This window comes from Vipera ursinii (assembly GCF_947247035.1).
Source record: "Vipera ursinii genome assembly, chromosome: Z".
NCBI classification, from domain to species: Eukaryota; Metazoa; Chordata; class Lepidosauria; order Squamata; family Viperidae; genus Vipera; species Vipera ursinii.
This window is the reverse complement of record NC_139517.1, coordinates 17626714-17698410: the sequence shown is the minus strand read 5'-3', so window position 1 is coordinate 17698410 and position 71697 is coordinate 17626714. Positions and strand designations below refer to the sequence as shown.

The window sequence follows — 71697 nt, the reverse complement described above, 5'->3', positions numbered from 1 at the left end:
GAAGTTGAGTCTAAGTAAGCTGGAGTTTCTGATGCATTGCAGATCTCCCTTGTTTTTTGCTTGTTGGGCAGGCATTGGCGGTAAAGAAGCATCTTTGCAAACTAACTGTTCTGTTCCAGCCTACGACCCGCCCTGTTTGAATGTCAGGGACAACCCTTTTTTATAATCAACAGGCTGGAAAAAACCCAACCAAATTTATTTCCAAAGAGTTCAAACAAAAGTGAAACGAAAAGTTCAAACAAGACTTAAACCAAAAGGTTAAACAAGAGTTAAACAAGAATAACAGACCAGGACTCTAGCAGAAGATCTTCAAACGGTTGCCTTCTGCAACCAGCACCTCCCACACCTTCCCCTTTTATCAGCAGTCCCAAGGCGTGGCTTCTCATTGCCTTCTCCCAAGTTGCCTCATTGCCTTCCTTTGTTCTGCTCTGCTAGATTGCCTCCTGCTCCTAGCGTCCCTGAACAGAGTCAGCTGTGGATTGTCTTCTTCCAATCCCTCCTGCTCACACGGTTGAGTCTGAACAAGATGGGAGGGGCCAGGCTGAGAGTCCTGCAGTGCATCAGAACCTCCCTCTGACACCAAAGGCTCTCCAAACCCCTCCTCCTCTTCCTCTTCAGAATCATCCGACCCAGCTGCCGGAACCACAGGCTGACGCTGAATCACAACACTAACGGTCCTTCTTGGGCTCACGTCTCCTGTTTGAAAAAGAGGTGATGGAGGAGTCTCTGATCAGTTTCAGCTGGTGGGCTTACCTGGGCAGGAAGAATGGACTACAAAAACTCAGGTCCTTTAATACAGTCCAGTTAGACTACTGCAATGCTCTTTACTTGGACCTGCCATTAAAGGCTAGCTGAAAACTGCAGCCAGTCCAGAATGCAGTCGCTTATTTACATATTTTGAGGCCTACAACCTTGATTTTTCAGAGCCTGGTTGCCAGTTGCTTTCTGGGTGCAGTTTAAGGTGCTGGCTTCAACCTACAAAGCCCTTTATGACTTGGTACCCAGGTAACTACAGGGCTGTCCATCTCCAACCATCATCAGTATCACTTATTAGAACATCCATGGAGAAGCTACTTACAGTACCACATATCTGCTTTCCTGGGGCAGTGCTGATGTTTGGAAACTGCCTTCCAAAGGAGAATAATCATTAGGCTAACCTTCTTCCTTTGCTGATTTTTTAAGGAGAAATGATCAACTATTTTGTAGAGTATTCTCTTCAATTTATCTATGACACTGCTTTCTATTTTTTTTCTTTCCCTACTTTCTATCACTCAATAATATTTACTTGGTCAATGACCAGCAAAAATTTCAAAAACCAATACCAGAGTAAAACAAATAAATACAATAATATACTAACAATAAATCGTAGAATAGAACATTCACTTCTCTATTACAGTGTTAATACGGCTTTTACATGGGTGATAAATTTAAAACATACTGTAAGTAAGGATAAAATAAAAATAAAATAAAATAAACCATACTTTTTAATTTGTTACCCTTGATGTTGTTTTTGATGATCTAGGTTTAGGGTTCATGCTGTGGTTCCAACCGTGATTATGATGGGCTTTAATCAGATTGTGGATGTTTTCATTTGTCTTATATTCTATGTATGCTGGTAAGGTTTATTTGATGATGGTGGGGCAGAAGCTTGATGTATGAATAAATGAATCAATCAGTCAATGAATGAATCAATGTCTGGAAACAGTGATCAGGCCTACCATATAAAGATAAAAATAAAGGTTTCCACTGTCCAGTTGTGTCTGATTCAACCGGGCGATGCTCATCTCCAGCATTGTCCAAAGACATTTTCCATGGTCATTTGGCCAGCATGACTATACACCAAGGCACAGAGAGCCTGTTATCTTGTCACCAAAGGGATACCTATTTACCTACTCATGCTTGCATGCCTGCAAACTGCTAAGTGGGCAGGAACTGGAGCAAGTAATGGGAGCTCACCCCATCATGTGGCACTTGGTCCTTGAACCTGGGCTGTCAGCTTTCCAGCTGACAAGCTCAGAGGCTTTAAACACTGAGCCACCGTTATTGTGTAGTGGGTTCTGGAACGCAGGAAAGACGCCAGGCAGAGGAGTACAGCATGCAGTACCCTTATATACCTGGCCAGGTACGCATTCAACCAATCATTTCAAACCTCAGATTTCCCGCCGAAAGCTGATCCCTGTCACAGCAGTTTCGGTACAGCGCCACCTGGTGGTATCGGCTGTGCAGCTGTTGCACTGTTCTCATTTAACGCAATACATAACAACTGTTAACTCCTGCCTGCCATATCTGAGCTGCAAAAATGTATAGCAATTGGATGGCAGCAGAGAGATACAGAACATTCTACCTTTCGTTGCCAATCTAATCATCTCTATCTTTGCAGCCCAAATGTTGTAGCTCAAGTCATTTGGAAAACAAAGCACTGTGGCTAAGTTTGGATCAAGGACTGGATGACAGCTCACATCCTTACCCACAATTTACTCTCTTAATTTTATCTTTCCCTTGGCCTGGGAACCAGATGCCACCTTTCCTGGATTAGCGATAGCACTTCCCAGAAAGGAAACAGTTTCCATCTCATGATGTCCTCGCAATTCATACATTTCCAAGCATGTTTAGACCACAGGCATTTCCTAGAGGTAACTAGTTGCACATTTCACTTTCTCTAAACTCATCTGACAGAAGCTGCAATCGTTCCTGGCCTGGCCCGTAAAATTATTACTGGCATAGCCCATTAATATGAAGTGCGTTGTTTGGGTACAAATATAACACAATTCTTAACGTGACGTGCTTGGCACTCTGCTGAAGTCACTTGGGATGCCATGAGGTTGAGATCAGCTTCTTCCTTAAGAGTCACATCCGTTCATTTTGAAATAAAGCAGCCCTCTGGGCTGAAGGAAGCACGGTCTATTGGTTAAGGAGAACATAAGATAAACAGGAGAAAACTCACAGCGATTTCCCAATTTTGTCCAAAGGAGTAAGCAGGATTAAATTAGAAGCGGGTCAGGTGTTTCTCTGTTGTCTCTCTAAACTTAGAACTTAGATGTTCAGTTGATGGAGGGTCAAGAGCCACTTCAAGGAGCCTGCAATTGTTTAAAATCTTATCAGACTCATGTTGACCAGGTGCAAGAACTCTCAATGGGTGTTCTGGGGTTCGCTCTTTGATTTGACTGTGCAAGTTCGGTGGGCAAAAGGGGTTTTGGGGAGGGTATTCCTTCAAGTCAGTGTCAACTCCTGGCAACTATTTGGATTAACTATTAACTCCTGGCAACTATTTGGATTAACTATTAACTCCTGGCAACTATTTGGATTAACTACTGTATTACGTTGGTATGGTAGCCAGCCGTACCAACAGGCTGAAGAACAGCTTTTATCCATGGGCTGTCAGGCTCTTGAACGGGAAATAATTTTATAATTTTATGTGTGACTGACTTGCAAGGCTGGTGTGTTGTGCAATTAGCTCACAGAGTGTAACAAGATGGAGGGTTTGTTGTCACTGTGAGTTGGGGGGCACGAAGGGAGGCTCAGCCAATCTCAATGTATACACGGTTGTGCTTTAACAATAAAGGTTCATTCATTCATTAATCCTTGCAGTTTTCTTGCCAAGGTTTCTCAAGAAGTGCTTTTGCCATTGTCTTTTTCCTAGAGATGACAGGGAATGAGTGGTCCTATGCCACACAGCTGGCTTTGTGCCCAAAGCAGGACTAGGACTCACAGTTTCCTAGCGTAGAGCTTTCCTTAACCTCTACACCACACTGGCTCTTAAAGAAGCAGTAGAACCACGTACAATTATTTAACTTATATGAACTAAGATAATCTTTTGGATTTGGACAGAGTCTTTCCTGTGAGGGCACCAGATTTTTGCAATTTGGTCCAGGAGGAAATCAGGCCTAATTTCCAACGCTATTTTCCGCCCTTCTCAAATCTCAGCTTGGTGATAAGACTCCAGGAGAAGGGAAAGAATGATCTCTTTCAGGGCTAGGTAAATAAACAAGGGAAATTGCCAAAATAAATCAATACTGTACAAATCGTCTATTGGTAAGAGAAGAGAAATGCATACGTCGGTGTCACTTTCAAACCGCTGCCTGCCAGCCAGGAGAATGAATGGCTGCTCCTTTCCCGCAGTGCTTTTTGACCCTGGAAAGACAGTAAATAGAGCATCCATGTTATCGCCCCACAAATAGACGGGGGAAGAAGTGGCAACGCTGGCTTTGGCATCAAAGCAGAGCGTCACGGATTCTTAGCTTCTCCGTGGATGCCTAACCACAATGCCAGATTAGCTCTCTGGGTTAAACTCTTTTGTGCAAAGATTTGACTTTTTTGTTCCTTTAAGTCCATTTTTGCTTTTTCTGGCAATCTCCTGGACACGTCTCTGCAGTTTTCTTGGCAAGGTTTTCCAGAGGCAGTTTGCCATTGCCTCCTTCCTAGGGATGAGAGAGACAGACTGGCTCAAAGTTGCCCACATCGGGCTTTGTGCCAAACTGCCTCTTGGTGGGCAGTTGCATTAGAATACTGCAAGGTTTGAGAATCACCGTGATATATGGAGATTAAAGTCTAACGTTTCAAAGTGAGGGTGATCACCTGACTAGAGACCTAACCCCAATGAATGAATGGTTTTTATTCGTGGCAGGAAGTCAAGAAATAGTCCAGCTGCTGGCCCATTTGCAGGTGAAGATAGGGAAAAATCTGAGAGGGGTAAGGACAAAGTCTCAGGGATGACTCACACCCTGGACGGGATCTCTTTACTTTCCTACCATCGGGTAGGAGATATAGGAGTATAGCCAGCCGCACCAACAGGCTGAAAAGCAGCTTTTATCCGTGGGCTGTTAGGCTTTTGAATGAGAAATAACTTTTGTGAATTTTATGCAGAACTGACTTGGGAGGCCGGTGTGTGGTGTAGTTGGTTCACATGGTGTAGTAAGATGGAGGGTTTGTTGTCACTGTGCATTGGGGGGTGGGAGCACAAAGGGAGGCTCAGCTAATCTCAATGTACACATAGTTGTACTTTGACAATGAAGGTTCATTTCATTTCATTTCATTCCATTCCATTTCATTGCAAAGGACAAGATTTCGTTCTTCTCTGCCCAGCATGGAAGGCAATTTCCCCCCTCTTTTGCCAGCCTGATCTCTCTGGCTTGTATGGAGTTGCATGCATTCACCTGCACAAACCCTTGATAACCCCGGAGTACCAAGAGACATGTTAAATACAAGTCTGCTTTAAATAGTCCCTATACAGGTAGCCCTTGACTTGTGACCACAGTTGAGCCCCAAATTTCTGCTGTTAAGTGAGACATTTATTAAGTGAGTTTTGCCTCACTTTATGACTGTTCTTGACACTGTTGTTAAGTGAATCACTGCAATTGTTAAGTTTGTAACAAAGTTGTTAAGTGAATCTGGCTTCCCCACTGACTTTGCTTGTCAAAAGGATCACAAAAGGGGATCATGTAACCCTGGGACACTGCAACTCTCATCAATATGAGCCAGCTGACAAGCATCTGAATGGGGATGCTGCAATGGTCTTAAGTGTGAAAAATGGCCATAAGTTCTTTTTTTGTAATTCTGAACGGTCATTAAATGAACTGTTGTAAGTCGAGTACTGTTTACTGCAGCACTATATTACTATATTACTACACTACTTCTTCATACAGTGAGCATTTTTGGTCACCGCAGTGTAAAAAAGAGGCTGAGACTCTAGATAGAGTGCAGAGAAGAGCAACAAAGATGATCAGGGGACTGAAGGCTAAAACGTATGAGGAACGGTTGCTGGAATTGGGTATGTCTAGTGAAAGTTGGACCATAAAAAAGGCTGAGCACCAAAGAATTGAGGCCTTTGAACTGTGGTGCTGGAGAAGACTCCGGCGAGTCCCTTGGACTGCAAGGCGATCAAACCGGTCAGTCCTAGAGGAGATCAACCCTGACTGCTCTTTAGAAGGCCAGATTCTGAAGCTAAAACTCAAATACTTTGGCCACCTAATGAGAAGGAAGGACTCACTGGAGAAGAGCCTAATGCTGGGAAAGGTGGAGGGCAAGAGAAGAAGGGGACGACAGAGAATGAGGTGGCTGGATGGAGTCACTGAAGCAGTAGGCGTGAGCTTAAATAGACTCCAGAAGATGGTAGAGGACAAGAAGGCCTGAAGGAACGTTGTCCATAGGGTCGCGATGGGTCGGACATGACTTCGCAACTAACAACAACAATAACAACAAGTTTAATGAAGAGAAAGACGAAGGGGGACATGATAGCAGTGTTCCAATATCTCAGGGGCTACCACAAAGAAGAGGGAGTCAAGCTCTTCTCCAAAGCACCTGAAGGCAGGACAAGAAGCAACGGATGGAAACTAACCAAGGAGAGAAGCAACCTGGAACTAAGGAGAAATTTCCTGACAGTGAGAACAATTAATCAGTGGAACAACTTGCCTCCAGAAGCGGTGAATGCTCCAACGCTCAAAGTTTTAAAGAAGAGATTGGACAAATATTGTCTGAAATGGTATAAGGTTTCCTGCCCGAGCAGGGGGTGGGACTAGAAGACCTCCAAGGTCCCTTCCAACTCTGTTATTCTATTCTATTCTATTCTATTCTATTCTATTCTATTCTATTCTATTCTATTCTATTCTATTCTATTCTATTCTATTCTATTCTATTCCTACTCTGAAACTGTCATCCTTCATTCCTTCTTCTTTTCAACCAAGTGATCCATTTAGAAGACTGCTTGCAAAAGGGATTACCGTAGGTAGCTCATCTTCTCTCACTCTCTCTGCCCCCCTCAGCTGCTGAACAAATTATCTTTGGAAAAGGAAACAATGGAAGACATTGTCAGAAGACAAGGGAGAATTACAGATGGGAGACAGTGAACGACGGAAGACACAGAATCATTGGGCAATTACTTCGTCATCTGTAAGTAACACAAAATTCTTGTACCTCCTTGTCAGCTCCGGTTTTTTGGTTTTTTTTTATACTGTCCTCTTACTCATTTCCTCTTTTTTTTGCTTCTTCTGAATGACAATACCGTACAGCAGAATTTCACAAGAGAGAGAGAAAAGAAACAGAAAGAAATCAGACCTCAATCCACCTCCAAACTGGGAAACAGAAACTGGCTAACCATTAAGCAATGTGAGTGTGTTTCCTGTAAAGACTCAAGGACTGGGAGAAAGTGAAGGAAGAAGCTTATCATTAACTTTTTAATAGCAGGCCATCCTTTGCATGTTTGCTTAGAACAGGGGTCTTCAAACTTGGCCCTTTTGTGACTTGTGGACTTCAACTCCCAGAATTCCTCAGCCACTGTGCCTGGCTGAGGAATTCTGGGAATTGAAGTCCACAAGTCACAAAAGGGCCAAGTTTGAAGACCCCTGGCTTAAAAGCACGTCCTATTGTGGTCAGTAACGCCCTTTGATAAGTACATCACAGGCTTGCAAATTCTGCCCTCTGCGAAATATATCATTGCTATTGTTATGTATGCAGGAATCTGCATAGCAACAGCCATCAGGGGGCGTTGGCCTGGACAGTTTTGGCGGGAAACCTAGGGCCAACCCCATTGGCTGTTAGCTTACCTGGCCAGGTATATAAGGAGGCCAGGTAGCCCTCATTCCTCAGTTCACTTCCCCTTCCAATAAAGAGCTGAACTCACACACCGGCTGGCGTCTCTCTTGCGTCGGACCCACTACACAATAGCTATGCCATAAGGAAGCTCAGAATTGCTTTTCCAAATACAGGTAGTAGTCCTCAAACCACCAGTGAGCCCAAAATTTCCATGGCTCAGCGAGACAGTTGTGAAGTGAGCTTTGCCCCATTGGATGACCTTTCTCGCCACAGTTGTTAAGCCGGTCGTTGCGGTTGTTAAGTTAGTAACACGCTTGTTAAGCAAATCTGGCTTCTCCACTGACTTTGCTCGTCAGAAGGTCACAAAAGGGGATCACATGGCCCCGGGACACTGCAACAGTTATAAGTATGAACTGGTTTCCAAGGATCCCAATTTTTGATCACGTGACCCCGGGGATTTTGCAACGATCGTAAGTAGGAAAACACTTTTTTCAGTGTTGTAACTTGGAACGGTGACTAAATGAATGGTGATAAGTTGAGGACTACTGTATATATTGTTCAGGGGAACAAATTTAGGTAGAAGAGAAGGGCGAGGGGGGACATGATAGCAGTGTTCCAGTATCTCAGGGGCTGCCCCAAAGAAGAGGGAGTCAAGCTCTTCTCCAAAGCGCCTGAAGGCAGGGCAAGAAGCAACGGATGGAAACTAATCAAGGAGAGAAGCAACCTAGACCTAAGGAGAAACTTCCTGACAGTTAGAACAATTAACCAGTGGAACAACCTGCCTCCAGAAGCAGTGAATGCTCCAACACTGGAAGTTTTTATGAAGAGACTGGACCAAGCCATTTATCCGAAATGGTATAGGGTTTCCTGCCTGAGCAGGGAGTTGGACTAGATGATCTCCAAGGTACCTTCCAACTTTATTATTATTATAAAACTTTTATTTTATTTAAATGAGCCTTGGTGGAGCAGTGGGCTAATGCCTCCTTAAGTAACACCAGCTGCCTGCAATTAGTGCAGGTTCGCATCCCACCAGGCTCAAGGTTGACTCAGCCTTCCATCCTTCCGAGGTAGGTAAAATGAGGACCCAGATTGTTGGGGGCAATTAAGCTGACTTTGTAATAATGCCGCTTGGGGGTGTGTGTGAAAGCCCTAATAAGCAGGCATATACATAGAATGAAGGCTACTGCTAAGCTTGTAAGCCGCCCTAAGTCTTCGGAGAAGGGCGGGATATAAATGGAATTAAAATAAATATAATAAATAAATAAATAATTCATAAAACATGAAACTCAGCCAACTGAACACTCAAATTGACTGGCACTGATGGTTGACACGGGTTGCTGTCAGCATCCTAGATATCAACCCGGTATCTCCTTAAAATGTAAGATGTTCCGAGTAGCGCAGTTTTTTGTAGCTTTGCTGGAGTTATTGCAGGAAGCTGCAATTTTTTGATGTATTTTGCAAAGTTTTTGGACATAGTTCCCAGTGCCCCGATGACAATGGGTATCACTGTTACACGTTTTATCCATAATCCCGCAGTTTTGATGGCCAGGTCGAGGTATTTCGTAATTTTTTCCAGTTCTTTTTCTTCGACTCCAGCATCTCCTGGTACAGCAATATCAATCAATCAATCATCATCATCATCATCATCATCATCATCATCATCATCATTATTATTATTATTATTATTATCAACAACAACAACAACAACAAAGGCGGCACGGCTCTCAGAACAGTTAAGAAATCAGCAACTTTCCGTTGCTTAATGTGGGTCTTAAAAATTTGGCACAGTTTTCAAACAGAGATGAGGTACCTGGAGCTCTTCACAAATTGGAGAACTAAAACGATCTTCATCATTCCCTCTTGGTCTGGCTGGCTGGAGCAGTTGGGCTTTGCAGTTCAGCTTTATGTAGAAGAGAGTTTCTCAAATTTGCTGGCTGGGAAATTCTGGGACTTAAAATCCACACATCTTAAAGTTGGCCAAGTTTAACACTGATAGAGGGGACAAGCAAAGGTAGCAAAAGTTCTTGCAAATGGGAGTTGCCCTTTCAGGTGGTTTTTTTGGGTGGTATTTCCCTGAAGTTATAGTTGATATCATTGCAATATCACCCTAACAGCCTGGATTTTGGGGGGGGGGTGGTTTCTGTGGCACCAAATAGGTACTTCTGGAAGAGTTCACAGTAAAAGGAAACCAGGCCATCAAAGAACACGGTGGCTGGACAACATCAAAGTTGACCGCAGCCAGAGCATAAAAAAGTGCAAGATCGGAAGAAGTGGAGAGACCTGGCACATAAGTCGGACACAATTGAATGAAGAACATCATCACCATTGCAGGTGCTTCTGTAAAAGCCTTAGCCACCTTCCTTAGTCTCCAAAATGGGGAGAAAAAAAATGAGAAGATCAATGGATAAAAAGAGTCAGAAGAAAACCTTTGGGTCAGTCCACTCCAAAGGATTGGAGGGGCGGGTGTATGTGGCTCACGGCCCACAGGTTGTCCACATATTTTAGGTATTTCCCTATGCGAAGTGTTCTCCACCCATGCACGGATGGGAGTGGTAGGGTCAATGAAGATCTAATGCAGGGGAGGCAAAAAGGACGATGCTGACATTAGTTGTCTTTAGGGGGAAAATCTAAGCAACCCGTTGCCAGCAGATTTTTGTACCAACATCTAATGATTGGCTTCCTTTCATTATTATATTTTTTCTCAAGGAAAGAAAACCCCAAAGGAAATCTCTATCTGTCCACCCCCCACACCTCCCAAAATATAATTATTTCCCAACTTCCCCATCATTCTTGTAGAAAGATTAATTAAAGGCCGGCAGAACTTATGCTAAATGAGAATTATTTCTTGGAAATAATCTCTGCTGCTGGGAATAGCATTCCTGGATAATACTGTAACCAATGCCAATCTTGTATAATTCCAACTTTCTGAGCATTGGGGGAAAGAAATGCTTCAGTATGGAAGCAACCACTCGCATCGGCCTCTTACTTACAGTGACTTAATAGTGGGAATATAACAATCCAAATGCACCATCCCAAATGGTGGCAATGGCCCTCCGATAGCCCAGAAACAGCCCTATGTTCAGCTCTGGTTTGACTCAAGTGGTTTGAAGTGGGTCTATTTAAAAGGGAGAGTTTTGGGGCACTAGTTTAGAAGCAGAGGCATTCCTCATCTTAAAACCATTTGTTTAGTGATCGTTTGAAGTTACAACGACATTAAAAAAAAAAGTGATGTTGAAGGAAAGGTTTTCATCATGGTTCAGTCCAAGCCGGGAATAAACAACATGGCGACTGCTTTAGAAAGAAGATTGCAGTTTATTGAAGAGGAGAGCCAGACAGGAAGATGGCTCTGGAAGAAAAGAGAGAGACCACATGTAGGGAGTGGGTTTTTATACCCTCTGGGGCTCTTGAGGTTGTTTCCTGTTCCTGTTTGTGGCTTTGTATTTCCTGTGTTGTGTGTTTTGACCTGAGTCTGAGTGTGCCCCTTTGGCATCTGTGGGTTAATCCTATTATGTCCTGTCTTAGAGTTTGGGTGGGGTATGTAGATTTTAGGTGTCTTTGTCTTCTTAATCTTCTAGCTTCAACCTTCCTGAATGGTTTACATCTGCATTTCTACAGAGCTGGTTTCTGCTTGGGGGGAGGGAGACTTGGGGATATTAAGAAAAAACTGGGCATGCTTTTCTGCCTCTTTAAGATCCTTTGAGGAAATATAATATTCTGCCTTTTTAATATTTCCTTTTCTGGGTGTGTGTGTGTGTGACCTGACTTCCCACAGTGACTTATCACTGTTTTTCATACTTACAACCGTTGCAGCCTGCCTATGGTCATGTGATCAAAATTCAGATGTTTGGCAACTGGCTTGTATTTATGACGGTTTCAGTGTCCTGTGTGTGTGTGTGTGTGTGTGTGTGAGGTGATCACCTCTTGCGAACCCTTTGACAAGCGAAGTCAAAAGGGAAGCCAGATTCATTTCATTTTCATTTTCATTTTATTAAATTTATATGCTGCCCTTCTCCCTGAGGACTCAGGGCAGCTCACAACAATAAAAATGAAAAAACATAGAGTAAAAAATTTAAAAGAGAATTAAACAATAAATACAAAATTACAAGACAATTTAACCCAGTAAAAAGCCTAATTAAAAATCGTAGTCAGTCCAGGCCCGCTTGTTGAAACAACCACATCTTCAGGTCACGGCGGAAGGACCAAAGGTCAGGGGCCATCCGCAGCTCCGGAGGCAACTCATTCCAGAGGGTCGGCGCACCCACAGAGAAGGCTCTGCTCCTGGGGGTCTCCAGCCAGCATTGCCTGGCTGACAGAACCCTGAGGAGGCCAACTCTGTGGGAGCGAACTGGGCGATGGGAGGTTGACAATGGCAGCAGGTGGTTCACTTCACCAATGTGTTATTAACTTAACCGTTGTGGTGATTTGCTTAACAAGTGTGACAAGAAAGCTCGCAAAATGAGGCAACACTCACTTAGCAACAGAGATTTGGGGTTCAGTTCTGGAATAGTTGGGGATCTCTTTGAAATAGCCATGCTAGTGTGTGTGTGTGTGTGTGTGTGTGTGTGGTGTGCGAGCGCACGCACATGGGTGCACCTTCACATCCACGTTGACTTCTGGTGGCTCTCTGAATAAGTTTCTCTGGTTTTCTTGGCAAGATTTTGGACATGGTTTGCCCATGCCTACTTCCTAGGGTTGAGGGAGAATAACTGGCTTAGGGTCCCCCAGCTGATTACCCAACTCACATTCTCCTGGTTTCTAGCCTGCTGCCCTTAACCACTATTCCAAGCTAGGTAGAGCAAGTTTCAATAGGTGGCTAAGCCTACTCCTCTAGCCATTTGTAAAAACCTGCTTCTTTCTCAGGCTCCACCTCTCATCAGTGATTGGTTGATGTTTCCCCACTGGCTGCCAATAGGAGGGGAGAAAATAGAACTGGCGGGGGGGGGGAACTCATCAATCTCAGTCCTTAATATTATACTGTAAATAAGGACAGCACCATTTGCTGGGATCAAGCCAGTAGCAGAACAGTGGCTAATCCTGATTAATTTCCTTGATCTTTCCCCCCCTTTTTTATTATGCATGTACAACTGAGAATTATAAATAAACTTTAGGAAGAACCGCATTTTCTCTTTTCTCCTTTCTATTTTGTGCATCACACGCGCACACACATACACACTTTTCCTTTTACAGATTTAGTAACACTCATTGTACACAGGACTAACCCTTTGATAATTTCTAGGAAATATCAATCACAGATTCCACTCCCTTGTTATTCTGTTTCCATTACATTGACAGCTTGCGTATGCTCATTGGCATAGCTATACAGTATTTCTTAAGAAAACATTAGCTGTTTTTTAATCTGAAGAAAATGCAAAGCGTAAGTAGGCCATGTGTTCCGCATATAAACATAAACATTCTTTGTCTGACAGAGACATAGGATTATTCTGCCAGTTATGAGGCAAATAACTAATTTTCCAGTATTGGTTCTGAGGACCCTGCCATTTTGAGGATTGTTGCCTTCATCTCCTCCTTAAGCCGGGCCTAAAAGCTAAAAGATTGGGAGCCTGCAAAATCACCAGGCAGAGGGTGATCCATAAGGAAAAAGGCCCACTTCTGTGGCCCACCAGATTGCAGAATTTCAGGGAAGGGACGAGAGCATGGCTACTTGTGGGAATACATGTTAGAATATATTTTGTATTGCAACAATTACAAAATTATTCAGCTGATAAGATTTCGCTGAAAGGGATAAACTGACTTCTTTGAACAGAGAAAAAACATGATCTACATTTATTGGTGACTGGAAGTCTGTTATGGACTTTTTCCGTAAAAATGAAACAACAACAACAACAACAACGTTATTTATGGTTTGGATTAGATAGGATATATTATAGAAAGACGAGTAAGATGATGCAATTTTAGAGCGAGAGGTTAAATTATATTTGTACTTATAATTGCTGGGATAAATATCCGAAGCCACTTCATTATTTTTTTCTTTCTTTCATTTCTCAGGAACTCTTTATAGCAAGCTTAGCTTCAAGTGGGGACACAATCTAAGGATCAGAGCCCCTAAACGATCAACAACTTGAGATGCACCAGTAGATTCTGATCTACCTACAACTGTCTACAATAATTGATAATGGCTAGAATGTCATATTGCAGGCTGACTGATTCTGCCCACTGCCACGAGTTCAATCCTGATCAGCTCAAGGTTGACTCATCCTTTCGAGGTCAGTAAAATGAGGACCCAGATTGTTGGGGGGGCAATATGCTGACTCTGTAAACTGCTTAGAAAGCGCTGTAAAGCACCATGAAGTGGTATATAAGTGCTAAGTGCTATTGTATCCCAGAGTTTGCAGCAGGATTTGTGCTCTGCTCAATCTCTGGATGTTTAGGAACTGAACCAGGGGTCTTTGGCATCTGAAGCACATGATCTCTCTCTTTACAGGATAAGGGCTGTGAGAGTTACACAGAGAAAGAGTGTGACTGTTTCCCTGTGCCTACAGTGGGCAATTGCTCGAGTCCAGCGCACAAATGGTCAAGAGAGTCACATATTTAGGGAGATTAATAGATACACAGGACAGGTTGGATAAGTCAGAGAGCGGTTCCAGGATGCTGAGGCAATCCTAGCCTTTCCATCATCCCCCTCCCCTTTCTTTTCTCCCCCTCCTTCTGGCCATCAATTTCTCAGTCTTGTATTCCCTATGTTACATCATCCTTTCCTGTCGGTAGCTTGAAAGCAGCTGCAGAATGATAATATTTAGACTTTGGCATCCTCGTGACCCCATGTTAGGAGCAGTAGGAGCAAGAGGCACCCCTGTGACTCACCCTTGGGGGACCTGGTGAGAGTGTGGGGAAATGGAAGTGGGCGGAGAGTTGTAGGCAAGGCAAAAGTCAAGGGGACGGTCATTTACCTCCGTTGTAGAGAGCGCAGGCGTGTGTGTGTGTATATATATTGGTGAGTTTGCTGATTTGGAGCAAACTTGGCATAAGATAGAACAAGAAGGAAGACACTCTCCTTATTCTGACTATTCCCATTGATTAGGTGACTGGCAGTTTACTAGATTCCCCAGATCCCATCCACAGAATAACAACCTTCAGAAGTCCTGGACTGTATTTCTTTGTGAATTCTGGACATAATTCCTGGGTGAGACCAACAAGTTCAAGTTAGAAGGACAGGAACGCAGAATTTTCTATAGTCTCCCCACCCCACCCCAAAACAGTAGAATCCAGTGACTGTCAAAACTAGGCTAAGACTCAAACTTTGAGTTGCTCCTTGAATTTCTTCTGACGGCAAGACTATCTTTGCCATCCCAGAACTACGTCTTGCCTGGATCGGCCACCCTTGAGCCATGCTGTCCATTTCAGTTTTTCTCCAATGCAACCGTTATTTCCTGCTTCCCCTTAAACTGCTTTTCTGCGCTGCGTTGGTCCCCAGGATTGTGGCCTCTCCAGTGCCAAATTCCAATCCTCTGTACCAGTTTGATGGGCAAGTCCGGCTTTGCCATCTCTATACGGGCAATGATCAGACCGAGCTCTACCTGGAGATCTTCTCAGATGGCACAGTGCGTGGCTCCAAATACAAGAACCTCTTCAGTGAGTATTTGGGAAACAAATTACTTGGGATTCATCCAAATGAGTTATATGTGGAATTTGGGCACAGTCACCTGGGTTCCTTGGGGAAGGATCAAGTACTAGATCGTAAAATATGGTTTTTCAGAAGAGGGTATTTCAGAAGACGTAGCTTCTTAACACATGTGTTCTCTGGAAAACAAGTCTAACTTGGTCCTCTGTTGCAGATGGTCATATTAAACTTTCAGAGTAAATCAAGTAGGAGAAATGGGAACCGTAGAAGGTGCTGTGGTGGCCTCCCACAGATTATGTTCCTTCTTACAGATGTTACAAATCAAGACTACTAAAAGATCTGAAGAGGTTGAAGGCTATTTGAGTTTAAATCTAAAGAGTTCTCCTTTTTCATGAGCTATTTTCTATTCCCCCCCAGGCTTGATGGAAATCAAAGCAGTGAAAGTGGGAATTATTAGTATCATGGCCAAGAAAACCTCTAGATTTCTTTGCATGGATTCTGAAGGACATCTATATAGCTCAGTAAGTATAATTATACAAGTTATGTCTCTGTGTTTAGAGCAGTGCTTCTCAATCTCAGCAGCTTTCAGATGTGTGGACTTCAACGCCCAGAATTCTCCAAGCAGCACACTGGCTGGAGAATTCTGGGAGTTGAAGTCCACATATCTGGAAGTGGCTAAAGAAGAAACAGTGGTTAAAAGCAAAGGATCAACGGGGAAAGATAAAGCTATAAATTGAAAGATCTACCTGTCTGATCACCCATTTCCAAAATAAGCATTCTGGGGGATCATCTCACACATTATTTGGCAACAATTTTGAGTCTGCCATTGAGAACACTCAAGTACCGGTTATGTCTTCTCGGATACAGGTAAGTGTTTTTCCAGAGATAGCTGAGTTGTTTTCATTCATGAGTTAAATCTGCACCCCAAAAATCATACATAACCAAAAATAATATGTGATAGTACTTTATTAAAATCAGAAGCGAGCTGTTCTTGCAGACTGGACCATTTTAATCTTCTTGATGCTGAGGGGGCTTAATAGATTGGTAGATATATTCTGAAATGATAATAAAACGCCTAAATTTTTAGGAACAAACTAAAGTGTGGTGACATCCCTTAAGAAGCCCTCTATCTTCTTTTTAAAGTCATAGCGGCATTTATTTTTTCCGCAGCTCCCTATATTTATTTATTCGTTCAGTTTGTATAGCTGCCTATCTGAAACCATTGACTCTGAATGGTAATTCATAAAAGCAATTAAAACAGTTGAAACACAATAGAAAAAAGAAATTAAATAGAAATAAAAACCGAGGCATATACTCTGCCTTACATAATAACCAGGAAAAGAGTGTATATTACCGGTTGTCTCTCGAATTACAACCACAACAGAGACCAGCATTTCAGTTGCTAAGCAAGATGATTGTTAAGTGAGCCACACTGAATTTCATTACCTTTTTTTCCATGGTTGTTAAGCGAATCACTGTGTTTAAGTGAACCCATGTAGTTGTTAAGCAAATATGGCTTCCCCCACTGATTTTGCTTGTCAGAAGCCAGCTGGGAAGGTCACAAATGGTGATCCCATGAGTCCAGGATGCTGTAACCATTATAAATGTATGTTTGCTGTCAAGCCCCCAAATTTACATCTCATGATCATGGGAATGCGGTGATGGTCATAAGTGCGAGGAATAGTTGACACTTGTTTGAGTGTTGTTGTAGTTTTGAATGGTCACTAAATGAATGGTTGTATGTCAAGGACTATCTGCGTCTATATACCATAAAACTCTTCTTTTGTAACCTTTAAGTGGGTGAAATATACATCATACAGTAAAACCTTTTCAACTGAGGTATCTCAAATGGGCTAACTTCTAGAATGTGTCCAAAATCTGGGACTGGTGACTCTTGTGAAACTGAAATTTGGAAATTAAAAAACCCCAAACATTTTAAGACATAAAAATGATCATAAAGCATTTTATGATGTAATGCAAAATGTCATAAAAATCTTTCTTCTTGTTGATGTTTGACTGGGCTACTTTCAAGGCAGATGCAGGTCTGAATATTCCCCCTGGATTTTAAAGAACTTTTCAAAAATATTAGTTCTGTCAATGCTGAAGATATTCAGGCATCTCCCAAGGATATATCTCTGAAACAATAACCCAACATGTCATGGGCTGTTTAGGATGCTAATAGAGCAAGGTAAAAGCACTCATTACAAGAGGAGTGTGTTTTTGAGTTTTTGAGTGTGTTTTACTGGGCCAGTGAAACAGAAATACTTTGTGAAAGGAGAAAAATAATTTGAGTAAATATTTCTTGTTTTGAATCATTGTGTCTGTGAAAATGAAGGGGATTGCAAATTGCAATGTGACTTTTTTGACTTCTGAAATTTGAACATGTATGCTGCAACAAGTTGACCACAGTGTATAAAAATAGAAACTTTTGGTAGATGCTCATGATTTAAAGGATGCAAATAAACAAATGGTAAAGATGTTAACATGGCAGATTTCATGCTGAATTCCGAGCCTGAGTAGAGAAACTGCAGATTTGTTGACCATATGACACTAAATTCACATATTAACTCCTCGGCAGTGAAAATTTCTTTAGCTGGAATCATTTTCTATTTTGATGTAGCTTGAGTGCCTAGATTAGGTCCGGCAATGTATGCAGGGCTGAATTATCTATGGATTATATGATCTTGAGTTAATTCCATAGGTGCCCAGCCAGGTTTGACTACTAGATGCTAAGAGAAAGTTATTGGTGATAAGAACTGTCTGACAGTGGAACAGATTACCTAAGGAGATTGTTGTCTTTCTTAGCTTGAAATGCAACAGTAGGAAGTAACTGCTAACTGGGTAACTGAAGCCACAGGACATAATATATCGAAGGGGATGGCAGAACACTGAATAATTTTTTTCCATCAAGCTTACCAACTTGGTATGATTCTACACCAAGTTAATTCTATGCTCAATTTGCACAGATAATTGTTGTACAATCTCCTAGCCATAGGTAGTCCTAGAATTATAACCGTAATAGAGCCTGCAATTACCATTGTATGTAATGACAGTCATAAAGCAATATTGCCATGTGACTGGACCTGATCTGATGTCCTTTTTTGTTTTTTGCAGCAGTCACTAAGCAAACCCGGTTTGCTGTGGGCCAGTTTTTCCCAAACACCACAACTAAATGCAGGCTAGTTGCCGAGTGTCCAAAATGCAATTATGTGACTGTGGGAGAGGTAGAATTTGAACATTAAAACAGTGTCTTAAGTCCCCTTTTCAGCATCCACTGTAATGTCAAATGGTTGCTGAGCTAACCTGTAGATATGGCCCAACCGAAATCTCGATGTGGTCTTCAATGGGCCCCTAACAATTGCTACTTGATTGTATTTTTTTAATGTGACCCAAGAGAATGTAATACACAGGGAGCAATGGTAGGAGCAAGATTACAATAAGCTAAATTTAAGGAGAGGCCCCTCGACGGTAAATGAAATCAAATTCAGTTGTTGTCTTTGCTTCTTTATTCTGGACTATCTGTAAAGCCCAATAGGGGTTCTGCATTCTTGAAGGCTTAATCCAAGCAATCTCGTCTCTTTGCAGCTGTCGTACTCGGAAGAGTTCTGTAACTTCCAAGAGAAGCTTCGTCATGGTTATAACGTGTACTATTCAGAGGCCTACAGTCTTCCCCTCAGCCTCAATGTGATGGAGAATTTGGCCCACAGCCATCAGCTGCCCCCTTTCTCCCAGTTTTTACCTTTACGTAAAAAGGCTCACGTTGAACCAACGCATATCAACTACGAATACGTTCAACCGAGGGATAACACTGACTCGTCTGATCCCTTCAACATATTCGGTCAAAATCAGGACGTGAGAAGCCTAAGTTTTGGCTTCAGATAGAGCAAGACAATGGCTGGGCTGGGCTACAAAATCAGATGTTCAGCAGGATCCTTCGTAAGCTGGGCCATCTGTGATTTACTGCATTAATACGAAGAGTAAATATAAGGAAGATAGATCGGGGCAAAGGAGCAAGAACAGTGAAAGGTGTAATTGACTGAAGCCTTTTGGGACTCCCAAATCCCAAAACAGGGACAGAATTTCTGTTCTGTCTGAATCACTTCAACTTTTCAGTTTCCCATTGTTAAACTTGCTGGCTTATTTTTTTTTTTAAAAAAACCAAAAACCCAAGGCTTTATTTCTATTTATCCAACTATTTAAGTAACTTATTTATTCTATGAGATTTATTTATTGAAGAAAGTTAGATTTGATAAGGAAGCAGGAAGAGCAGGCATAACGTGAAAAACTTTTCTGCGCAAATGTTTATATATCGTTATTTATGTGCAACCTTTTATGTATGTATATTTTTCTGCCTGCATATTTATTTCCCTTTCTGGTGAGGACCAACCAACCGAATTTTAAATCTGAATTGCAGATATGATCATGATTTTATGCCTGATATCTATTTACCTTCCTCTTCTGTGTTTTCCTTTTTGAGTAATGTTTCTGCAAAAATTAATTCATGAGCCGTAACCATGGAGGCAAAGAGGTTGGGGGCGGCACGTAAAAACGAGGCAGGCCTTCCATCGCACCCGCCATCTTGACTTTTTTGACCCCCACAGATATTCTCACAATGAAGATTTTGAATCAGAAAAGGCCAGGAGGTTGCCTCAAATGTCCCTTTGAACGGGACCCCATTTTTAATTGCCTTCTGTTTTGTTTTTTTTTTAAAAAAACTTGTATTGTGTCTGTAAGCCATCAGAAAAGTTAAAAGAGAACTCTAATAAGGAAATGCAAAGTAAAAGGCTCCTATATTGATTATGAATGTTTATTTATTTATAAGTTATACTACATTGTCATTGAAAGGATGTGCCTCTGTTGTGTTTCAGCAGCAGCTGTTTCTAGTTAAACATGTTGCCATTTTGACAATTCACTGACTTGACACAAATCTGCAAATTGTTGCATTCTCTTTCTGTTTCTTCATTTTTTTTAAAAAAAATTACCTGTTTCTTTGTGCTTTAATTGTGACCAGTGTTAACCATCAGTGGACTGAAGTGTGAATGGTGTATTTTTAATGTGAACAGAAATAAAAGATTTTTTTTTAAAAAAAGAAGCAATTAATTGAAGGCAAATAAACTAGTTGCTAGAAATATTTTCATCGGGCAACAGTAATTCATTAGAAAAACAAACAAACAAATGAGGGCTTAGGCAGGGAGGGCAAAAAAAGGTCAAACTACCCCAATGGTACAAGAGAATCCTCAACTCAGTTTGAGCCTCAGATGTGTTCAAAAGGGGTGGGGCTTCCATCATATCCACCATTTTGACACCCACCCACCCCCCTCCATTCCAGTGGATACCCCTCGCAGGCAGGACTCCTATTACTTTGGGGTTACCCAGAAGTAATTAATCAGAATTCAATTCCAGCAATTCAATACCGCTTTCAATGACTTTTATAGAACATATAACTGTCTAATGATAAAAGACCATCATTTCGTCACACAGTTTGATCCTCCTTCAACGTGTCGTAGTCTCGCAATTTGTATGTCTGGGTGCTTTCACAAAATGGCTTCCTACCAGCCTTTCCGAAAGCCTCCCCTTATTCCCAGTTCACGTTTGTCTTTTATTCATCTATCTGGATTTCCATCCCTTCAGAAGTTCAAGATGACATATATAGTGCTCCCTCTTCTCCTTTCCTCTCGTGACAACAACCTTGGGAGGTAGGCTGAAAGAGAATGAGAGGCTCAAAGCCACCCATTGAAGGGCTGAGAATGAACCTGGCTCTTCCTGCTACTAATCCAGTCTCTGAGCCTGCTTCTTTCTGTGGGGGGGGGGCATCTTTCCAAACCAAGATTGAGCTTAGACCAAGCACCATTTGTGTTGTCTGTATGGGAAATATTTTTGCAGATTGCCAGCATTTAGCAAAGCTTAAGCCCCAAACCTGTGTGGTACAAAAAGCTGGCATGTGCCAAGAGAGATGTCCTGGAACCATGTTAGACAAAGAGCCAATTGCTGTTGCCAAGGGATCAAAGGTTGGTTGGTTGGTTTCCCCAAAATGAACTGACTGGAATTCCCAAGAAAGTGAATGTGTTCAGAATCGGGAAGCAAAAACCAGGATCCAACTGCCCTCCCCTTGACACGGGGGGGGGGGGAGGGAAAAGGGCTCTCGAGAAGAACGGCAGCAGTGTTTGCCAGTAAAATGGGCAACGTCTTGATCGTCAGGGATTGGACAACATCCTGACTGGAACACCATGCAAAAAAAAAAAAAAGCATTGCTGTCTTTTCCAAAACACCCCTTAGTGCGGGGGGGGGGTGTCTTCAAACTCGGCAACTTGAAGACTTGTGGACTTCAACTCCCAGAAGGGCTGGCTGAGGAATTCTGGGAGTTGAAGTCCACAGGAGTCTTCAGTTGCCAAGTTTGAAGACCCCTGCCTTAGTGTAACCACTGTTAGCTACAAAAGTGCTGATTGAACGGCACAGCTTCCCCCCCCCCCCCTTTCCTTTCTTCTTTGGCATCACTTCCTTCTTTGGCCTCAAGAACCTCAGGGCTTCCAAGTCAGGGTGAAGCATGCATCATCCAGAGAGGGGCATCTATAGGGGGTGGTAAAAAAAAATAAAAAAAATCAAGATGGCCGCTGTGATGGTGCATTAAGAAGAAGCGGGCTTCAAAGGCAGAGTTGCGTCCCCCAAGGTGGTCTTTTTGACCCCCTCCTTTGGATGCCTGCCTGCTGAGGCGGATCTGACGGAGCTTCAGCCATCTGCTGGATCATGAAAAAGCTCTACTGTCCCCAGGCTTTGCTGGAATTGCAAAGAAGAGAGCTCTTTTTGACAGCCATTTCTCTTTGTGCATATGCCAGCCTTAAAAGGCACCCTTAAAAAAAAGGGCAAGAGTGCACACAGGCAGGTGCAGATAGTCCTCAACTTACGACAGTTCACTTAGCAACCGTTCGAAGCGACTGGAAAAAAATGCCTTGTGGCTGTTTTTCCCACTTACGACCATTGCAGCATCCCAACGGTCAAGTGATCAAAATGGCTGGACAGCCATTTGTTTGAAATGGTACAGAGTTTCCTGCCTGAGTAGGGGGCTGGGCTAGATGACCTCCAAGGTCCCTTCCAACTTTATTATTATTTTTATTATTAAAATTCGGACACTTGGCAGCTGACTCATATCTATGATGGTCGTAGTGTTCCAGGATCATGGGTTCACCTTTTGGGACCTTCTGACCAGCAAAGTCAATGGGGAAGCCAGATTCACTTAACAGCTTTTATTACTAACTTAACAGTTACAGTGATTCAGTTAACAACAGTGGCAAGAGAGGTCATAAAATGAGGCAAAGCTAATTTAACAAATGTCTTGCTTAGCAAGAGAAATTTGGGGCTCAGCTGTGGTCGTAACCCGAGGACCACCTGTATTAGACCAATTGCTTATATCAAGAGGCTTACGGGTGATCCTCAACTTGCGTCCACACGTGGGACTGGAGCTTCTAATGCTAAATGAGGCCGTTGTTCAGTGAGCCGCACCCAATTTTACAACCCTTTTTGCCACGGTTGTTAAGCGAATGACTGCAATTGTCGAGTGAATCATGCGGTCGTTAAGTGAATCCAGCTTCCTCCATTGTCTTTGCTTGTCGAAAGCCACCTGGGAAGGTCACCCCAGGATGCTGCAAATGTCATAAATACATGTCCATTGTTAAGTGCCTGAATTTTGATCGTGTGACCATGGGGAAGCTGCAACAGTTGTAAGTCAGTTTTTTCAGTGCCGTTGTAACTTAGAATGGTCACTAAATGAATGGTCATAAGTCAAGGACTACCTGTACTGTATCTGAGCTGTAAAAAAACCCTTGACCATTAGGTTGTAGCAAAGAGATGCTCAAAACCTTAACTCTTGACAGCCATCTACTGGCCACAATTGTTATATATGGGATCATCCTACTATTAGAGGTGTGCAGGCCTCAAAAATGTTTTGGAATTGTTTTTGCCTGTTTTGGAATTACAGTTATTTTTGCCACATGAGCACAGCATCTCTCTACTCTTGATTAAAGTAGCCCAGCTGTGTGTGCCCCAACTCTTTTAAGATTTCAGCAGGAACTTAAGAAAAAGAGAGACCCTCCTACTTGAAGGGATTTATACTTTGTGCCACCTTTAAAGCAGCAACTCCTTTATTTTTCCTGTTGGTGTGAAATCCTGAAAAATAAAATTGAGCTGCTTTAATGAGAACAGAGAGGCACTGGGCAAATTCGAGATCTAAACCAGGGGTGTCCAACTTTGGCAACTTTAAGAAAGGGTACAGAGAAGAGCAACAAAGATGATTAGAGGACTGGAGGCTAAAACGGTTGCTGGAATGGTTGCTGGAATTGGGTATGTCGGTTTTAATGAAGAGAAGGACGAGGGGGGACATGATAGCAGTGTTCCAAAATCTCAGGGGCTGCCCCAAAGAAGAGGGAGTCAAGCTATTCTCCAAAGCGCCTGAAGGCAGGACAAGAAGCAACGGATGGAAACTAATCAAGGAGAGAAGCAACCTAGAACTAAGGAGAAACCTCCTGACAGTTAGAACAATTAACCAGTGGAACAACCTGCCTCCAGAAGAGGTGAATGCTCCAACACTGGAAGTTTTTAAGAAGAGACTGGACAGCCATTTGTTTGAAATGGTATAGGGTTTCCTGCCTGAGCAGGGTGTTGGACTAGATGACCTTCAGGGTCCCTTCCAACTTTATTATTATTATTAAGACTTGTGGACTTCAACTCCCAGAATTCCCAGCCAGCATGGCCAGCTGGAGAATTCTGGGAGTTATAATAATAATAATAAAGTTGGAAGGGACCTTGGAGGTCATCTTGTCCAACCCCCTGCTCAGGGAGGAAACCCTATACCATTTCAAACAAATGGCTGTCCAGTCTCTTCTTAAAACTTCCAGTGTTGGAGCATTCACCGCTTCTGGAGGCAGGTTGTTCCATTGGTTAATTGTTCTAACTGTCAGGCGGTTTCTCCTTAGTTCTAGGTTGCTTCTCTCCTTGATTAGTTTCCATCCGTTGCTTCTTGTCCTGCCTTCGGGCGCTTTGGAGAATAGCTTGACTGCCTCTTCTTTGTGGCAGCCCCTGAGATATTGGAACACTGCTATCGTGTCCCCCCTTGTCCTTCTCTTCATTAAACCAGTCTACAGGTTTAAAGTTCCCAAGGTTGGACTGTTCCTGGTCTCTACAGCATAACTTCCGCAGCATTTCTGAAGCTCACACAGACTTGGTGGCACCCAACCTGCTCCTTGCACTATCCATACAAACATGCATACTTCAAGTTTTAAATGCATCGTTCTTATGGTGGGCTCAGAGCTAAGATGCTCCCCCAAAGCAACAGAAGAGGAAATAATCGTTTGCAGAACAAAACTCCCAAGGCGTGGTTTTTGCCCCAGTAATGAATGCGGTGAAAGGATGAGGATTCACGAGGGATCTATAACATCTACAGATCAGAGATCACCGCAGAAAGCCCCATCTGAAAAAAAGGAAAAGGGGGAGGGGGAGGGAAAGAGAGGAGAAAGTTTAGGAAACCATTCTGAACACCCATGCTATAGTTTGCAAATGTCTGCAACCTCTCGTCACCCAGAAGAAAAGCACTTTGCTAAAGTTCTCCAGATTTGGGATTATTAGGCAAAACCGGACGAATGTAGCAAAAGTTGGGAATTACTGTGGAAGCACTGTTAGAATATAGGTAATACGTATTCAGCTTATGACCAGAATTGAGCCCAACATTTCCGTGGGTAAAGGAGACAGTGGTTAGGTGAATTTTGCCCCGTTTTACCACCTTTCTTGCTAGAGTTGTTAAATGAATCTCGGCAGTTGTGAAGTAAGTTTAGTAACAGGGTTGTTAAGTGAATGTGGATTCCCCAGTGACCTAGCTGGTCACAAAAAGTGATCACGTGACCCCGGGACGCTGCAACCGTCATAAATACGAGTCAGCTGCTAAGCACCCAAATTTTGATCATGTGATCGTGGGGATGCTGCAATGGTCCTGAGTGCAAAAAATGGTCATAAATCTTTTTTTTCAGGGCCGTTGTAACTTTGAATGGTCAGTAAATGAAGTGTTGTAAGTCAAGGACTACCTGTGGAATGGAAAAATTGGATGGGGATTTTAAGCCTCATGGCCCACTTATTTGGAGGATTCTGGATTTTGGAAGGCTAGTGTAGAACCACCAAAAACATGGTTCCTCATGACTTTCTGACAGGACTACTGCAATACTCTTTACATGGGTGTGCTGCCACCATGTGGTTGTTTGGGAAAATTATAATATGTTATCTATCTGGGTCAGCTAACCCCTCCTTCCCTATGACATATTTCCTCCTTCTCCTGACCATGTGTTCTACACCCCTCCCCTTTCTGGGATGGACTTCCTCCTTCTTTCTCCCTGGGGACTCTCCTCCTCCATAGCCGGAGACACACGCGCTCCTCCATAACCGGCAGATACGCCTGCAGACACTGGGAGTCATAATTGTCTTTTGACCTTGAATTACCGTCTATAAATTATCTGACTACACCTCGTCTGCTGTAATCTCATCTGCATGCAAATAAAGGTATTTCTAGATGATCAAGGTATTTCATAAGTTCTGCTATCGGGAAGAGAGCTGTTAACAGTGATAACATCTGCTTATATAGACCAGCACAGGGGTCTTAACAAAGGGATCAATCATAATACAGCAGCTTGATCCAGAATAGTCAAAAGACATTTAAATTCCTTCTGTCTGCAATCCATATATGTGCATGTTATCTGCAAGCAAGCTTAGTTAAAAGGCAGTCCATATATGTGTATGTTATCTGCAAGCAAGCTTAGTGAAAGACAGTTTGAACTCCTTGCCTGCCTGCAATAAATAAGGAGATGACTTAATTCGCCATTCTCCAGCTGATTCTGCAAGAGACAGAGTCATGCTTCTAGGATTTCTGCTTCTGTGAACTGTTGTCTTTCTGGCTTCCTGAGGAGACCAGCCAAAAGACCTGTTAAAATCTTACTGCCTTTTCTGCCATTGAATTTCTAGCCAGCGTCTTAAAAGTAATTTGGAGAGACTTTGAAATGCAAATGAATTTCTGCTCAGATCTACTCTGAATGTTTACAAATGTTCCTAATTGCAAAGAGAGACTGTTTGTTTGTAATCTTCGAGTCTTTGTGAAATCAAATGCAGGATCAAAATTTCCCTGTCTGTCTTCTCCAAACTGCCTTTCACTCAAATTGACTGAGAAGATCAGAGATATCCTGTGTTGCAAACACAATTTGTGCTCAGAGCTGAATTTTACTAAAAAGGAGAGAAAAAGTTTGTCAGTTTGCTAAACTCCCTTTGTTTAACAGACCTTTGAGAGCAGGAATAAAAGGGCCATAAAACAATTAGTTGCCTTGGTAAGCAAGACCCTAGTTTACTGCTGAGTGAAAGAGGCTCCTACCCTTGGAATGCAAAGGTAAACAGCAAGCTTGGATTTATGTCAAGCAGGCAGCGACCTCTGGTGGCCAAACTGAAATGTTTATACTGTCTGCAAATTTAAACTGCATGTAGAGCTGTGTAGACAGAGAAAGGTGTTGATTCACACTTATGACAAGCCATGAAAGCATCTTTATATGTAAAAAAACCCCACAAGTGATTTAGCTAACAATCCTAAAATATATGTTTTCAATCTCCAGAGGGGAGATTATTCAGCAAGCCTACAGTTAAGTTACCCGCAACTGAACGCCTAAAGCAAAGCAATCCTACCCAGTCCCACTAGCTCTAAAAAAAGGAACAAGGAGCAAATTAACCTTCATTAATGGCACAGTTTACAGCCTACGGTTGACACGCTTAACATGGACAGGCAGTTCCCTAAGAGTTCCAGACCGGCTTACGACTTGTGGTCCTAAGAAGAAACAACTTGGATGACCTTGTGTCCAAGTGAAGGCTAGGGGCAATAACAGGCAAATAATAGGCTTGCTTCCAAACAGCGACCTCTAGTGGTCAAAGGGTGAACTTCGTTGAAGTACCCACCTGCTGCCGGCGTCAACTTCCCTCCGCCCTGTGCGTTCCCACAGAGAGGGCCTCCTCAGGGTGCCACCGGTCAGAGAATGTAGATTGGTGGCCCCCAGGGGGAGGTCTTTCTCTGTGGGCGCCCCGGAGCTATGGAACCAGTTACCGGTTGAGCTCCGGACGGCGCCCGATCTTCGCTCCTTTCGCCGCGATCTGAAAACTTACCTGTTCGAACAAGCCGGCCTGGCCTGAGGGGGGATTGGTGGGGTTTTACTATCATTTTATTGGGGTTTTATTAATGTATTTATTGTTGGGCATGTATTTAATTACTTTTTAATTTTTGTAGCTTTGTGTTTTATTCTTGCCCTGTACACCGCCCTGAGTCCTTCGGGAGAAAGGCGGTATAGAAATATTAATAAATTAAATATATTAATTAATAAATTATGCAAGCAGCACCCTGGTGGCTGCTCAGCAAATATAAGGCTTGTCCCCAGGCACGTGTAGAGTTCCCCCTAGTGGCTAAAGGGTGAACTTCCCTGAAGTCTCTAACAAACGCAGAAGGCATCCCCTGGTGGTCAAAGAGCGAAGTTCACCGAATTAGTTAAAATACCTAAAATAACTAAAAATACAGAAGTTTTCTGTATCTATCCTAGCCATGGCGGAATGTCCCATTGATTCAGAAGAGCTGGTTTGACCAGACTACCCTGATTTGTGCAAAGATCCTGCTGTAAAACCCAAGCGTACAATAAAACCAACCCAGAAACTCAGAGAAAATTACGAGGCAACTAGAGATGAATTTTCCAGTAATCTGTCAGAACTATGGAACAGAACTGCATACAGCATGTCAGTTTTGCTGAGCCTTAAGGATAATCCTGTTGAATTAAGAGGCTCTATAGGTCGTCTATCTGCAGCATATGAAAGTTACCAGCAGCTGTCTGCAAAATACACAGGTTTTTTGAATGACTCTAATGTACATGATTCCTCAGCAGAACTAAGCAATATTGATGAACTAAACCAGCAAAGAGATCTCCTAGTGCAAGATGCAAAGAATAAGGTGGAAATCCGTATTGCTGACCTGCAGGAGACCAGATCTCATAGATCTACATCAACTAAAGTCACAGTATGCTCTGCTAGATCCTCTCGCTCCAGGGCTTCAAGGATACATGACAAGTTGGTAGAGGCCTGTGCACAGCTAGAAGCAAAAAAAGTGCTTGTTTCCTTTGCCAGAAAGGAAGCTGAAATAGAAGCTCAGAGCAAAGCCCGCCAAGCAGAGGAGGAAGCTCAGAGCAAAGCCCTCCAAGCAGAGGAGGAAGCTCAGAGCAAAGCCCTCCAAGCAGAGGAGGAAGCTCAGAGCAAAGCCCGCAAAGCAGAGGAGGAATACAGATCTATCTGGGTCAGCTAACCCCTCCTTCCCTATGACATATTTCCTCCTTCTCCTGACCATGTGTCCTACACCCCTCCCCTTTCTGGGATGGACTTCCTCCTTCTTTCTCCCTGGGGACTCTCCTCCTCCATAGCCGGAGACACACGTGCTCCTCCATAACCGGCAGATACGCGTGCAGACACTGGGAGTCGTAACTGTCTTTTGACTATTCTGGATCAAGCTGCTGTATTGTGATTGATCCCTTTGTTAAGACCCCTGTGCTGGTCTATATAAGCAGATGTTATCACTGTTAACAGCTCTCTTCCAGATAGCAGAACTCATGAAATACCTTTATTTGCATGCAGAAGAGATTACAGCAGATGAGGTGTAGTCAGATAATTTATAGACGGTAATTCAAGGTCAAAAGACAGTTATGACTCCCAGTGTCTGCAGGCGTATCTGCCGGTTATGGAGGAGCACGTGTGTCTCCGGCTATGGAGGAGGAGAGTCCCCAGGGGGAAAGAAGGAGGAAGTCCATCCCAGAAAGGGGAGGGGTGTAGGACACATGGTCAGGAGAAGGAGGAAATATGTCATAGGGAAGGAGGGGTTAGCTGACCCTGATAGATAGCATATTATAATTTTCCCAAACAACCACGTGGTGGCAGCACAATGGGGCTCCCCTTGGAGACCACTCAGAAGTTATAACTGATCCAGAATGGAATGAGACAACTCACCATGGTCAAATTGCCATGGTCAAATTGCTATGGCCAACTTGCTATGGGACAACTCACTGCAGGAGAATTCAACAATTCAGTAATTATTTAAAATAGTTAAAATTAATTTAATTTTTGTCATACACATTAATTTTGTCCCTCCTTTGGCATCCTTCCTTTAATGATTCTATTGTTCTATTTCTTGGATATTAGTGTAACTCTTGTCCCATGGCAAGTTGTCCTGTGGTGAATTGGCCGCAACAGGTTGGCCATGGCAAGTTGGCTGCAGCAAGTTGGCCGTGGCGAGTTGTCCACAGTAGTTGACTACAACAAGTTGGCCATGGCGAGTTGACCATAGCAAGTTGGCCATGGCGAGTTGGCCATAGTAGTTGGCTACAACAAGTTGGCCATGGCGAGTTGGCCTTGGTGAGTTGGCTGTGGTGAGTTGGCTGCAGCAAATTGGCCATGGCGAGTTGGCCACAGTAGTTGGCTGCAACACGTTGGCCATGGTGAGTTGGCCATGGCGAGTTGGCTGTGGCGAGTTGTCTTAGACCTGTGCAGAATGTGGCAGCTCACACCGTATTGGCCATCCTTTATAGTTTACCCATGTTACACCACTGTTGAAGAGTTGCATGTGCTCCCATCTCCCAGATGCCAAAATAGTACGGTTGGAACCCAAATATTGTAGAAATGAATGGGAGTGGTTGATGGGTTGGGCAGCTGATTTTTCTTGGTTCGTGGTTGTATTATTTTTATTGCTTGTGAATTACGTACCACAAGATGGGTGCCCATATAACTCTTTTAAAACCTACAGACAAGCATCTGGGAAGAAAGAGGCCTTTTTCCAGATGCAATCTCTGAACGGCAATGCTGCTCTTGGATTCGACCAGCCACCGCTTAAATATGCAAGGAATCCATCAACTTATAACCACAATTCTGACCAAAATTTCCACTGCTAAGCAAGGCAGCTGTTAAGTGAGTGACACCTGATTTTACAACCTTTTTCTGCCATGGTTATTAAGGGAAACATATGGTCGCTAACTGAATCTGGCCTCTCCCATTGACTTTGCTTGTCGGGAGTTGGCTAGGAAGGTCACGAATGGCAGTCAGGATGCTTCAACTATCAGAAAAACCTGCCAGTTGCAAAGCGCTCAAGTTTTGATCACGCAACCACTATTGATGCTGCCACCATCGTAAGTGTGAGGACTGGTTGTCAATGACCTTGCTCAGTGCTGTTATAATGTCGAACGATCGCTAAGCAAATGGCGGTAAGTTGAAGACTATTTGTATTTCAGTGTACACATCCCCAAAGGAATTTCCCTCACCTGGTGTGCCTCAGGCTTGTCCTGCAACCGAGGTCTCAAATATCTTCTTGCGTCCTTCCATGCCACTCAGAGCATCGATATTCTTCCTCCAGTCACCTACTTCCCGATTCTCCTGGGGTGGGGAAGAGACCAAGGGTCGGGAAATCAGTGGAGTCCCAGGCTTTGTGGGAGAAGTAACTTGGGTCCTGTTAGCTCATTTATGTTTTTATTGATCTGAACTCAGAGCAACTTACTCAGAGCTTTCCTTCCTCACATTCTTCCCCACGCCAACCCCGTGTGATTGGTTGGGAGACAGTGGCTGGTCCCCAGGTTCCCAAAGGAGCTTCTAAAGCTGAGAATGGACTACAATCTGGGTTTTGATGTTCTTAAACAGCCCATCACCATGACTGCTGTGCCCATAGAGGGCCTGGTTTCCCATTGCTTCGTGGACTCATCAAAGTAAGCCACAGGAAACTTTCACGAATGGAATTCCTTTCATAGCTAAGAGAGATTCTTATTGTTGACAATGTTCTCCTTCCCCCATTCTACACCCCAACCAAATTTGGAAAGATCACTTGTGCCCAGTGATGTAGTCGGATGGTTCCTGAATTTTGCACCGGTCACTTCCCTGGATGAGACCAGAGGGATCTCTGTGATTATGAGATATCTTTCCACATTTTCTAAGCTGCGGTCTTGGTTGGATAAGTACTCAGACCGAGGAAAGGAGAGGTGCTACTACTACATGCATTCTTGAAATGCAAAGGTTTTTCAAAACTCAAAATCAGCCCAGCTAATTTCCCTTTCCCCAGGTAGACTTTACACATGTTCCTGTATAACCAGGGTTTCCCAACCTTGACAACTTTTAAGATGCATGGACTTCAACTCCCAGAATTCTCCAGCCAGCATGAGAATGAAGTCCACACGTCTTTAAATTACTATGGCTGAGAAACCCTGCTTTATACCCTTGCCAAGTAATGTACTGGGGGAAAAAAAGTTTTGCAAGGGTATCCTCCAAGGAAGGATTTTTTTAATTTTTTTTAAAGAAAAATCAAGATCGCGGTCATAATACACAGGAAAAGGGTTTTTTTTGGCAATGTGGTGGCTGCCATCTTGACTTTTGTGACCCTTTACCTGTGAACTTTCCTGCAGTTTTGGAAGGAGCATTGAACTTTTTATGAAAACCAGGAATTGGACAAAGGGCTCATTGCCCATCTAAATCGATTTTCCCAAGTGAACTTTAAGGTTGCTATTTATGGGTAACAAAAACAAACAGGGTGCTGCCCTGCTGGTAAAATGTAGCCCAAGGTGCCAAGAACTAAATTTAAGACTTTGACATACAACGTCACTGATGGGAAATTTGTGCCTGGAAATTATTCACCACCAATGAATGATCAGTCAGGCTGTAAGTAAATAAGCAGGCAAGTATGCAAAGCTTGGGCAGTTCAGTCACCTCAGAACGCCTCACAATGAACTTAGACCAGGAATGGGGAATTTCTGGAGGTCACAAGGGGCTGCAACACCCCATTCACGGTCTGCAGGGCCTCCAGAGAAGAGGGTCGAGGGACAAAATATATTCAAACTATCCAAAAAGACTTAATTGTGCTCTTTTGGGTGGTGGGTCAGGGTTTAAATGACTCTTTAGTCACTAAAATCTCCAAACCATGCAAATCCACCCCCTCAAAGGCTAAGCAGAGTCTCTAGCTAACAAGGATTGCTCACTCTTTTCCTAAATCAAGGTGCTAAATGACTCTGCAGCTACCAACCATCCACTTCCTCTTCCCTCCCCCTCACTCTTGCTTGATGATCCATCCAGGCTCACCTTCTCTGTGTCATCTTTCTTGACCTGTTTGAGGTTGGCCCGCAGATCCATGGAGACCTTGTGCTTGGAGCCAAGCAAGGCCTGCATCATGGCATCGGCTGAGAGACGCACCCGGCGAAGAGCAGGGCGCTTAAATTTGCCTCGCAGGTCAAAAATCTTCTGGTTCAAATCTTGGATCTGGAGCCAGAACGGACAGTCTGTTAACACATTGGAAATATTCACAGTTCTCCCCAGCTGGATGCTTTCCAGATGGGTAGACGACAATACCCTGAGTCATGGTGATTGGGAATTCTGGTCTCAACACGTCTGAAAGAGGTGGGGAGAGCCCAGTTATATGAAGAACCCTTCAGTTAGGAGTGAGATGTTGCACTGTCCTTCCAGATCTCCTCACACTTTCCCATAAGCTGTCTTAAATAAAGAACATTCTGAAACTGTAAATCAGCATTTCTCGACCTCAGCAATCCAGCTCCCAGAATCCTCCAGCCAGCCTGCTAGAGAAAGTTAAAGTCCACACATTTTAAAGTCCACGCATTTTAAAGTGGCCAAGTTTGTACAACACTGCCCTAGCAAGATCTTTGGTCTGCTGGGGTCCTCCTGACATCAAACACTCCACTCATTAGCACTGACGGTCTTATCTAATAGGGTAATGAAATGTTTTCAAGCGAACAACCGAGTTCTGAGAGCACCAAGAACTCTGAAGGTGTAGGTTTAATGATGTGTGAAAGAGTTAAAGCTTTTGTAGGTGCATTTGAAAATAGAATCCTATAGGTTGGCAATAACTGCATGCAGGGTAAAGGTAAAGGTGGGTGCAAATGCAGTAACGGAATTACAGAATTACAGAAAAAGCGATTGGGGTAATCCAGTCCCCAAGAACGAATGAAAATGGTGACTGCATAGATCTTCTTCTCAGATCTTCTTAGAAGGCTCGTAGTAATATCAAGCACGGAGCCTGGAAAAAAAAATGGATGTGACAGGAGGGGAAAAAAAGGAAAGAAATGAAACTAGAAATAGAAGGGATGGCTCTGAAGAAATGTGGACTGAATGAAAAAAAAAATGAATAGTCAGTATGAAAAAGTACACTGAGATGATTTGGTCACATACGGGAAATGAACGAGTATTAAACTGCAAAACAAAAGGCGAGTAACTAAGCGAGGAGAAAGAGAAGATGGAGACACCCATGACTGAATCCAGGATGCAGCTGAGGAGATCCTCAAAAATGGAGAGGTGAAAATTCTGAGAAGTCAAAATGGAAAGCAACAGGTGGACACGGCTGAAGAAACTAGGATGCTTTTCAAGGATAGAATGATATGGAGAGGTAGAGTGAATGTTACTGATGCAAAGTAGGTTTATCTGAGCTCCCTTTTATTCTCATCTCATGCCATTTGTTCCCACCCCCACCCCCACCCCCGGCTTATTATTTCTTACACCTTTTCTGCACTTTGCAAACCTAGAGCCATGGGTATATTGTGGTTGTTCTTAAAATTCCCCCTTCTTCCCAAGAACATTAAAGTGGCATATATTCCAGCTTTTCCTGATTCAGATTTACTCAAATCAGTGGCCCTAAGTGATTATTTTTAAGCTTGGCGAAAAAAGACTAGGCTGTGTTTTGCATTTCCCCATTACTGTCGTTAAAATGCCAAATTCCATTGGCCCAATCCTTCATCTGAAATACACTTAGCTCTCTCTTTCTATCTTATATGAACGAGATCCGCAAGTGAGGCCCTGTAAAGACAATTGTGGCCCCCACCCCCCCAAGGGCCATGTTCAGAAACTCACCTCGTTGATGCTCTTATTGACCCGGGCCTCCATGTCATAACGCTCCTCATCAACTTTGTCGATTTGTGCATGCAGCTGCTGACATAACTCCTGTAGCAAACAAGGTAGTATAATTTGAAAGCCAAATCAAAGATCAGATTCAAAACTAACGAAGAACAAGGTGTTCCTGAACGAGCGCAAAGTGCATTTGCAAGGCTACTGAGTGATGAGCCATACAACTATATTTTTTTAAGACATCAACCACTTACAGTAAATCAGAATGGTCTAACTGGAGAAAAAAAGAAGACAATAATTTCAAAACACTTTTGGAGAAATCCTGGTGATTTAGCAGTACCAATAGCACTTAGACTTATATACCGCTTCTACAGCCCTCTCTAAGTGGTTTACAGGATCAGCCTATTGCTCCCAACAAGCTGGATCCTCATTTCACCGACCTTGGAAGGATGGAAGGTTGAGTCAACCTTGAGTCTGTGAGAATCAAACTGCCAAATTGCTGGCAGCTGGCAGTCAGCAGAAATAGCCTGCAGTACTGCATTCTAACCACTGCGCCACCAGGGCTCTTTAATTTAGATTCCATTAATACCCACAATTATATATATTTTTTCTCCAAGCTAAGAATCTCTTAGAGTAGTCCGAATCGAACAGAAGAATCAGCTGCCCTTCCAGTTGTGTTTTCCTACAAATCCCACCTCCGGTTCATATACCTGGAGTGCAACAGATTGAAGAAAGCTAATCTTGTAAGCATAGGCTTACAAGAGAGTTTTAACTGGGTGGATTCTTCTAAAGCTATGTCATCTTTCTATGGAGTGTGGATCGTGCTGCCAATGATGGGCTGCCCAAGTCTTGCTTGAGAGCTGCTGGTGCAAAGCAAGTTGAGTAGCAAATGCATAGTGTGTTCCTCAAGGAGCGTATCACCTTCCCTAACATTAAGCCGATGTCTAAGATAGTTTACCTTGAGAATCAAAGATACACTTTAGAGTTTTCCTTTCACCTGGCATCTGTCTTTATCTCTCTTCCAACTAGAGACTTTCCATGGGAAGCCCAACACATCTGGAGAGCAACAGTTCAGAGAAGGCTGACTTCACTAGACCCAAGAAGCAGATCTTCTCCAATTTGGCCTGCTTTCTCCCTCCTTCATTGTCCCCACTTCTGTCCTGACCTGCAGTTCTGTGAAGCCGAATTGTGCCAGTTCTAATGGGATGCAGTGGTCGGAGAGAAATCGTTCTTTATCCTGGCAGCGTTCTTCTTCTTCCTTTTCCATTTCCTTCTTGGCCACTTGGAGCATCAGTGACTGGGTGAAAAGACAATAGTTTGGATCAATGAGCTGGGCTTATTATCTTGCTTGCAGATATAACTTCAACTTTCAACCTGATGAATATACCGGGCTTAAGCTAGCTTTTCCTTTCCGAGGGACTCTGCAGAAGTATGGATGGCCCCCGAGGATGGTGAAGGTTGCTCATACTAAGCCAAGAATGCTGGGTGTTGAATCACAGATCTGGAGGGTGTTCAGGTTGGGCAAGTCCATTTTGTCAAGAGTTCCTCCCTACCAACTATTTGCGTCAAGTATGTGTGTGGGTAGGTGTGGTTGTATGGGTATTCTATTCTCTTGGAATCTGATCTACCGTACCTCTTTTCTACCAGGGTCTATACCAGTGATGGCAAACCTTTTAGAGACCGAGTGCCCAAGCTGCAACCCAAAACCCACTTATGTATCGTTGGGTGCCGGGCGTGCGTGGCCCATCGGGTGGGCGTGGCCCATCGAGTGGGCGTGGCTGTGGTGGTAACAGCAGACTGGGTGGGACTAAAAAGTTCAATCAATCAATTCCAACTTTGCGAGATCTTTTTTCCCCCCGAGTTGAAACTGATTGATTGAACCTTTTTTTCTTTTGCACACAGCGGTGGAGGCCTAAAGCGAAAAGATTTTATAAAACCCAGCTGAAGACCTAGGACTAGGGCGATGGTGCGCGTGCCCACAGAGAGGGCTCTGTGTGCCACCTGTGGCATGCATGCCATAGGTTCGCCACCACGGGTCTATACACTACACGTAGTCCTCGACTTACAACCACAATTGATTCTTTTTTAGTGCCTTTGTAACTTCAAATGATCATTAAATGAATGGTTGTAAATTGAGGACTACATGTACTATGTTTTGCCTTCCTATCTCCTAGAAACTTGCCAGATGTGCTCCCAGAGGTGTGTAGCTCCTTGTGTACTTTTCTAACTGTTCTAATACCCAGGAAATTATTTTTTCCACATCACCTTGAGTTGCAATTTCCGAGAAGCCGATATCTTGCATTTTATCTGTGGTAGAACAACAACAACAAAAAAAGAGAGAGAGAGATTTGAGAGGGATATTTCACACATGGGAAAGATGGTGCTCAGTTGGAATTCCTAAAGTTACAGTGATAATTGCTTATCCTGGACATAACATGGGGAGCATTTTAATAGGAAAGGAGAGAAACAGAATCAGCTGATTTGGTTTAGGCCTGTTTAACGCTCAAGTGACAAAGATCACTTGATCTTAACATCAAGTGACAAATTTTCATTTAGAGCAGAGTTCCGTGGAGAAAGGTTTTTCCATGAACCGGAGAGTGTGTGATTTTGTGTGCTGCCTGCATCCCACGGATGGGGCTTTGCTTGTTTGTGTGGACCAGTTGGTGGCACGCTGTGGCCTAGTACCGGTCCATGGACCGGGGGTTGGGGACCCCTAACTTAGAGGAAAGGAGAGAAAATAAAATACAATCTGCTTTGTCCAGTGGGTTTAATTTCTTTCTAAATAAAATAATAGATGGGATTAGTCTAAATCCGAGGTAGGCAACCTTGGCTCTTTTATGACCCATGGACTTCAACTCCCAGAATTCCTGAGCCAGCACAGCTGGCTCAGGAATTCTGGGAGCTGAAGTCCACGAGTCATAAAAAAGCCAAGGTTGCCTACCCCTGGTCTAAATCATGTGTGTCCAACTCTGGCAACCTTAAGGCCTGTGGACTTCAACTCCCACAATTCCCCAGCCATCCATGCTGGCTGGAGAATTCTGGGAGTTAGAATACAATAGAATAACAGAGTTGGAAGGGAGTTGGAACATTCACCTCTTCAGGAGGCAAGTTGTTCCACTGGTTAATTGTTCTAACTGTCAGGAGGTTTCTCCTTAGTTCAAGGTTGCTTCTCTCCTTGGTTAGTTTCCATCCGTTGCTTCTTGTCCTGCCTTCAGGTGCTTTGGAGAATAGCTTGACTCCCTCTTCTTTGTGGCAACCCCTGAGATATTGGAACACTGCTATCATGTCACCCCTCACCCTTCTCTTCATTAAACTAAACTACACATACCCAATTTCAGCAACTGTTCCTTATATGTTTTAGCCTCCAGTCCCCTAATCATCTTTGTTGCTCTTCTCTGTACCCTTTCTAGAGTCTCAACTTCTTTTTTACATCGTGGTAAACCTGGATGCAGTATTCCAAGTGTGGCCTTACCAAGGCATTGTAAAGTGTTATTAACACTTCACGTGATCTTGATTCTATCCCTCTGTTAATGCAGCCTAGCACTGTGTTGGCTTTTTTGGCAGCTGCAGCACACTGCTGGCTCATATTGAAGTGATTGTCCACTAGGACTCCGAGATCCCTCTCACAGTTGCTACTATTGAGAAAGGTACTACTTATACTATACCTGTACATTTGGTTTTTCTTGCCTAAATGTAGAACCTTACTTTTTTCACAGTTGAATTTCATTTTGTTAGATAGTGCCCAGTGTTCGAGTCTCTCCAGATCCTCCTGTATCTTAAGCCTATCTTCTGGAGTGTTGGCTATTCCTACCAGCTTGGTGTCATCTGCAAATCTGATGAGTTCCCCATCTATCCCCTCATCCAGATGATTGATGAAGAAGACTAATGTTGCCAAGGGTGGACCCCTTCTGGTCTAAATTAAATGATGCCTAGAGACCATTTGGGAAAGGTCACTTCTCCTCTATGTTTTTGAAAGGTTTGAATAGGTTTTAAGGAGTAGAAGCATCTTGAAACAAGAAGGAAATTTGAGAGGCTAAGCATGAGGACAAATGCCCAATTTTCTGACTCTTGCAGCAGAACTGCAATTTGAGCTTACATTGGGAGAGAGAGGTGCCAATTAATCCTGACTTCACCTTGGTGTATTGTTTTCATGTATGATGATAAAATTTGCATTTCTCTCCAAAAACACAGAGACACACCCATACAGAGACCCAAACATGAGGGGCTGTATTGTTTCCATTTCTGCATTTCTTCCCCCCTCTCCCTTCAAACGATGGGTTTCCCCTTTGATCTCCTGAGGCAACCAATCCTTAATCTTGCCCTGGGTATTTCTGCATTTCTCTTAAAGAGACTGGCACTTACCTTGTCGTGCGGCTCAATGGCGTAGGCCCGGTAATTGGCAGATGACTTTCGGCGTAGGGGGGGCACTGTGGCATGGGGAGGAGGGGGTGCATGTTTGGGAGCCACTGGCACCTTTTTTGTTTCCACAATGGTCTCCTGTTCTTCCTCCTCTATGTATTCCTCCTCTTCCTCCTCCTCATACTGCAGATTTAAATAATGTATTATTTCCAAAATGCTCCCTGCAACCACATTTTAGGACATATAAAGGCCAGCTGCACTTGCTGCTCTTAGACACACACACACACACACACACACACACACACACCTCCCAAATTTCAGTTTTTGAGAGAGGATATTTATGGAAGTGGGGGAAATGGCACAAACCTGCTCCTGTTCCTTTAACTACTCTGTATCTTAATTGCTGACTTTCACTGGCCTACAGCTGGCCCTCAACTTACGACCACAATTGGGAACAGCTTGCTAAACAAGGTGGTTGTTAAATGACTCACGCCTGATTTTTTAATAGCCTTTTTTTGAGGGAACTACTGCAGTTGTTAAATGAATTATGCAGTCGTTAAGCAAATCCAGCATGACTTTGCTTGTTGGAAGCCAGCTGGGAAGGTTGCAAACGGCCATCACATGACCCCTGGGACATTGAAACTGTCATAAATACATGCCATGTACTTTAATTTTGATCAGGTGACCATGGGGATGCCGCAACTGTTGCAAGTGTGAGGTGCAAGTTGTACCTCACTTTTTTCAGTGCCGTTGTAACTTTGAATGAACCAAACAAATGGTGTGAACTAAACAAATGGTTGCAGGTGGAGGACTGCCAATATTTTCCTGACAAATCCATTTACTTAGAAATACCAAAAGAATGAAAATTAAAAATTGGAAAGACAGAATGCTACGGTAATAACAAGAATTGCACTAACTTTTATTTTCTCAACCTCAGTACGGACTGTGCTTTTTGCCACTAGATGGCGCATGAGTGAGCCGAGTTTGAGTTTTGGATTCTTTATGGAAGATGACAATAGTAGAATATTTTTCTTGGGTTTTTCCAGATTCCTGATTCCTCAGAATGGCTTGCTGTGATCTCATCAGGATGGGCATATCGATGGGCAAAAGAGCGCTTTTGGATGCAGTGTGAATTTCTCTTGGTGTCATGTCTCCATAGGCCTACAATCAGGGCTTTTTTTCTCATAGAATGCCCAGAATGGAGTTCCGGCACCTTTTTTGGATGGAACCTTGTAGGGTAGGCAAGGCAGGTTGTATGACCTGTGTGAGTTCTGGCACCTTTTTCTTTTACAAAAAAAGCACTGCCTACAATGATGCATATTAGAACTACCTTGCCCCATCAATGCTTTCTGTATCACTTGCTCTAGAGCAGTGTTTCTAAAGCTAGGCCATTTTAAGCTATGTGGACTTCAACTCCCAGAATTCCCCAGCCAGGAAGAAAAAAGGCTGAGTGGGAAATTCTGGGAGCTGAAGGCCGCGCAGCCTAAAGTGGTCAAGGTTGAGAAACATTGCTCTTCAGCAGTGCTTCTCAATCTCACCAATCTTTAGACCTGTGGACTTCAACACCCAGAATTCCCAGCCTGCATGGTCTCTTGCTACCGCTGATAGCAGCTATGCCAGCTAGGAGAGATGGTAATTGACGATCAACATATCTGGCGTCGTCCATGGACAAGCCAAAAAATCCAGATGGTGTCCCTTTTTACATATGTTGTCAGTAAAGAGTGGGGACTAGATTGGACGGACTCAACCGCCATTATAACTTTTTAAAGCTGTCTGTGGACATCCCTGACTAGATATCCAATAGGAAAGGCAGGAAAAAATAAAATAAAATCAAAAGTACTTAAACAGAGATAACGTCTTTTAAGAAATGAAATGATTAAATATGCTAACAGCAAAGACTGTAGAGATTGCCACGTACGAGGATGGCTTATTTAATTTATTTTTTTCCATAAAGGAACTATTTATAGATTTTAATCTGAAGGGATGCTGGTGACATTTTGTAAAGCTTATCTTAAACTATTTTCTAAGGAGCTGATATCTGGCAAGACCTGGCAAAGCAGCTTTTGCCAAGTTTATCCTAAGTGATAAGTACTTTGTGGCAAGATTCAAAACCCTGATGTAGGGCACATTTATTTATATATTTATTATTACTTTTTTACCCTTTATTACTTTATGGGTAATACAACAGAAATAACCCTTCCTCCTCCTCCTTTTCACCACAAGAACAGTCCTACGAGGTGAGTTGGGCTGAGAGAAAGTGACTGGCCCAAAGTCGTCTCAGGACTAGAACTCACAGACTCCTGGTGATTGGCCCAAAGTCACCGAGCTGGCTGTCATGCTTAAGGTGGGACTAGAATCCACAGTCTCCTGGTGATTGGCCCAAAGACACCCAACCGTCTTTCTCTTCTTAAAAACCTCCAGTATTGCACCCACCGCTTCTGGAGGCAAGCCACTTCACTGATTAATTGTTCTAAACGTCAGGACATTTCTCCTTACTTCTAGGTTGCTTCTCTCCTTGATTAATTTCCACCCATTCCTTCTTAACCACTAGACCAGGGGTAGGCAACCTTGGCTCTTTTACCACTCGTGGACTTCAACTCCCAGAATTCCTGAGCCAGCATGGCTCAGTATGGAAACCTCTCCATTTCTCCTCAGCATAGCTGGCTCAGGAATTCTGGGAATTGAAGTCCACGAGTCATAAAAGAGCCGAGGTTGCCCACCCCTGCACTAGACCAAACTGGCTTCCCGCAGTTACTTTTCAGAAAGCAGACTGTATAATTGTGAAGCTGTAGGTATTTACTTGCCTGCAATGACACAACAACCCCAGTACTAGAGTAACATTTCCCTGGATAATTTACTTTCTGTTCAACTCATGTGAAGCGAACATCTTGACAATCTCTCCCAATTTATTAAAGCTCTTTGAAAGAAGAGAGAAAGATGCCTGTATAAAATAAAGGACAGTGTTTCTTTCCCATCAGTTCTGGCGAAGTTGCTTCATTTGTACTTACGGCCATCTCTTCCCTGCGGGAAAAAAACAGGAAGATACAAATCAGGCTGAATAATTCCTTGTTTTGCCCGGGTGCTCCCCCATCCCCCAAGACCCAAAGCTGCTTCCTAGCTTTTCCCTCCTGCTGTTGGCATTTTAGTAGGATTATTTTTTTAATCTAAGGAGTCTTGTCTGCCAGCTCAAAGGACAGGAGTCCCATCCTGGAGATCCTGAACCCCCCTGTCTTGCTCAGTGAACTCTGCCAGGATGCACCCCGTACCCCTTCCCTCTGGTACGAAATGTGCAGTAACTCCCACTAACGTGCCTTTTAAAAGACAAAACTACTCACTCTTCTGCCATCTTGAGAAAGCAACCTTCAGGTCCGCTAGAATGAGAAGAGAACAAGAGAACAAGAGAAATACATCATTCATAACCTTTTCTCTATTTATAACCATCCCTAGCTCTCTATCATTTCTATCATCTTGAATATATAAGCATACATGTCTACACTGTAATATATAATAATATGCATTTACAATAACTATCCAATCGGAAGTCAATATGGTGTAGTGGTTGAGGCGCCAGGCTACAAACTGGGTGACCAGGAGTTCTTGCTCTGCCTTAGGCACAAAGCCAGTTGGGTGATCTTGAGCCAATTACTTTTTAACAACCCTAAGAAAGAAGCAATGGCAAACGACGGGTAGTCCTTGACTTACAATCAGAATTGAGCCCCAAATTTCTATTGCTGAGTGAGATATTTGTTAAGTGACTTTTACCCGCTTTTACGACCTTTCTTGCCTCAGTTGTTAAGTGAATCATTGCAGTTGATAAGTTAGTAACGTGACTGTTAAGTGACTCTGGCTTCCCCGTAGACTTTGCTTGGCAGAAGGTCGCAAAAGGGGATCAGGTGACTTTGGGACACATGACTTTGGTCATAAATATGAGCCAGTTGCCAAGCATCTGAATTTGATCACGGGGATGCTGGAAAGGTCGTAACTGTGGAAAACGGTCGTAAGTAACTTTTTCAGTGCCTCTGTAACTTTGAACAGTCACTAAATGAACTGCTGTAAATCGAGGACTACCTGTACTGGAAAAAAAAAACTTGCAGAGAAAACTGCAGGGATTTTTTCTAGACCAAGGGTGGGGAAACTTGGCTAGAAATTGGCTGGAATTCCTGTGGCTCAGGAATTCTGGGAGTTGAAGTCCACAAGTCATAAAAGAGCCAAGGTTCCCCACCCCTGCTCTAGGCAGTCTCCAAGAATCAGACATGATTGAAAGGAAAAAAAAAATCTATCCTGTGTCTTTCTTTCTTTCTTTCTTTCTTTCTTTCTTTCTTTCTTTCTTTCTTTCTTTCTTTCTTTCTTTCTTTCTTTCTTTTTTCTTTCTCTTCCTTCCTTCCTTCCTTTCTTTCTTTTTCTTTCTTTCTTTCTTTCTTTCTTTCTTTCTTTCTTTCTTTCTTTCTTTCTTTCTTTCTTTCCTTCTTTCTTCTTTCTTTCTTTCTTTCTTTCTTTCTTTCTTTCCTTCTTTCTTTCTTCTTTCTTTCTCTTTCTTTCTTCTTTCTTTCTCTCTCTCTCTTTCTTTTCTTTCTTTTTCTCTTTTCTCTTTCTTCTTTTCCTTCCTTCCTGTCTTTCCTTTTTCTTTTCTTCTCTTCCTCTCTCTCTCTCTCTCTCTTTCTCTCATCTATCTATAGATAGACCTCGACTTACAATAGTTCATTTAGTGACCGTTTGAAAAAAGTGACTTGTGACTGTTTTTCACGCTTATGTCCATTGCAGCATCCCCAGGATCAGGTGATCAAAACTCAGCCGCTAGGCAGTTGACTCATATTTATGACGGTTGCAGTGCCCAAAGGTCACATCGTTCCCTCTCGCGACCCGACAAGCAAAGTCAATGGGGAAGCCAGATTTATTTAACAACTGTATTGCTAACTTAACAACTGCAGGGATTCACTTAACCACTGTGGCAAGAAAGGTCATAAAATGGGGCAAAACTCACTTGACAAATGTTTCGCTTACTGTAGCAACAGAAATTTTGGGCTCTATTGTGGTCGTAAGTCGAGGACTACCTATACTTTTCCATTAGAGTCCAAAAGCTTCTTTCTAATATTAGGGGCTTACAAAGCACCAATAACACCAGTCACGTTTATCCTCCGTGACTCTTCTTGGATGTCCTGGCTACCTCATAAATGTTTGCCCTTTGTGGGTAAACCCTATCGTTTTGATGTCATTTCAGGCGATCAGGATCATAATCCCGAATGTCACACCTGTAACTGCCAATTGGGAATCTCGGTTGGAAGGCAATCCACTTTTGATGTTTTGCACTACTTCTGCAGGTCCGTGGTATGTGAAATACAGATTCGAAGTAATTCACCTTGCTGTTTTACCTCCCCTCCTGCCCTCATTCTCCAAAAGACTGGTAGAGCATCTTACATAAGAGCAGGTGTGTGAAGGTTATTTTTTAAATCTTTTGTCATCACCTTTCAAAGCAAGCCTCTTCTTCAATGTATTTTGATGTTTGTCTCTATATGTGTGTATGCAGGCATGGGTGCCCAGGTTGCAGTGCTACAATATGCTCGCCCAGAAGTAAACAAACCAAATTCCAGCTTAAGATGATACGTGAATTCAGCCACAAAATAATCTTGCATCAGCAGGAATGTCTCCACTAGACTACCTCACAGGGTTGTTTTGCATAGGTCGAAGTAATGATGTTATGTGATTATACACGTTTAAATAAATATTTAAATTGAAGTGGCCACTGGAAATTTCTCACAAAAACATTGCTATTGATTATTTAGTTTGCATTTGTTTTTTTCCTACAGGATCACACATCACAATATGGCTCATTTTATAACGTCCGAGCTGTTCAGTATTTGAAGAGTTATACATACCATAAACACACTACAAAAATTAGCAAATTCACCTCCATTGGGCCAAATTTCCTGCATGCCAGCTAGGGGTCTCCAAATGCGGCAACTTTAAGACTTGTGGACTTCAACTCCCAGAATTCCCCAGCTGGAGAAGTCCACAAGTCTTAAAGTTGCTGCATTTGGAGACCCCTGTTTTAAGGGGACATTTAGTGTGTGGTGAGAATCAATTTATGCCAGCCTAACCTATTATGGCCTGGAACTTTTAACAGAACACTGGGTCACGCCACATCATAACACAAAAGAGCAAAAACAAAGTAGCTCTGGCTATAATCAAGAGATTAACTCTCTGTCTTGACAACCCCTTGATGTCGCTTTTCCAAGTTCAGATCTCGCTTCTCACTCGGGCCCACCAGCAGCCAAGTGTTGGCCTTTCTGGATGGTCGTGTTTGCCCGGACCTTGTATGTGACATCCTGTTATCACTTGAGTAATTTGGGCTGCTAAATTTGTGCCATCTTATCGCTTCAAAAATGGGGCCAGGTCGTTCCACAGGGAAGAGGCTGTGAGTTTTGCAGGCGAAGCACGTGCTCCAAAACCAGCAGCAGATGGACGGCTGCTTGTTCACTCAACTTGATATGGCGTGTGTGCGTGTGTGCAGCCATGCAAGCAATTTTCAGGGCAAGCTGGATTGAGGCTAAATTCCCAACTCTATTAGTTTAAAGCAAGGCTTTTAAAATAAGATCTCTCTCCCCCGCCCCACAAAAAAAAAAGAAAAAAAAAGATGATAAGTTGGAAGCTGGGGAAGGGGGTAAGGGCAGAAATCGCTCCGGTGGAAAACAAAAAAAACAAAAATACAAAGGCTGCGTGTTCAGCCCTCCCCTTCTTTGGAGCACTGCAAAGGGATGGCTTTATTCTTAGCGTGAGGTGTGAAATGAATCCTTCAGCACTCTTGTGAGAGACATCTGTTGTGAGGCTCAGAAATAAAGCCGGAGGGGCCCTGCCCAGCACTGCTAAGGCTCTCTCAAAGCTTTGTTATCTCTCTCTTATTCTCTGGCTGATGAAAAGAACAGCGCTGCCAATGCTTGTTTGGGCCGAGCCCATTTGATTCAATGGTTAAGATGTGGAGTGGGGGAAGCAGGGTTCTGGTCCTATTTTAAGAATAGAATTAGAATTAGAATTAGAATTAGAAATGGAAAATAGAATAGAATAGAATTAGAATTAGAATAGAATAGAATAGAATTAGAATTAGAATTAGAATTAGAAATGGAAAATAGAATAGAATAGAATTAGAATTAGAATAGAATAGAATAGAATTAGAATTAGAATTAGAATTAGAATAGAATTAGAATAGAATAGAATTAGAATAGAATTAGAATTAGAATAGAATTAGAATTAGAATAGAATAGAATAGAATTAGAATTAGAATTAGAATAGAATAGAATAGAATAGAATTAGAATTAGAATAGAATTAGAATAGAATAGAATAGAATTAGAATTAGAATTAGAATTAGAATAGAATTAGAATTAGAATTAGAATAGAACAGAACAGAACAGAACAGAACAGAATAGAATAGAATAGAATAGAATAGAATAGAATAGAATAGAATAGAATAGAATAGAGTTGGAAGGAACCTTGGAGGTCTTCTAGTCCCACCCCCTGCTCAGGCAGGAAACCCTATAGCATTTCAGACAAATGGATGTCCAGTCTCTTCTGGAGCATTCGCCACTTCTGGAGGCAGGTTGTTCCACTGATTAATTGTTCTAAGTGTCAGGAAGTTTCTCCTTAGTTCCAGGTTGCTTCTCTCCTTGATTAGTTTCCATCCGTTGCTTCTTGTCCTGCCTTCAGGTGCTTTGGAGAATAGAAGAGAATAGAAGAGAAGAGAAGAGAATAAAATAGAAGAGAAGAGAAGAGAAGAGAAGAGAAGCGAAGCTGGAAGGGGCCTTGGAGGTCTTCTAGTCCAGCCCCTCAGACAAGTGGCTGTCCAGTCTCTTCTTAAAAACCTCCAGCGATGGAATGTCCACAACTTCTGGAGGCAAGCTGTTCCACTGGTTAATTGTCCTCACTGTTAGGAAGTTTCTCCTTAATTCCAGGTTGCTTCTCTCCTTGATTAGTTTCCAACCATTGTTTCTTGTCCTCTTCTTTGTGGCAGCCCCTGAGATATTGGAACACTGCTATCGTATCACCCCCTAGTCGTTCTCTTCATTAAACTAGACATACCCAATGCCAGCAACCGTTCTTTATATATGGAATGGAAACCAGCTGGCCAGTCGCTCTCTCTCTCAACCCTAGGAACAAGGCAACAGCAAGACGCCTACCTCTCTTGCCAAGAAAATGCATGGACTTGCCAACGTGCAAGTAGTCCTCTACTTACCACAGTTCATTTAGCGACCGTTCAAAGTTACAACGACACTGACAAAAACTGACTTAGGACCGTGTTTTTCACCCTGACGACCGTTGCAGCATCCCTTCAGTCACAGGATCAAAATTCGGATACGTGGCAATTTATGACGGTTGCAATGTGCCCCGGGTCACGTGATCACCTCTTGCGACCTTCTGACAAGCACAGTTAACGGGGAAGCCAGAGTCACTGAACAACCAGGTTGCTAACTTGGCAGCTGCAATGGTTCGCTTAACAACTGCGGCGAGAAAGAATCGTAAAAGGGGGCAAAATTCACTTACCAAGTGTCTCACTTCGCAACATAAATTTTGGGCTTAGTTGTGGTCGTAAGTCAAGGACTACCTGTCCTTGCCAGGATCAAGACTTACTCCAAACAAAAGCAGGTCTATTTAATTTCAGCCAGTGGGGCCAAGGCTAGATCAGAGTTTTCCCACCGAGCCTTGCACAGGAACCCCTTCCGCTGAGGTCATGCTGGACTGCTCTGGCCTTGGCATCTGCCAGAAAATACCCAATTGCAATACACTGATGAGGATCAGGAACCACCACCACCCCTCACTGGGCACTCCGAGAGAAATTTTTCATAGCCAGACTTAAAAAAATGATGCCCCTTCCCCATAGAGATTGCTGGAGAAGACTCCTGACTCAAACTGGTCAGTCCTAGAGGAGTCCTAGAGGAGATCAACCCTGACTGCTCTTTAGAAGGCCAGATCCTGAAGATGAAACTCAAAGACATTGGCTACCTAATGAGAAGGAAGGACTCACTGGAGAAGAGCCTAATGCTGGGAAAGGTTGAGGGCAAGAGAAGAATGGGACGACAGAGAATGAGGCGGCTGGATGGAGTCACTGAAGCAGTAGGCGTGAGCTTAAATGGACTCCAGAAGATGGTAGAGGACAGGAAGGCCTAGAGGAACATTGTCCATGGGGTCGCGATGGGTCGGACACGACTTCGCAGCTAACAACAACAACAACCCCATAGAGATATTCCTTATTGATTTGAAGGGGTCTCAGTGTGGCTGGTTAATAAGGGAACAAGGCATACCCATCAATATAAAAGAAGCAGCGATTAAAGGACAGCAGCAAAAAAAATCTCCCCACAGCCTTTAACATTCAGGATTAAGATTTGAGGAAATTAAATTGTCATTCTACAATAATAGGGTTAACTCTGGTTAGATCGGGGGGGGCATTTATTTCATTCATTTTGAATATTTTGTCCACATATGGACAAGGTGGGGGGGAACACCTCTTGCATGCTTTGTGAAGGCTGCTCTGATCTGTAGAAGAATAGAATAGAATAGAATAGAATAGAATAGAATAGAATAGAATAGAATAGAATAGAATAGAATAGAATAGAATAGAATAGAATATAGAATATAGAATAGAATAGAATAGAATAGAATAGAATAGAATAGAATAGAATAGAATAGAATAGAATATAGAGTAGAATAGAATAGAATGGAATGGAATGGAATATAGAATAGAATATAGAATAAAATATACAATATACAATATAGTATAGAATAGAATATAGAATATAGAATATAATATAGAAAATAGAATAGAATAACAAACTCGGAAGGGACCTTAGAGGTCTTCTAGTCCAACCCCTTGCTCGGGCAGGAGACCCTATACCATTTCAGACAAATGGTTGTCCAATCTCTTCTTAAAAACTTCCAGTGTTGGAGCACTCACAACTTCTGGAGGCAAATTGTTCCCCTGATTAATTGTTCTAACAGTCAGGAAGTTTCTCCTTAGTTCTAGGTTGCTTCTCTCCTCAATTAGTTTCCATCCGTTGCTTCTTGTCCCGCCTTTGGGTACTTTGGACATAGCTTGACTCCCTCTTTCATGTGGCAGCCCCCGAGATATTGGAACACTGCTATCATGTCCCCCCACCCACTCGTCCTTCTCTTCATTAAACTAGACATATCGAATTCCAATAACCGTTCTTGATATGTTTTAGCCTCCAGTCCCCTGATCATCTTTGTTGCTCTTCCGAGGGATCAAGAAAGGGCAAAGCATAAGAATGGAACAAACTACTCCACTGCTTGTTTCCTAATCGTCTATTTTTTTTTCAGCTGAGGAAAGGGACAACTTAAGGTAACCCCAAAATCCCCTTCCATTTCCCCAAAGCAAAGAGTAAGGGTCCCTCTGATTTACCTGGAAAGCAGGCAGCCAGCAAAGGAAGCGTTTCCTGGTGAAGTGTGGGCATCAAAATGGCTGGTGTTGGTTTTTTTTTTTATAGAGAGCTGTCGAGCATCAGCCAAACCTTTTAGGGAAGAAGGAGAGAGGAATGCATTTCTCTGATAAGAATGGCCCTGATATGCCTAAGAGAAGGATGGAAAGGGCTGCGGGGGGGGGGGGGGAACTGACCTAGGTCGACATTGCCCCAAATAGAAAGGCTGGTATTGGCTAATTGCTGTCCCTCTAATTCCAACCCTCCCCTGTCTCCCATCTAAAGCAAGGAGATGGCCACAGTTCATTTAACCATCGATCAAAGTTACAACAGCCCTGCAAAAAAAAAAAGAAAAGAGTGACTTATGGCGTTTTTCCACCCCTAGGACCGTTGCAACATCCCCTTGGTCACGTGATCAAAATCTGGATGCTTCACAATTGGTTCCTGTTTGTGACGGTCGCAGTGTCCTGGAGTCACGCGAACAGCCTTTTGCAATCTTCTGCCAAGCAAAGTCAATAGGGAAGGCAGAATTGCTTGACAGCCGGGTTACTAACTGCAGCGATTCCCTTAACAACCGTGGCAAGAAAGGTCGTCAAGTGGGGCAAAACTCACTGGACAAATGTTTCGCTTAGCAACAGAAATTGTGGGTCGTAAGCCGAGGATTACCTGTACGTTCAAACTCCGGTTCCAAGTTTGCCCATGACTTGCAGAAGCAATTGAGGGGAGTAAAGATTTAAGTCCAAAATGTGATCGTGTAAAACCTGTTTATGAAAATGCTCTAGACTTGGAATGACCAGGCACACCTGTACCATCGTGAGTCCCTGTGTTACTCATGGCCCCTGTGACCCAAAGACACCGGTGTCCATGGCACTTTGTAAGAGATGCGTACAAGAGTGTGAGCAAGTAAAGGTAAAGGTAAAGGTTCCCCCGCACATGCGTGCTAGTCGTTTCCGACTCTAGGGGCCGGTGCTCATCTCCGTTTCAAAGCCGAAGAGCCAGCGCTTGTCCGAGGACGTCTCCGTGGTCATGTGGCCGGCATGACTAGACGCCAAAGGCGCACGGAACGCTGTTACCTTCCCACCGTAGTGGTCCCTATTTTTCTACTTGCATTTTTACGTGCTTTCGAACTGCTAGGTTGGCAGAAGCTGGGACGAGTAACAGGCGCTCACTCTGCTACGCGGCACTCGGGATTTGACCCGCCAAACTGCCGACCTTCTGATCGACAAGCTCAGCATCCTAACCCACTGAGCCACCGCGTCCCTTATGTGAGCAAGTACTGAGGAGCAATCAACTATTCCCAACTTCTCCTCTGGATGTGCCTGGATTAAAACTTTCTGAATTCCCAGCCAGCACGTCCAATAATATTCGCATCTTAGCTGGGAATTTTAGGAGTTGTAGTCAGCGATACCTGCAAGAAAGGTGGGCATCAACCAAGGCAAGACGTTAGCCACAACTATGCAACTGAAGCGCTGCCTCTGATTTTGGCTGCCGTCTTGACCCAAAGGTGCTTTTTCAAGAGGCAACCACCGGACTTTCTCGTTTTTCGCTTCTCATCCAAGAAGCTTCTTCAGCTCTGACTGGATGGTGGGGAATGGAAGGATTTACATTCCTTGCGGACAGCTGGTCATTTGCATTGGTTTAGAGAATCCTTTGAGGCCACTTGGAGCTCAAGAAGCTTCTTCTCATCCAGTCAGAGCTGAAGAAGCTTCTTGGATGAGAAGCGAAATATCTTCAAAGAAAAAACAAAGAAGTCCAGTTGCCTCTTGAAAAAGCACCTTTGGAACAACCGTGACCTGGATGACTGAGAATCTCCGTAGACTCTGCCATCTTGTTGTTTTTTTTTTTTTGAGTCATCCTTGCTGATACCCTGGCTGTCACCTTCATCCTTCTGGAGCCTTCAAGGATGGGGAAGGTGTAGAACTTTCTCTTATCTGAATATGAACTACAATGCTGAGATTAAGGCGGATGATTTTCAGAGTGCCTGAAGATGGGGTCGAGCAGATTCATAGTCTTGTTTTAGCAGTTGCTGCTGTGCTGCGTCTGATACCGCTACCTAGGGAACTGGCACTGCATTTGCCTGCTTCAAATAGTAACACGCTATGCTGGAAAAAGAGAGCAATCAATTCCTAGAGCTGATGTAATTTTTTTTTTTTTTTGGTCTAGAATGGATCTGCAATCGGATAAGACCGATGTTCCAATCTCCCCAAAGTTTTCTCAGCCAAATTAAGTGCCAGCCTAAATTATCTGTCAGGATTACTGAGAAAGGAAAAACATCAGAGGATACCCAGTCCCTCGGGTGAAAGAGCAAGACAAAAGCTGTAATTAACAACATGCCAGGAAAAGCGATCCTCGCTCACTATTAGCTTCTGTGTCATCACAACCACAGCTCTTAATATTCCTTGATTCATAGGTGCAGTTCTTAAGACTGCAGTCGGCCCGGAATAGTCTGGTTTATTTTACACGGAAAGCAAGAGATCAACAAAGACACCAGAGCAGCATTTCAGAAAGATTGCTGATTTCAAGGAATCTTCTCCCGTTCTCATCAGTTTGCCAGGTTCTGGAGAAAAGTGTTAGGTTAAACAATGTTCTCTTGAGGCTGACGAAACCTCATTGTCCCTCTCTGTGAAATGGACATGCTTTACAGCTTTACCCTACAAAGGAGTAGGGGGATTAGAAGTAGCAGGCAAACCATCTTTATGAGAGATTTGCATTGTTATTTTCCACAGCTGGTTTTCCTATGGAGGAAGTCAGAGGCAGCCGTGCAATTGAGAAACCACTGCCTTGAAATATTTAGGGACGAATCCAACAGACTTGTTGACGCAGGAAGAGGGAGACGTTTTCCCCCCCCCTGCATTACTGGGAAACAGGCTTGGCTGGTTGTACGAAGTGGCCATGAGAACAGGAATTAAGTTGTTGGGTGAAGATAACCCACTGATGCTGATGTAGTAAAAGAACAGCCTACCATGTCTAGGGGCAAGAAGCAAGTTACGTATGAGTGCCTATACCAGTGGTGGCAAACCTTTTAGAGACCGAGTGCCCAAACTGCAACCCAAAACCCACTTTTGCATCATCGGGTGCCGGGTGGGCGTGGCCCATTGGGTGGGAACGGCTGCGGTGGTAACGGCAGACTGGGTGGGACTAAAAAGTTCAATCAATCAATTCCAACTTTGCGAGATCTTTTTTTTTCCCTGCGAGAAGTTGAAATTGATTGATTGAATCTTTTTTTTTGCACATGGGGGCGGAGGGCTAAAGCGAAGAGGTTTTATAAAACCCAGCTGAAGGCCTAGGACTGGGGCGACGGCGCGCGTGCCTACAGAGAGGGCTCTGCGTGCCAGCTGTGGCACGGGTGCCATAGGTTAGCCACCACGGGCCTATAACATTCTTCCGTGTGTCTGATAGATAAGACCAGTATTTCTCAACCATGTCCACTTTCAGATGTGTGAACTTCCAACTCTCGGAAGAGAATTCTGGGAGTTGAAGTCCACTCATCTGAAAGTTGACAGGGTTGGGAAACGTTAGGTAAGATTGTTTCAGAAACATGCATTCTCCTTCTCTTTTGATCTGACAAGCGAGACACCGATCAACAAACATGGCAATTTTCAACAAGAACCTATTTTATTAAAGGATCATTTAAAAAAAAATAATGTATAACAAAATGGTAGCCTCAGGGACCAGGGACTGCCATCTCTGGTGGAATTATCTCACGGGGGTTATCTCCAACCTCCTGGTCTCCAAGTTGAAACAAAGCAAAATGTTTTTTGTCTGTTTCAACTGGAACGAATCCTGCATCTGTTGCCAGACGAGTCACTCGGGAGGAGAACTCAGAGACTTGTTCTTTGCGGAGGTCAGGCAAGAAACTACAAGCAGAACACACAAATTGACAAGGAAAGACTGTGAGCTGTTTGTGTCTTGGTAACCATTCAGTTATCTAGCTTATACATCAAGCTGCTCTAATTAAAGGGGGAAAAACAACAAAAAACAACTTTCTGTTATTTTTTTCTGGTCATTTGCTTTAATAAATCGTTTGCTCAATGAGCAAACAATGTATTCACTCGGCAGAGAGGCCAGACCTTTTATTGCATTATTTTGTATTATGTAATAAAGACAATTTTCAAAAGATGTTAAGAACTGCAGCGGAGAAAATTGTAACCCAACATCCCAAAGGGAGATAAACAGCTAAAAAATGTATCAGCAGCCGTGAGGGGTAAAGGAGGAAATTGACTTTAGTGCTTATTCACGCAACCGGTTTTTGCCATACCCTTTTCTTGCCATGGAACCGGGAAGAACTACTGCCCTCAATTTTGCTGTCCTCCTGGCTGCCGTTGATATTCATCCAGAAAAGACTTTGTTGTGCTGCTATCTGTACAGGCGCAGCGTGCAACATTGTAAGGGTAGTGATGGCTGGCTTACCGGGGCTAAATCTGAATGTCACCGGCTGTGATAAAGGACCTTACTAATCACTCACTCTTCCATAGAATGTGTCCTGGGGTGGTCCTTGTCCACTCCAAATACTCCATCCAATCAACCTCTTTCCTGCTCCCTTCCCTCCCTGAGCTGTCAGTCCATCAATAGGGACACGGTGGCTCGGTGGGTTAGGACGCTGAGCTTGTCGATCAGAAGGTCGGCAGTTTGGCGGGTCGAATCCCGAGTGCCGCGTAACAGAGTGAGCGCCTGTTACTCGTCCCAGCTTCTGCCAACCTAGCAGTTCGAAAGCACGTAAAAATGCAAGTAGAAAAATAGGGACCACTACGGTGGGAAGCTAACAGCGTTCCGTGCGCCTTTGGCGTCTAGTCATGCCAGCCACATGACCACGGAGACGTCCTCGGACAAGCGCTGGCTCTTCGGCTTTGAAACAAAGATGAACACCGGCCCCTAGAGTTGGAAACGACTAGCACGAATGTGCGGGGGAACCTTTACCTTACCTTACAGGCAAGCAAGGGGCTCACCTCTCTTGAGTGCCCCCTAGTGGTTGCTGGAAGTTGTGTGCCCTGGATGCAGCTGCTGTAGAAGCATTCTTAAGCGTCTTTGGGGCATGGGAGAAATTTGCTTAGCTGCTGGATACTCTTCAGTACACCCAATACAAAAGCATCCCAGACCACCCAATTTACTGTATCAATATAGTGGGTGGTCTGAAGGTGTTGAAATGGTCTTCCAACAGTAGGACCTACATGTGTGCTTCTATTGGCTGCTTTGGTCCGATTGCTCAAAGCTGCCCATTTGAAGACACACAGACACAGACACCTATAGACACAAACTGTAATGCTGAGTTCCAGTGTAAAGAACTAATTCCACAGCAGACTTGCTGGACCATTTGAACCTGAACCTGACCACTATCTTCAAGTGCATCACCTTAGGCCACCAGGCATCCTAGTGTCAAGGCTTCATCGGATCCTGGTTCGGAGGAGGACTTGGAACTGGGACCATCCGACGGGGATGGCAGGTCTCTCCTGGAATGCTTGGAGAGGCCAGGGTCTGAGGACAATGCTGTCCCAGGCCCCTCAGGTGTTGGGGGAGGTGGTCGACCGGATGGGAAGCTGCCTACCCTCAAGGACACAGGGATCAACTGCAGACAGGCAGTGGTGCTGAAAGGCAGCAGATCCCCTCTGATGAGGAACAGCTGCCTCCCCCACTTGATCAGAGGGCACGGAGAGAAGAGCGGAGGCAGGCTCAAAAGAGGGCTGCGGGGCTACTTGGGAGAAGGTCGCCAAGCTCCTCCTCACAAGGAACACCTGGCTTGGGTTGACTTAAGCAGAGCCTGGGGGAGATTGTCTTTGTCGGGAACAACTGTTTGCTTTGGCATGCACTCCCCCGGCCTTGCCTTGTGCCTTTGCCCTGTGGAGTTGCCTTTGCCCTGTGGACTTGCCTTTGCCCTGAGGACCTTGACTCTGGACCTTGCCCTGTGAACTTGCACCTTGTCTTTGGACTTCCTCTCTGCCTTTGCAAATTGGTTTTGTTGCTTACTGGCTTTTGTTTGTGGGACTGTGGGTGGCTGCCTTCTGGGAAGTCTGGAGTAGAGCCTTACCGGCAGTTGTCGGGCCATTTGTTGTGGAAGTTAACAGAGCAATAAAGGACTCTTATCGAAGCCTGCCTCTGCCTAGGTGACCTGGGTCATACTATTCAAACTGTCCACGCAGAAAGCTTTGACTCAGCCTAAACTGGGAAACTTCTCTTCCGCCAGACTTTTTTAAAGTTCTCCTTAGGCTGATGAGAAAAGAGATACTGATAAATGGCCATCTTCATGCCAGGGCGACTAGGCTGTGTAGGAAGATTCTTAGCTTGGCACCAAAAACTCAACAAGACAAGCGCTTGATGTCATTGGGGGACTGGAGGCTAAAACATATAGGGAACAGTTGCTGGAATTGGGTATGTGTAGTTTAATGAAGAGAAGGGTGAGGAGTGACATGATAGCAGTGTTGCAATATCTCAGGGGCTGCCACAAAGAAGAGGGAGTCAAGCTATTCCCCAAAGCACCCGAAAGCAGGACAAGAAGCAATGGATGGAAACTAGTCAAGGAGAGAAGCAACCTAGAACTAAGGAGAAACTTCCTGACAGTTAGAACAACTAACCAGTGGAACAACCTGCCTCCAGAGGTGGTGAATGCTCCAACACTGAAAGTTTTTAAGAACAGCCATTTGTCTGAAATGGTATAGGGTTTCCTGCCTTAGCAGGGGGTTGGACTAGATGACCTCCAAGGTCCCTTCCAACTTCTTCTTCTTCTTCTTCTTCTTCTTCTTCTTCTTCTTCTTCTTCTTCTTCTTCTCCTCCTCCTCCTCCTCCTCCTCCTCCTCCTCCTCCTCCTCCTCCTCCTCCTCTTCTTCTTCTTCTTCTTCTTCTTCTTCTTCTTCTTCTTCTTCTTCTTATTATTATTATTATTATTATTATTATTATTATTATTATTATTATTATTATTATTGCAGGGAAGGCTTCCACTCCACTTACAGGCCTTCTAACTTCTAAGGACAAGTCTGTCTGTAACTGATGCCCTCACGAGAATGGCCAAGCGCACGTGACACACATGTTTACAGGTAGCACACGTGGAGGAGATAAGAGCATATTAAAGTACACAAACTGTAGTGAAACTAGGAGTTCTCTGCTTCAAAAACAATTTATCCAAACCAACTTTTTAAATATTTACATAGGCTATCAAACCTTGTGATTTTCTTCAACACATCAAACTTCAATTATAAATTGACTACTCATCATGAAAGGGGCTTCTGCTGAGTCAGGCCGCTTGTTTAACCAGTTTATTTTAGCCTTGTTTGATGGTGGTAGGCAAGCAGCTGCTTTGCGAACCTTCTCCACCTTGGGGTCCTGCAGACGAGTGGATTTCAACTCCCACAATTCCTAAATATTAACTGAATGAAGTTGTAAATTCTTGTACAAACGTTATTACAGAAATTGTTCATGAAGCTGATTGTCCTGGGCTACCCAGTATAAATCTGTACAGGTAGTCCTCGACTTAACAACAGTTGGTTTAGTGACTGTTCATAGTTACAACGGCACTGGGGAAAAAAAAGACTTAGGACCATTTTTCACACGACGGTTGCAGCATCCCCATGGACCTGTCATCAAAATTTGGAAACTTGGCAACCGGTTCATATTTACGACAGTTGCAGTGTTTCGGGGGTCACGTGATCCCCTCTTGCAACCTTCTGAAAAAGCAACATCAATGGGGAAGCCAGAGTCACTTAACAACCGGGCTACTAACTTAACAGTGGAAGTGATTCGCTTAACAACCGTGGCAAAAAAAGTCGTAGCGTGGGGCAAAACTCGCTTAATAAAAGTCTCGTTTAGCAACATAAATTTTGGTGTCAGTTGTGGCCGTAAGTCGAGGACTACCCATACAAGCAATGCAGCTGAGTGGAAAGAAACATGAGTGACAGCAATTCTGAAAAAAATGGCAACCGTAGCGTAGAACGTGGAGGTTGCCTTGACCTGCTGGAAATGAGAGAATGAAAAAAAAGCAAAACTTACTTTGTTAATTCAACAATAAGAGTGGCTTTTGGAGCTGACACCAGACTCAGATTTGGCTTAAGATAATGCACCATGCTACAAAAAAAAGAAATAAGAAATGAATGTCATTGGAAGGAAGATTATCGTGGTCCCCCCACTTGATCTGAAGTGGTCTATGCAACTATGAGTTTTTTTGTCTATCAACTTAGAAAAATATTAATTGAATTTCCCCAAAATTCCACTTGTCTCACCATGCTGAGATATACACGGTAACAGTGGCAACAACCTGCCTTGATATATTGACTGGAATATGTTCCTTTTCACATGGTATCTTAAGGAGGCATGATTTTAAATGTGGATAGCTTAAAGTTGCTTTAAAAAATTCATACAGGTAGTCCTCGACTCATGCCCACAACGGAGTCCGAAATTTTGGTCACAAGTTGTTGCAGTCATAAGTTGAGTCACCGTACTGAGTCAATTTTTTTGCAATCCTTGTTATGATAGTCATAAAGTGAGCCAATGTGGTCATTACATGAATTATGTGGTTATTAAGCAAGCCTATTTGCTTATTATTATTGGGCAAATCCAGCCTATCCAGTTGGCATTTGGGGGCCTTCTCTGTGACATGCAATCTCATGACCATGGGGCGGTATGGTAGTTGTAACTCTGAGACAGATCAGGAGTAACTTTTTTCAAGGCCGACGTTATTTGGAATGGTCATTAAGTAACCAGTCGTAAGTTGAGAACTGCCTGTAAAAGAGTTTGTAGAGTTGGCTGTTATCGTGAAATTTGTGGAACAGCCAAACGTGACGAGCGGGGAGGCGTTTCTTTCTAACAAGGCCGACAGATATTTGGTAACACTACCACTCTAGAGCAGGGGTAGGCAACCTCGGCTCTTTTATGACTCGTGGACTCCAACTCCCAGAATTCCTGAGCCAGCATGGCTCAGCTTGGAAACCTCTCCCTTTCCCCTCAGCATGGCTGGCTCAGGAATTCTGGGAGTTGAAGTCCACGAGTCATAAAAGAGCCGAGGTTGCCTACCCCTGCTCTAGAACGATCAGCTCCCAGTGAAGTTGGTTATTTCCCACATCTCAGCAGGAAGTCAATAAGGAAGAATCCTGGCTTCCCAGCAAAGAAAGTTCCATCCTATTCCTACCTGCAAGAGAAGAAGAAGAGATTGAAAAGCTGTTGATATTTGACTTTGTGATGGAGTTCAGGAAGGCAGTCCAGGGGCAGGAAATGGACCCGGACCTCTTCTGTTGCGGGAAGTCCTAAAGCATTGGAAAGATGCAAAATGGTGAAAAGGGAGAGGTAACAAAAAGAGTTGGACCCAGATCTAGAAAAACAAAGGTGGATTTGCTCAGCTGTTACAAACAGAAGCCTCACCATAAAATTACAGAGCAATTGCGAAGGCCGGTGGTTTACAACATTATTATCAGCACCAGAAGAAAATGGATAGTGCTGTGTTAAAAAGATCTAAATTTACTTTAATCTCTCCCTTCCCCTAAAAAAAAACAACATTTGGTAATAATCAGCTCTGAATTCCTGGAGCAAAACCAAGATATAAATCAACTTAGCCAGAAAGGCAAACAGTGAGTCGAAGAGTCTGGCACACCAGAAAAGATCCACGGAAGCCCCTTAAAGAGAACGCGCTAATCAGCCACGTACCTTTTGTGGCACACAACCCAGTGCAGTCGCCACCACCCTTCCTCTCTTCAGATGGTGCTGATGGGTCATACCGGGTGTTGTATCTCAGTTCATACAATAAGGCAGTGACATTTTGCCAGGAGATTTCTTGCGCATCCTGTGAATGAAAAGATGAGCAGCTTGAAAATGTGCACCAGCAGGAGGTCTTGTTCTGAGCCGTGCCTGGATGCAGCCATCGCTTTCACAAATATCAGTTTCTAACACACACACACACACAACCTTCCAAAAGTATCGTGCTTACTTTACTAGGGCGGCCATTGATGGTTTTCAGCAGACTGGGATCTTCAGCTTCAATGCCAAATGTGATGTATGGGCCGGTGGAGATATCTCCCCAATATCCCCGTGCTGGGATGGGCTCCCCTTTCTGGGAGATGAGAAATTGGAATGAGTTAATTTGGTCTGTCATATCACTGTTTTTATCCCTAATTGGGTTTCCCAGCTAGAGTGGGAGAAAAAGCAATTATAAAGATGAGAAAGGGCATTGCGCTATAGGGTAGGGGTCTCCAAAAGTGGCAACTTGTAGATTTGTGGACTTCAACTCCCAGAATTCCCCAGCCAGCCAGCCATGACTGATTGGGGAATTCTGGGAGTTGAAGTCCACAAGTCTTAAAGTTGCCAAGTTTGGAGTCCCCTGCCTTAAAACACTTTTAGCAGACATAAAGGAAATATAGTCCAATGGTGAACTTGCTAATTTCTGTAGCATGTTTATGAGATGTACAACTCTTTAAATATTGATCAGCTCAGACATTATATGGCTGGCTGAAGAATTCTGGGAATTGAAGTCTTAAAAATTTGCCAAGTTTGGAGACCCTGTGCTAGGGTAATAAAAGCAAAAAGTGAAGCCCCTTTTTCCAACTTTTGCTAAAAAAAATTGTGCCCCTTTCAGTAGATGGACGATTAGATCAATGTGGGGAAAACACCATTCATTTTGGACCATGGACTCTGGTCTCATGGCAGGAAAACCGGCAGTTTCAAATTAGTTTTTGAGTACTTTAAAGTCTAATAATATTTATACTTCATTCACATGGAGAACTACAACAAGTTTGATGACATCGTAAATGAAGGTAGCACAAAACTCTTGGTAGTTTTGTTGCTAGGATCCATTATTTCATCCTGTAGAGAAAACTGAGTAAATGGCTGGGAAAATGGGGAAAAAAGTAGGATTAAAGATCAGAAACAGATAATTTATAGCACTGCTGAAAGGAAAGCAGTTTAAATACAGGCCTACTTTTTTGAGCCCGCAACAGATCTACCTGCTACTAGCATATATCTCTAAATAAATACCTAGAAAAATGGGTGCACATAATCAAATTGCAGCAAAGTTCTAAGGATTTCTGAAAGAGTAGACGTGAATTAGATGCTTTTCTCTTATTCTTTGAAATGTGTGGCTACGTGTCACTTTGACACTTCACTCTGTTGCTACAGCAGTTTTACCAGACTATATCATAGGAAAGTTGGCAGAACCGGCAGCTAATTTTTTTGTTGCCCAGGCCCAGAATGGACTCCTGGAAGTGGCATCCACACAGAGAACCGGTTGTTCACATATCTGAATCCCACCACTGGTCTGAGGTAAGGCGACTTTAATACAATTTCCTCATTCTTTACATCCCTCATTACTCACTATTGCTCAGCATAAGCTACAGTGAAATGCGCTCTTTTGAACTCGGAGAAAAGGTAGAATTTTTAAATAATGTGTATATAGGTAGTCCTCGACTTACAACCATTTGTTTAGTGGCCGTCTGAAATTACAATGGCATTGAAAAAAGCAGTGCTTTTTTTGTAAAAGAAAAATGTGCCGGAACTCACACATGTCATACAAACCACCTTGCCTACCCTACAAGGTTCCATCCAAAAAAGGTGCCGGAACTCCGTTCTGAGCGTTCTATGAGAAAAAAAGCCCTGGAAAAAAGTAAATGAGTGTTTTTCACACGACCATTGCAGCACGCCCATGGTCATGCGATCGTATTTATGACAGTTGCAGTGACTCGGGGTCACGCAATCTCCTTTTGCGACCTTCTGACAAGAAAAGTCATGTCTTGCTTAGCGACATAAAACAAGTTGATTAATAACAAAAACATAAATACATTTTGGGCTCAATTGTGGTAGGTAAGTCAAGGACTACCTGTATTTCGTATAAAAATGTATCCTTGTCCAATCAGAACCCCTCTCTGGCAATCATCTAGAGCACTGTTTCTCAACCTTGGCAACTTGAAGATTTGTGGACTTCAGCTCCCAGAATTCCCCTGCCAGCTCCCAGCATCTTAAGAAAGTGAAAGATCTCACATGTCTGACGAGACGTCCAGATGCCAAGGTTTTGTTGGGGATATCGTAGGTGGCTTCTCGCATTTCAAAGGCCATGCCTGTGTTACGCCAACGGAAAAACTCACGGAAGTTTATTGTTATGGCCTAGATGGAGAAAAAGAATACAGGTAGTCCTCAACGTACGCCCAGAATTGAGCTCAAAATTGATGTTGCTGAGTGAGACATTTGTTAGGTGAGTTTTGCCCCATTTTGCGACTTCTCTTGCCACATTTGTTAAGCAAATCACTGCAGTTGTTACATTAGTGACACCGTTGTTAAGTGAATCTGGCTTCCCCGTAGACTTTGCTTGCCAAGAGGTCGCAAAAGATGATCACGTGACCCTGGGACACTGCAAACATCATAAATACGAGCCAGTTATCAAGCATCTGAATGAAAATACATGAACATGGAGATGCTGCAATGGTCCTACGTGTGAAAATGGGCCATAAGTCACTTTTTTTTACTGCCATTGTAACTTCAAATGGTTACAACTGTTGTAACTTGAGGACTACCTGTATTGCGATGGCAGAGGAGTGTCCCTACTGTGGTTTCTGTAGTCTCACACCCCAGATGTGCTTGGCTAATGTTTCTCCACATTTTAGTTACATACCCCATGCTCATGCAGCTTCATGGTGAGATCCCAGTCACACACCCCACGACGAGAGTCGTAACGGGTGCCCAGATATTGCCGGAGCCGCAGGTCCCAAAGCTGCTTGATCTGGAAAGCTTGTGGCTCTGGATTCCGCCAGAACTGAAAAATGGCCTCTAATTGGTCCCGCTCCCTGAACTATCCAAACAGGAAGAAGAGTTAGGAGGTTGCTGAATCCCCAGGTCTCTGGTCCTACATGGGGGAAGAGTGTTAAGGAGCTGAAGCCAGGAAAAAAAAATGTCCCCCTTCCTTTTCATCATTTTTTTAAAAAAAACATTCCTTGCCTCTTTTAGTCGTTTATCATATAGCATCAAGATGCAGGGGTAGGCAACCTTGGCTCTTTTTATGACTCACAGACTTCAACTCCCAGAATTCCTGAGCCAGCCAAGCTCCCGGAGCCAGGTTCAAAAAAATAACAGCCAAGCTGGCTCAGGGATTCTGGGAGTTGAAGTCCACGAGTCATAAGAGAGCCACCCGTCTCTGTGTGAGGAAGACGGGTGACAAACGAATAAAAATGTGAAACACGGTAACTTGGATCCACAATCTGGGATGCGTGGCTATAGATTGTGGAGCTCAAAGAGCCAGGGCAGCACGGTAAACCTGTCTCCGTTGCTCCTTTCAGTGATGATAGCCTGGCTGTTGGATTCTTTTGCATTTCACCTTGAGGGCAGAGAAGTCCAGGACAGGGAGATTAGCCAGCTGGAAGTCCGAGTCTGTGATGTAACGGATGAAGAGGGCTGCTTTCTCTTGCAGATAGGCAGCGGTCTGGCTCCGGAGGAGAGTGTTCCCCATAAGTTCCAAGAATATCTCACTCTTCTCTTAGGTGAGGGAGGACATAGCAAAGAGATATCAATTATTAAGGCATTAAGATTCAATTTTCTGGATCTGCCACCTATCCCCAAACCATCAGAGAGAGGCCCAGAAGCCCAAACCAACTGGTTTCCAAAGAGGAGAGTGAAGCTGGGATAGGCAGAGGAACCGTAGTTTCTCCTTACCTTGCAGGCCCATCTTGTCTGGAGGCTCCAGAGCCAGGTTCAAAAATAACAGCTGCCGACTCACAGCCTCCAGGTTGTTCTCCAAAACATAGAACTGAGTGAATGAGAGAGGCAATTAGCTGAGCAAAGTGGAAAATCTTCCCCATTACACGGTGAATATCAAAATGGAAACTGCCTTACATCGACTGGACCACTGAGTCATCGAGACCCATTTTTTTTCCTTTTTAAGCAGATTAAAAAGATGTGAAACACATCGCTGATCTGCAACGTCTTATTAAGTTTGGCTCTTAATTAAATAAGACATGCTTAGTACAAAATGAAATATCTGATTGTCTGGCCTGCAGTGCTTCCCAAGCTGGGTTCACTTTCCTGCCTCATTACCGGTTAAAAACCAGAATAACTGATGGATCTTTTATCAGTAAAAGACATGATCGGAGCATTATTTCCTGGGAAATGAGAATTCTCGTGTAGTTTTTAAAATGAGGCACCCACTCAAGCTGAGGGAAGCAGATATGTCTGCATGAGTGTGAGTATATGGTGTGCACCAGAGCGATACAAACTGGCAGGTTGTGGAAGAGAGAGAGAGTTGACTGCAGGAAGCTTGGGGCTGGAAGACCTCTCTTAGGGAGGGATTCTGTTCTTTATATTTTGGATTTTTTTTCCTCCATTGTGTGGCCTGTACTATATTTGCAAATAAAAGAAGACATTACGACGATACTGCAGCTCTTTAGCTATTGTGGCATCCCAAAAGAGCAGCAAATCTGCCCTGTGTTCTTTCCATTACAGGTAATCCTGGGCGTATGACCACAACTGAGCCCCAAATTTCTGTTGCTGATAATTGTTAAGTGAGTTTGGCCCCATTTTACGACCTTTCCTGCCACAGTTGTTAAGCGAATCAATCGTAAGTTGTTAAGTAAGTAAGCTGACTTTGAAGTGAGTCTGGCTCCCCCCGCTGACTTTGCCTGTCAGAAAGTCACAAAAGGAGGTCACGTGACCCCGGGACGTTGCAACCGTCCTAAATATGAACCATTTGCCAAGTGGCTGAATTTTGATCACATGACCACGGGGGGATGCTGCAATGGTGGTAAGTGTGAAAAGCGGTCATAGGTCCCTTTTTTTCAGTGCTGTTGCAATTTGGAACGATCACTAAATGAACTGTGGTGTAAGATTTATCTCTATTCAGATGCTGAAAACATCCAGACAAGCTTTCTGCAGGGAAAATTCTGAATCCTAAATTCTTCAGCTGTGACCCATCTTCTAAGATCTCACTTCCCGCATCCTTACCACTCTTCTGGGAAAATTCTTTTTTCCCCCGTTTAAAAGCTTTGCCAGTTTACTGTTCAGCTGTATACTTGTTCTGTACCAGCCTGCTACCGGCCCTGCAGAAAAGGCAGGGACAACCCCTTTACAAACGGCAAGAGGCTGGAATTACGCCTGCCAAATTTATAGCTACAAAAACAAACAAGACACGAACCAAGAAACAGGAGCTTTAAGAAACACGAACTATCCAAGCGGTTGCCTTTAGCAAACCAGCCCTCCCCACACATTCCCCTTATATAGAGTTCAGGGCGTGGCTTCTTTCTGCCTCCTTCCGAGAAGCCCCATTGCCTTCCTCTGTTTACTCCTAATTGACTGCCTCCTGCGTTGGGCGTCCTTGAACAGGGCCAGCTGTGGGTCATCTTCATCCACGCTGTCAGGCTCACACAGCTGGGTCTCCGTGGTGACCAAGTGGGAGGGGCCTGGCTGAGGGCTCTCATCAGCAAGATCTTCAACCCCCTCAGCAAGGTCTTCAACACCCCCCTCCTCCTCCTCCTCTGAGTCGTCCGACCCAACTGCCGAACCCACAGGCTGACCCTGAATCACAACAATACTTTACAAACCGATTCACTATCCAGGAACCGTTGTAACTCCAATTCCCTCTTAACACACTGTGCTTCATTCCTATCATCAAGAATTCGCGAATTCAAACAAAGCTCCTATGAGACCAATACCAGGAACTCAAAAGTTTCCTTTCCACAGCCCTGCTCCATCCCCCATCCCACCCCTCCATCACAATCCTCTTGCTATGAAGCGACATGAAAAATGCTTGCTGTGAGAGTCACTGCCGTTGACTCACAGCCTCGTGAGGAAGGAAGGGCGCCAAAGGACATCCGTATGAATGTAGGAGTTGCGATGGGGGATTGCAGTGATGCTGCATCTGTGGCCACGCACATGTCCTTGTTCATCTTTACTTCCACACCTCCACCTCACAAGTCAACCGCAATACACAAGAACTTCAGCAGTGTGATAAGATGAAGGACGATCATTGGTGGACAGCTACCAAAGCAACGCTGTCAAGACTCCTCACTTATGCCGGGAATTAATTAATGTCATCACACGTTTTAGGAAAAGGAAACAGAAGAAACAATAAGCCACCATCACTTTTATCACACGGGCAGAATGACTCAAATTTGAGAAGAGAAATCACTGGTTTTGGTGCCTCTGATATAGCCCAGGAGAAAAATCCTTCCCCTTGCAGAAGGAAGTGCAGTTCTTCTTCCCAATCTCCTTGGTGAATTTTAGATACAGGTAATAGACTTTTTTTATGGAGGAAAAGCAGCTAAATATAGGAGGAATTCTAGTATTTTCTTGATGTTTCAAAACATTCTCAACTGTATTGTCAAGCATTTATGTATCGCTGTTTACACTTGGAGCCAGTCTGTCGGAGTTGTTGTTTTTTGAGAGAGCGCTGAATATACTGCAGCAGGAATGGACAATTGCCCCTTAAAAATGATTTCAAACATTTACTTGTATTTACTACTATACTTCATTACTTGCCCTCTCTCCATCACGGAAATCAGTAACAGCATAACAAGAGTTGGAAGGGATCTTGGAAGTCTTCCAACCCCTTGCTCAGGCAGGAAACCCTATACTATTTCGGACAAATCGTTGTCCAAACTCTTCTTAAAAACCTCCAAGGTTGGAGCACCCACAACTTCTGGAGGCAAGTCGTTCCATTGGTTAATTGTTCTCTGTTAGGAATTTTTTTTATTTTTTTATTTTTAGTTCTAGGTTGCTTCTCTCCTTGATTAGTTTCCATCCGTTGCTTCTTGTCCTGCCTTCGGGCGCTTTGGAAAATAGGTTGACCGCCTCTTCTTTGAGGCAGCCCCTGAGATATTTTAACACTGTTAAGTATAGTGTTCCAATATTAAGGTTCCTATGCTGTCTCCTAGTCAGATTTGTTTTTAGTTTCTGCAAGATTGCGGCTGCATCACTTCACATCACACAACAGCTTATGGCTGTTGCAAGCCTATTCCAAGAAAGCTCCCATTTTGAGGGGAAACAGAGAAAACTCTAGACTAAAACAAATACACATTAAATGTAGACCATTCTAAGTTATTTAACTGAATGGCAGCGATGTATTAATGAAAGAAATAAATGGCAAGCCCATTCACTAGCGGAGAAATGCTATTCCTGCAGCAGGTGCAAAGAAATGTACTTCCTAGCTATAGAATTGGCTTTGTCCTGTTGCCCAAATGCTATAGGTCAGTGATGGCGAACCTTTTCGAGACTGAGTGCCCAAACCGCAACCCCAAACCCACTTATTTATCGCAAAGCGCCAGGGCCACATCAGCACTGTGGTGCCCTCGGGGAGGAGGGGTGTGGCCCCCTGGGTGGGCGTGGCTGCAGTGGGTGTGGTCACCTCGATGTTGCTCAGGGGGGACACCTGTGGGTGTCGGGCAGGATTTGGGGGAGATCCAGGGTGTCTCTGGTGGGTGGGGCAGTGGGCAGGAGGCTCATCCTACGGGGTGAGGCAGGGGGCAGGGTGGGGTGCCATTGCCACAGGGCAGGGCAAGGCGAGGCAGGGGCTGCTGCTATCTGACACCATCAGCCCCCGCACACAGAGGCCAGTGAGTACATGGGGGCCAACGGTGTCCGTCAGCAGCCACAGCCTGCCGGCCCCTCAACCGGTGCATTCTGGGGCTCCGCAGTCTGCTGCCATTACTGGGCGTCCTCCATCAGCAGGTGGAGTAGGGGAAGGGGAAGGCACGTGATGTAGACCGCTGGATGAGCCTACTCTGTCCCACCTGTTTTTGCTTGCGGTTGGAGAGCAGGTCGTTGCTGGTCATCTTGGGCCCCTCGCAGATCTTGCCCCTGCCCCGCGCATGGAGCCTGTTCCTCTCACGCACCCGACGCACCTTGGCCACACCTCGGGCCACCATGGTGGCCTAATGGACGTGCACGAGCTGCTAGCGGCATGCATGCCCACAGAGAGGGCTCTGAGTGCCGCCTCTGGCACGCGTGCCATAGGCTTGCCACCACTGCTATAGGTGTTATAATAAGTTATTACTAAAATAACAAATCTGCAAAGTTTAGGTCAATAACCCAAGAAACCATTCAATCTCTGCAGAATGTAGTGGGCAGAACTAAATAAAAACACAAAACGAGGAAAAAAAGTTAAAGGTAAAGGTTCCCCCGCCCATGCGTGCTAGTTGTTTCCGACTCTAGGGGCCGGTGCTCGTCTCTGTTTCAAAGCCGAAGAGCCAGCGCTTTTCCAAGGATGTCTCCATGGTCATGTGGCAGGCACGACTAGATGCCAAAGGCGCATGGAACGCTGTTACCTTCCCACCGTAGTGGTCCCTATTTTTCTACTTGCATTTTTACGTGCTTTCGAACTGCTAGGTTGGCAGAAGCTGGGACGAGCAACAGGCGCTCACTCTGTTACGCGGCACTCGGGATTCAACCCGCCAAACTGCCGACCTTCTGATCGACAAAGTGCAATGTAATTATCAGAACAAACCAAAGTGCAAAAAATAGCATAAGGCAATCTGAAATGGAAGGAAAAGGTTACACACATTGATTTTTCTCCGAGGCTGCCGATGCATATGACTCATCGTTTTTAGGATATGTCGTGCATCTATAGACCCCACTAGCAGGATGTTCAGTTCAGGAACGCCATTCTGGGATAGTTTCAGGTGCTCCGTGGAGGATTCTAGAGCTACAGAGATAATTAGTATGTTCGTTCACGACTGCCAATATTCTATGCTAAAGACATATGTTATTTTCCTAATAGGAAAACCCCGCATGTTCAAGAACTGGCAAAGAATGTTTTCGTATTCTGCATCTGTAAACAATTGCACATGAAGTAAATAGTAATTTGCAGAAATTGGAAATGGCAGAAAGAGGCTGTTTCAACTTTGTGCTGTGCAGCGATTATGTTAGCTTCTGTTTACTTATGGAATCAAACAATTTGACTGGGGAATCTAAATTTTTGTATGCAGCCATATCAAGGAAGCACAATCGTTTTACAACACTGAGTATGTGGACGTTTGACAGCCTATTAAGACTGCTTTCACAAAATGCCCATCATGGAAAGCTTTATGTTTTTCTTAAAAAGCTGCCAGGATAGAATATTGTTCACCAAAATGCCCATTTACTTGAAGACAAACCAGCTCCTCTGGCTTACTTTTAGCATTTTTTTTTCTAGTCAGAAGAGTACATTTTTGGACAAAGCCAAATGTTTATTTTAAAAAAATTCTGTCAGGACGATGCAGTGACCCTGCAGATCCAGAGCTTTTTAAAAAAATTAATAATAATAAATAAACACAAAGCCAGAAAAAGAAATAAAGGATCGCTTTGCGACACATCAATTTCATATTTTCAATTAAAAACACCTTAAAAATTAACCACAAGTAGCATATGGAAAAGTTAAAAATATTGAAAGTGGGTATAAAGATGGGATGAGGGACAGCAATATCACCACACAGGAGCATCAGGTTGTCTCTGTGTGTATTTGTGTATGTAACACATACCTAGGCTCTCATCCAACAGAATATCAGCATCTGATGGACCAAGAAATACTTTTTATTCAGAGGTAGCATCACATTACTAAGCCCACGTAGGAGCAGAGAGAAGAGAGTTTTTGCTAGTGGAAGCAAAAATCTCCTTCCACATTTGTGGGACAAGAGGCTCCAATTTCATAATAAAACATGAACACAGAGAGAAAAAGGGACACTTACACATTGCTTGCAAGTTGAGTGCTGGAGAAAACCCCCACCAAGCTGTGGTGCCAAAACCATTGCCAGTACCTGCTGCTAGCATGACTGCAAAGAAAACATATTGTAAGAAAAAAACATAAAAATTGAGGAATTGTGTTATCAGGAACCCATCACAGTTGATTTACTCTCTTGCTATAATTCTGTCTACTTTTCACCTTCTAGATAGATACGAAAACTGATCCTTCTTCTAATAATATGACTCTGGGCAGCATGCAAGAGAAAAAAACAATAACCAGAACAAATTACCACACCTTAAAAAAAAAGCTACCTGAGGTATAAAATATAAAATGGCACCCAAACACAGCAAGTAAACAACCAGAAGGGAACTCCACTCAACTGGATCCAAACAGCAGGGCCTTGATTTTGCTGTGACCTTGTTAATCTTAGAAAAACTGCTCTTTTCAATTTCATCCTTTACCACAGACCTGATCCATCTTATAGGATTGCTACAAATGGGTGCCTATATTTTTTAATTTCTTGTGAACAACTCCAATTCTTGGAATTATTCTATATTGTAATGTTTCTAGACTCTACCAAACTGGAGAAGAAATGAAAAAATTGCTATTCTTTTGATTTTACTCCCGGGGCAGTATATTAAGTAGATACCACATACCTTTCTCCAAAAGGCAACTTGACTTACATCATTTGTGAATCAACATAGTTCAGGCTAACCTAAATTCTAAAACTGAAGGGACAAACCTATTTACAAAGGACTCCTTGTTACTTGCCAGTGCTTGTCTCCATATTTAAGTGATCTGATCGTATGCACCTTTGTTCCTGATTCAAGCAAGATTTCAGAGAATACAAATCCCTTATTACACCAATTTGCCAGGAACCAGGGATAAGTAAAAGAGCATTTGCTCTGAAGGGAAATAAAAGTTCACTAGAAAGAATACAAAAAAGTAAAAAAAGGAGAGGATGCTTTGCTGCAATGGAGCATCTGATGTAACACGAAGGCATTTGTCATTTTCTGATTCCCCACAATAATCTCAGGTGGAGACTAGAATGGGGCCAAGGGACCATCTACTAAGGTAATATCCATGACACCCAATTCTTATCTCAGCTTTTCATTTTAATTATTTCAAAAGTGCAAGCTTACAGCAGATATTAAGACTCGTGAATTAGTCCAATGCTTCATTTTAGATATATTATGAGTAGCCAGCTGCTTTTAAGATGAAAAAGAAGACAGTAGTGTAATATGTGATTTTAAAGTTCAGATGGAAAGAAAATGCATGGGGTATACACAGTATACGGTATATATGATTATTATCACACTGATTTGGACTAGGAGTAAACATTGTTAATATGAATGCAACTTTAAATAAGAGGAACATGAATTTATTGTGAACAAATAATATGTGGAGCAATCTGACAAATTCAATTTATTCATATGAATAAATGCATAACATTTGCATGGCCTAGCCTACTTCTGGTGGTCTTAATTCAGTGTTCTCTCTTGGAAGAATGAGATGTTATGGTTTAAAATGAAAAATGAAGACGAATGATGAAAATAAGCCTATATATTGCAGGGAAGGGCTGTATTTCAGCAATAAAATACCTGCCAAAGATCATAAGTTCATTTTCTGGCCAGTATAGGAGAAGCTAGGAAAATTCTTCTTTGAAATCCCAATAAAGGGTTTTACCCATAATTACAATTGTAAATTCAGTTAACTAATTATACAGGACAGATTCTTTGGTGCTTTGATTAGTGCTTACTAATGTGTTTTAAAATGGAGCATCAAATAGATATAACCAGAAATTGGATCCCACCATTTAATACTGCAATAATAAAACAGTTGGAAAAGATGAAACAGCTCTTAATCTTACTACTTTATGGCTTAGCACAATCTTCCAATCCTGCTAATATTTGTCTAAATCAATATTTTACAAAGTGTTAAGGGTCTTAGGGGTTTGTGAAATTAAAATTATTTGCCAACCTATATTGAAAAATAATACACTAAAATCCTGTCAAACAATTGTGAGAAGTGGTAGTGGCAGCAAATGCATCACTTTTATTTTTAGTACAGTAAATATTGATAAATATAACCCATAGCAATAAAAGTATTTTTGGAGTCCTGCATAAGTGGGAAGGAGACCTGGGAGAAAGAAATTTAGGCAACACTAATGAAGACCTGCAAAGGCTTATATGAGTTATACCTCTCAATAATTACTGTATTAGAAATTAAAACCGAGAAATCTTAAAATATTTATTTATTCAACATTGAGGAACCCCTGAAAGGTCTCGGGGACCCCCTGGGGCTCTCAGACCACAATTTGAGAACTACTGATCCAGTGCTTTTTTTGTAAAAGAAAAAGGTGCCGGAACTCACACGTCATACAACCCGCCTTGCCTACCCTACAAGGTTCCATCCAAAAAAGGTGCCGGAACTCCGTTCTGAGTGTTCTATGATATAGATCTGTACTGATCTATATCCATGTTTTTCAAACTTGGCAACTTCAAGATAGGTGGACTTCAGCTCACAGATGTGGGCTGGAGAATTATGGGAGTTGAAGCACACTCATCTTAAAAGTTGCCAAATTTGTAAAATACTGGTCTAGATCAGGGGTCCCCAACCAGTACCGGGCCGCGGCATGCCAGCAACAGGTCCGCACAAACAAAGCCCCATCTGCAGGATGAAGGCAGCACACAAAACCACGCACCCTCCGGTCTGCGGAAAAACCTCTCTCCATGTAACCGGTCCCTGGTGCCCACAAGGTTGGGGACCTCTGGTCTAGATGGTTTATATTTATATAGAAAGCACCACTGAATTCAAGCCAACTTATTTCTGAGTAAACTGCAGGCATAGTGAACCCAAGATGCTAGGATACTAATACCGTAGTCTGTGAGAGGAAGATGGGGCAGTACTGTAATGGCAATAAGATTTAAATACAACTTATTTTCTGTGCAACAGCATGGCGTGACCCTTGACATTTGATATTCATACAGGTAGTCCTCAACTTACCCCAGTTCGTTTAGTGACTGTTCAAAGTTACAACGGCGCTGAAAAAAAGTGACTTACGACCGTTTTCCCACACTTAACGACCATTACAATATCTCCAAGGTCAAGTGCTCGAAATTGAGAGGCTTGGCAACTGACTCGTATTTATCATGGTTGCAGTGTCCCAGGATCGTATGATTCCCCTTTTGTGACCTTCTCGCAAGCAAAATCAATGGGAGAGTCAGATTCACTTAACAAGTGTGTCACTAACTTAACTGCAGTGATTCACTTAACTGTGGCAAGAAAGGTCATAAAA

General features: G+C 43.4%; 3 protein-coding genes across 3 annotated transcripts in view; 1 reads left to right on the top strand and 2 right to left on the bottom strand.

Annotated features, from left to right (window-relative positions):
• Window positions 1-14307: 14307 nt before the first annotated feature.
• FGF21 (fibroblast growth factor 21) lies at window positions 14308-18988 on the top strand (the record flags this gene model as incomplete). The annotated part of the gene is made up of 4 exons (XM_083378834.1): window positions 14308-14363; window positions 14960-15117; window positions 15524-15627; window positions 18692-18988. 4 exons carry the CDS (start codon window positions 14308-14310, stop codon window positions 18986-18988), a joined length of 615 nt encoding a protein of 204 aa, XP_083234960.1.
• A 5342-nt stretch (window positions 18989-24330) lies between these two features.
• TNNI3 (troponin I3, cardiac type) lies at window positions 24331-41726 on the bottom strand (the record flags this gene model as incomplete). Its single annotated transcript, XM_083378833.1, has 9 exons — window positions 24331-24566; window positions 30454-30565; window positions 32252-32428; window positions 34028-34117; window positions 35187-35318; window positions 36287-36328; window positions 38384-38563; window positions 41389-41401; window positions 41716-41726. The coding sequence occupies 8 exons, from the start codon at window positions 41724-41726 to the stop codon at window positions 30464-30466; spliced, it is 747 nt and encodes a 248-aa protein (XP_083234959.1). The 3' UTR covers window positions 24331-24566; window positions 30454-30463.
• Window positions 41727-52463: 10737 nt separating this feature from the next.
• The window catches only part of DNAAF3 (dynein axonemal assembly factor 3), a gene marked incomplete at its 3' end in the record, with an annotated part of 19556 nt that continues 322 nt past the window's right edge, over window positions 52464-71697 (bottom strand). Inside the window, exons 2-12 of the mRNA XM_083378832.1 lie at window positions 68404-68487; window positions 67240-67382; window positions 62405-62498; window positions 62070-62227; window positions 61371-61547; window positions 60743-60865; window positions 58701-58823; window positions 58421-58556; window positions 57909-58023; window positions 56774-56848; window positions 52464-52656 (exon numbers count right to left, since the gene is read on the bottom strand). Of these exons, the coding sequence (XP_083234958.1) occupies window positions 52464-52656; window positions 56774-56848; window positions 57909-58023; window positions 58421-58556; window positions 58701-58823; window positions 60743-60865; window positions 61371-61547; window positions 62070-62227; window positions 62405-62498; window positions 67240-67382; window positions 68404-68485 (1419 nt within the window). The 5' untranslated portion in view covers window positions 68486-68487. The remainder of the gene's footprint in view (window positions 52657-56773; window positions 56849-57908; window positions 58024-58420; window positions 58557-58700; window positions 58824-60742; window positions 60866-61370; window positions 61548-62069; window positions 62228-62404; window positions 62499-67239; window positions 67383-68403; window positions 68488-71697) is intronic.